This window comes from Battus philenor, unplaced genomic scaffold (genome assembly GCF_028537555.1).
Source record: "Battus philenor isolate CCGP_79_NKW_IND1 unplaced genomic scaffold, ilBatPhil1.0.hap1 SCAF_35, whole genome shotgun sequence".
NCBI lineage: Eukaryota > Metazoa > Arthropoda > Insecta > Lepidoptera > Papilionidae > Battus > Battus philenor.
The window spans coordinates 100,028-160,975 of NW_027181699.1; the positions used below are offsets into that span (position 1 = coordinate 100,028).

Consider the following 60,948-nt stretch of genomic DNA (forward strand, 5'->3'; position numbering starts at 1 on the left):
AAAAGCTGATAAAACACCTGCGGGTCAACATGCAAAACGTTTAAATGCACCAACTATTGATGAAGTTGCCATCGTTGTAGTTGGAGAAAACTTAGAATCCCGTGATATTGTTTTACATTGTAGGAATGATCAATTACAACGTATAAAGGAAACACATTGCTCATATGATGCACTACAATATCCCATTATATTTTGGCAAGGTGAAGATGGCTATGATTTCTCAATAAAAATGACAATTTCCAAATCCCATTACAGGTAATTAAAATATTATTTTAGGTATGGAAATAATATCTGTCACTATATTATGTATTTTAATTTTATATTTCAATGTTATTAAAACAAAATCTATTTACAGGTTCTGAAATCAACAAAAAAGTCAGTTCAATGAACTATTATTCATACCGCCTAATGATTTGGAAAAATGAAGACAATCACATATTAAAATGTCGGCGATTATATCACAAATATGTTGTTGACATGTATGTTAAAATTGAAACGGAGAGATTAACATTCATCAGGTTGAATCAGACCAAACTCCGATCTGAAGAGTATATTCATCTTCGAGATGCGATTAATATTCATGGAAATGCACAGAATGTTGGCTGGACGACTATTCTTCCAGCCAACTTATTCAATATACATATTTGAATGTATCCGATTGCAAAAAGATTTATCTTGTGAAAAAAAATATTAGTAATTTTTTTAATATTACAACTGCAAAGAAAAGTAAGGAGTAGTGTCGATATGATAAAAATGACTAAAGTTCCTCGCGAAGCCTCCGAGCATAAATTCGTATAACATATATATATGTCATAGTGCCCCGCCGCAAAAGGGTCAAGTATAATAAGAAGGTATATGCCGAGTGCCAAGATGTTGATATGTACGTTACATTCCGCCGCTACTGCGATGTGCATGTAGGGACTACATGTGTTCAGGCTAACCCAATAGATTAGACCTCTCGCGGACGAGGAACGGGACCCGCATACAACGCCTGACTGGTGTTGTTTAACAAAAAATTTTATATTAAAAATTATTTATTGCTAACGCAGGGTACGCTGTTTAGTACTCTTCTACCGGGCTGTACGCCGAGTAGTACTTCTCTAACGGACTGTACGCTGTGTAGTACTCTACATCCTACTCTACTGTACACGGAGCGTCGAAAACTTGTCATCGTATGTTGCTTAGTTATTTTTTAATACAAGGTGGGCCAAAAATTTTTGCAAATAGCAACACTTGATTTCTCCAAAACCGTGAGAGTAAGGGGCGCGCGGGTGGCGGGGAATTGTGCGTCGTTTAATGCAATTTTAGTCACGATGGAGCGCTTCACGGGACAACAGCGTGCTTTTTGCGTAAAACTATTTTACAAAAACAACGATTCCTACGTTACTGTACGACGCCTCTTTAGAGTTGAATACGGATTACAACGTGTAAGTGAGTGTCCAAGTGTTAATTTAATTAAAGCTTTGGTTAAGAAGTTCGAGCTAACGGGATCGACAGCGAATATTAAACAAACTGGGCGACCACGTTCAAGAAGAAGCGAAGAGAACATTCGAGAGGTTGAAATTTCTGTAAGGGACGATCCAGAATCATCTACGCGTAAGCGGTCGGCGGCTCTTGCTATACCAAGAACTAGTCTGCGTCGAATTTTGCATTTGGACCTTAAACTACACCCATATAAGCTTCAAATTGTACAGGAGATGAAACAAAACGATTACATTCAACGCAAGTTATTGGCTGACACTATACTGGAGCGATTCTCTAGCCTTGAGAATGTATTGTTTACGGACGAGGCCCATTTTCACATTAACGGTCACGTAAATAAACATAATTGTCGATATTAGAGCACGGAAAACCCTCGCCATAAACACCAAAAGCCTCTTCATTCACCAAAAACGACAGTGTGGGCTGCCATATCCGCAAAGGGCATAATCGGTCCATACTTCTTAGAAAATAATCAAAGAAATAACGTAACTGTGAACTCAGTGGAATACGTGAAGATGTTGCGAGAGTTTTTGACACCACAGTTGCATGAATTTGAAGGATACAACAGCCAGACTTGGATGCAACAAGATGGTGCAACATGCCATACCTCAAACGTGACTTTACCAGTGGTCGAAGAATTGTTTCCTAACAAATTGATTTCTCGCAGAGGTGATATCCCATGGCCTCCCAGAAGCCCGGACCTTACACCTTGCGATATTTTCTTGTGGGGATATCTGAAGCGTCGAGTATACCTTAATAAACCGACGACCATGTCCCAATTAAAAGAAAACATCCACGAGGAGACAGCCGCGATTCCTCGCAGCATGTGTCAGCGAGTTTTCCAAAGTTTACGTAGTCGATTACAGGAGTGCCAACGGCGAGACGGAGCACATCTCGACGATGTCATTTTTAAAAAATTAATTTTAATAAATGATAATTACGGTAAATAAATCATAAACAAAATAGCATTTGTACTTTTATTTCTACACATGTTTCAAAAGTGCAAACATTTATGGCCCACCCTATACATCTGTATTAAGGTCGGAATAGGTTGTTTTTTAAGTATTTACACCGAAATATAACAGGGATATGTCTTTTTTAATGATATATATAATTATTTCAAATGTCTTATTGTAATAAAACAACAATTGTCATTGATAAAAATTGGATTTAATTACGTAAAAAGTAAAATTGGCAGTCTTTATACTGATATATAATAGGTTGTCAAATATCTCCCTTCCGCCTTTTTGTCTTTTGAATTTCGCGGCCATGTACAAAGCGCTACAGAGCTCTATTAAAGCTATTTAAGCTATTTTAAAGTTTTCCTTCGTTAAAGGCAAATCCGCTAGAGAAACGTTCCGTGAGATTAATGGTGTTTTGGGGGATGGTACTCTATCACTTCGAACCGCGGAGGAATGGTTTCGACGATTCAGAATCGGCGAAAACGACACCATGGATAAGTCAGCCGGCGGAAGACCTGTGACGACAAATACCGATCAAATCATGGACTACATCGAGTTAGACCGGCATGTGGCATCTCGTGACATCGCCCAGGAGATGGGAGTTAGTCACCAAACCATTTTAAACCATCTGCAGAAGGCTGGATACAAAAAAAGCTTGATGTTTGGGTGCCGCATGATTTGACGCAAAAAAACCTTCTGGACCGAATCAACGCCTGCGATATGCTGCTGAAACGGAACGAACACGACCCATTCTTGAAGCGGATGGTGACTGGCGACGAAAAATGGATCACATACGACAATATCAAGCGAAAACGGTCGTGGTCGAAGGCCGGTGAATCGTCCCAAACAGTGGCCAAGCCGGGATTGACGGCCAGGAAGGTTTTGCTGTGTGTTTGGTGGGATTGGAAGGGAATCATCCACTATGAGCTGCTCCCATATGGCCAGACGCTTAATTCTACCATCTACTGCGAACAACTGGACCGCTTGAAGCAGGCGATCGACCAGAAGCGTCCAGAATTGGCCAACAGTAAGGGTGTAGTGTTCCACCAGGACAACGCCAGACCACACACTTCGTTGATGACTCGTCAGAAGCTACGGGAGCTCGGATGGGAGGTTTTATCACATCCACCATATAGCCCGGACATAGCGCCAAGTGATTACCACCTGTTCCTGTCCATGGCGAACTCCCTTGGTGGTGTAAAGTTGAACTCAAAAGAGGTTTGTGAAAAGTGGCTGTCCGAGTTCTTTGCAAATAAGGAGGGGGGCTTCTACGAGGGAGGTATTATGAAGTTGTCGTCTAGATGGAAACAGATTATCGAACAAAACGGCGCATATTTGAACTAAATCCGATCACTGTAACACTTTTTATAAAGCATTGAATAAAGAGCAAAAAAGCGGAAGGGAGATATTTGACAACCTGTTATATGCCATAAGAACGAAAACAAGAATAGCGGTCAGCTGTCTAACTCGAGTTTCTGGAAGATGAGGTATGTCCATGTTAATATATACGTTTGACATAATTTTTTGGAAATCTTCTGTTCCGGTCATTGATTATTATTGTGACGAATTTCAAGCGAATAATGCTTAACTCGAAGGACAATGTCTTTAATATTTAAAACCTGTTTTGTTTCGGATCCTGGCAGAGTTGTACGTAGAAATCTTCTGATGGAATGTTCTCGAAGTTCCGCGGTTGACTCTATTTTTTTTTCGGAAGTTAAATTCAAGCCCAGTGTAATCAGTAGGATGGTGACATAAACTGCTTAGTAAGAAATGGACCAATATTTAGCCACTTCCGCACATGTGTGGAAACAGGGTGGACTTCCGCGAAGTAACGCCTGATTCCATTAAATATAAACTGCTCGACCGCGACTTAGGAAAATGCGGCGAGATGGGTGATAATTGAGACAAGAGCCGGCAGACACTCCCTCCGTCCCCCCGCGCATATATCCGAGGCGCGGTACAGCGTTTGCGGTAACATCATCGTAAAATAATTCATTTATTTTATCATCCTCCAGGCACCCGTGTCAAATAAGTCGTCTACAAGTAATTGTCGCGTTGTTTAATGAACCCATACATTATCCCAAACGGTACGAGCTGCGGACGCAGTCCACCCTCGTTCTTGTATAGTTTAGTCAGTTGTGTCGTCACCCGGCGTCACCTCGCAGTTAGTGATGTATGCAGTTGTTGTACATTGCGTTATACGAGTATATTGTAGTATTACTTACACTTACGTTCATTCCACATGGGCTGTAAGAAGCGCCGAGCTAGTGCTAGGTAACGGCGGGGGAACATTCCCGCGCGCACCCGACACCAGCGCCCTCTGGCATACGCTCACATATGGTTAACAGTTGATGTGGGTAGAATCATATTTGCGTTTTAAGACAAGCATGTCATTGTTTCACTTTTGTAATGCATTCAGTAAGCATCGTTGGATATAGAACATTCAATAATGCATTGTTATATTCTCTTTTGTACAGCTCAATTTAATAATATCTACAATCAGAATCAATACCCTTCTAAAATGATAAACTTGAAGCAACGATGGCTGCTAACAAGTAATGACCTAAGAGTCCATACCATCATTTTTTTTATGATCGCTTTCAAAAATGTCTTTTTTACAACTACAAGCGGCCGCTCTTATAAGATTTGTTAGAAGTTCCCTACTTCTCTTCGCATATGCGGACTCTGCTCTAAAATCAATACGATGTGCAGAGTCGAATCTTCCTGAAACCGGTAATGAAATTTTTCAACTACCCTCCATTTTATCATTCGCAAGTGCCAAATTATGTTTTCAATTGCATTGAGTTTTAGCTTTAGGCACATGCCAATCCCGCTGTTATTTGGAATCATTCAACTTTTGTTTTACACATTTTTGATTTTGAATCATTCCATGGTCTAAATTAATCTGTTTACACTACACACATGTAAAGTTATGTTCACAAGATAATCTTGGTAGAAGGACATCGGACGCCAGTGTGAACGCGGCTTTATCTAACTCCGGGTGCCCGACATGACGAGGGTGTTTCGATAACCACTAGTCCGTTTTGAAGAATTAGTTATTATTTGATTGTAAAACGAATACGCTCCTGTGAGGGCGTAAATAGTGGTTTTTTATAACCATGGTGTGTTAGTAACTGTGAGGCATGTGTGACGTCTAGAGCAGTTCCCGAGTTGTATACAGCGTGAGAGCGTCCCCCGGGCCCCGAGCAGTTCTGTTGTTCGAAAAAGATTTATATTTTTTTACAAATGGTGCTAATGTTTCGAGATTTAGTCAACGACGGGCCACGTCGTGCGTTACGATTGCACCGGGTGCGGTAGAGCACCGGTGCGCAGGGGCCGCGGGGCGCGGTGAGAACGCCGGGGATGCGTACCATTGGCGCCGCTAGGGTGGCCGGCGGACGGCGACTGACGACGGGTGACCACCCGCGACCATCCGCGACCACCCGCGACTCGTGTATTTAGCTTTTGTATCTGCGGACGGTCCGAAAATTGGACATGCGTTTATTCAATTTCTTAATGTAATTTTTTTGTACGCTACATTTTGTTTACTTTCATATTACGATTATACTGTAAATAAAAATAAAAGCTTTGGATTTGAGACGTTGTTTTATTGATTATAATTTCACAATATTGGCAATTGAAAACAAGCCCAAAACTACTCGAACACATGGCCAAAAATTAGGCGAATACACGGCCAAAACTAGATGAACACATACCATACACTATTTGAACACAAGCCCAACAATCCGAACACAAGCTCAACAATCCGAATACAAGCCCAACAATCCGAACACAATCTCAGCACTATCCGACACAAGCCCAACATTTACTGAACGCAATCCCAAGATTAGTTAAAAACACAAGTCGTGCAACAGGTCTGCTGTAGCCTAATTAGTCAAACATAAGTCTAGCTATGCCTCAGTACCAGTCCAACACAGACCGTGCAATACTGCTTTACTGTCACAACGATAGCATCACTTTTCCAAAGCACAAACTATAGTATATATATATATATATAGCTAGGTCTTTACGCCACCATTCGCAGCCGTGTATATATATATCCTAAATTATTTATTTTTATAGTATTTTAGTTAGATTACTATTTGCCGTAAACCTTATAGTGAAATGAAATACAAAACCGCCAAAATTACATTACATCATCGCATGAGTTTGTGGTGAATCAGGACGCATTCTCTCATTCACGAAGTCAATATTCTATATATATAAAATTTTTTGCTGGAATATTAAACGAAGGTTAAACATATATAACGGCTTATATTTCAAAAAGATATTTTTTCACATATATTATTTAAAACCATACCATACTTTAACAACTGATGTTATAAAGTAAGTGCACCAAAAATAAAGTACATACATACATACATACATAGTGGAATATAAAACGGTTAGTAGTTTGCTTATTAGACAGTTACTAAAAGAATACTACACCGAAACAACAATTGTAACCACGAGTAGACTATACAATATTGCACATAAATTACAATAACAAATAGAGATGCTCACAAACCAAAAACAAGAAATTATGACAGGCATCGTAAAAATACGTGACAAATTATTTCAAAAATAATGTCAGTGACCGCGGTTTGAATATACTTCCTCCGCTACCTGAGATCTGTTAATTATAGTGTGTGACAGAGAAATCATACATACATATGCACTTCGATCGATCTCATTCTTACACAGACTGCGATGGTCAGCTTAAATTTAGATTTTTTAAAGTAAATATAAGCTGTAAAACATTAAAGATCAATTATGCTTATAATCTTCATCTTAATTTCCCTTCCACACCTGTACATCTTCGGTAGCAATTGAAAATCACGGAAAGGATTTAAATAGATTTATTGCTACAATATGTTGATAAGATATAAAATAGATTCAGGTTTCCTTTACGAGCGAATCTTATTGATTTTGTAATTTAGAAAATTTATATATAACTATTATTGTAAATTTTATCAGTTTAAATTTATATTTCATAAAGAAAATTGAATAAATGTAAACTTAGCGTTTGCCACAATAGTGTTTTAAATTTACGTAATGGCCGTCATTGTCGACGGTTTTATAAGTTGTGTCAACAAAACGATAAATATTTTTGGATTTAATTTAAGAACTTAGTCTTCAAGTTTATATAGTCGTGATTGAATTATAAATAAAACTGATCCGGAAACATTAAATTTGTTATAAATATTTAAAAAACTAAGTAGTTTAAAAATGTCTGGTAAAGCTGAAAAGGCGGGCGCGCCAAGGAAAAAGGCGAATGGCTATTAAATGGCACCGCCTATACCTGCTGGAGAAATCATCACCTGCACGATAGCGAACAAGAAATGGAGAATAGGTTCTTCGATCGGCGTTGGCGGTTTGGTGAAATTTACTCCGCGTGCGGTCACGAAGGTTCTCCTAAAAAGGCTTCAGATTATCCTTTTGTCATAAAAATCGTAAGTATCACGCCGTGTACTATATATAACATAATTCTTATCGTATAGCAAATATTTCTGTAGGATATAACTGTCCCCTGTATCTGCTTTTGTTCGATATTCCAGAAAGTCCTGTTTTTTTATAATTATGTTTTTGAGTCTAGAATCTAGTTTGCTAGAAAAATTTTAAAGCATCAAAAGAATTTGTTTGAAAACGGTCACATAATATTGTGGGGCGAATCTTTAATAATTTTTCAAATAATCAGTTAGTGAACAAATGCTTTATATTACTTGGTCATGGTGTCTTCAGATGGTAAATAATCTATTTGGAAGATTTCTAGAATATTCTTAGTTAAACTTAACCTAGAAGCCTTTACGACTGAAGTCTTTGTAGGAGTGGTCGTAGTACTGTAGCTTCTTGTTAATGCTGACCGCACCTCCGCTAGCACTTATAATGAGCGCGGAGACTCTCAACAGCCATGTGTCATTTATCCGTTTCATTGCCGCCGCCGCCGCGATGCGATCGACGGACACGTGGGTAAGAGCTCGTTGCTAGGCAACGCGTGTTTCGAGGCGCGGTCAATACCTAAATCATGAAAAGTGGATCAATGTTAAAACATGTCCTTAAATTGCAATTGTTATATTTAAATGTAGTAAGACAATAATATCTTGGTTATTATTTAGTTAGAGGAATATAATTAAAATAAATTAGCATTGGGCCGCAGTATTACTATTAATAAAAATGTTTGTTTAATAAGACAACTAGACCTACACATTAGACTTAATTGGAACCACTCATCTAACATGGTTGTTCAAATTTAAAACTCATTCAATGCACTATATATTATGTCTTCCTGTGCATCATAAAAAGCATATATTTGTTCATAATAATCATAACATATAAAGCATTAAAATTATTTGTTATTATAGGAACCTCATGAATGAATGAATGAATGGTCCGCTATTTGTTAAAAAAAATTTTTACACAAGAAATGCCAAAAAAGAAGATGTAAGTAAAAGTCTATCTTACATTAGTAAGCATATCTGTACATTTGTGTATGATTTTAGTTTATACTCTCATATAAGTTACAATACTTACAGTTGCCGATTTCATGCAGAAACAAGAATTATCAACGTTCGGCACGCCATCATTTTATGGCAACGGTTCACATGAGTTCAACGGTGACAAGTACAGATATCTGGTGTTGGAAACGTACGGCAAGGATCTCTGGAGTTTGTTCAACGAGTCCGGACGCTTGTTCCCGGCGAATTCGGTTTTCCAAATTGGCCTGCAACTGGTAAGGTGTCACTTCAATGAAGTTGAATTATTGTTTACTAGTTTTAAAGAACTCATCGCTACATATTTTTAAGAAAACGGTTAAGAAATTTTTACTAGACCATTGATTATTTATCCTGCAATTGATTTTTCTTTCTCCGTTTCTTTATTCTTTCTAAGGCAAGTGCGATCCAAATCAGTTTGATGTTTTATCTATTATTGTATTTATAAATGTGTATTATACTGTACTATACTGTGGTTGTCCATAGTATATAGTATATATATTTATTATGAGTATATACGAGTATGTAATATACATTTGCATATAAGTTTTGTCTATATGTGCACGTTAACTACCCATTATTTATCCCTCTACTGTTTCCACACTTGGGTTGTCTGTAAGAAATTGCCTTGTGTGATAAGACCACACTCACTATATTATTTCTTTACTTTTATGCAACTATGGATATATTTTCTAGTGTGAAATTAAATTGTTATAAATATAATTGATAATTGGGGAATTTTGAACAATATCACATTTATTTGATGTGAAAACTTAACATGAGTTTCTTTATATTATATATAAATATATATATATATATATAACCATTATTTATTGGTTTTCCAATAATAATTTAACTTGTCAAAAAGTACTTCGTCCTAATCTTTTGTTATATTATTTACAATAACATCCTTAGGAAATTTCATTACCATTCTAAAACATCCAGTAATCATGCTTGTATCTTGCTGTATTGCAATTATGTTGTTAAAATATAAATTAACATTTTACCGACTGGTCATTGATCAATTGACTTTTGATCTTCCTGTTCGATTTGGTCAGGCTATACTGTCAAGTAACAAACGGCAAGTGTTTCACATTATTTATTCAAATAATTGGTGCTCTTTTCTAAACTATAGCTTTTAACAATGAAAAGGACAGTGTCGGTGAGTTTTATCTCAACAACCTGTTAGATTGTCTCGACTGCCATACAGCGAGTAGTACTGATGATAAACATTAAACCACTTCCTTTTTCGACAAATATTGTTAGATTATGGTATATATTATATAAATTGTAAACTGAAAACGATTGTTATATATAAAATAAATATTGTTTAACACTAATATGATTAAAGTAAATGATTTTATTCAATTTGATTTTTTTACACATTATTTCAGCTTGATGTTTTAGAATATATACACGGTAAAGGCTACGTTCATGCAGATATAAAAGGTGCCAATATTCTAATGGGTCTAAAAAAGAGCGCAGAAAACCAGGCATGCCTCGTTGACTTTGGTCTCGCTACAAGAGTGATGACAAGGAGTTTAAGCCGGAACCGAAATGTGCCCGCAATGGCACTATAGAATACACCAGTCGAGATGCACATGTTGGAGGCGAGATTGTAGAATTTTGAAATACAAAATACTAATTACCATAATTTACTTCTCAATTTAGTAGTAGTAGATTCCCATCGCAGAAGATATTAGACATCATAATGTATAATTGAGTATTGTTTATACAGGGTGATTGGTTTATAAATGTAAAAGCTTGAAAGGTGTGTATATATATATATATATATATATAGCTCATTTGCTGTCAATCAATGTATGGTAGCATCTATCCGCAGTGGTCGTAGTCTAGCGGTAGAGGACTGAGACTTGGGCAATAGCAGGTCATGGGTTCAATTCCCGGGATACAATCTTATATAATTCATACACATTGTGCGTTAATTATATAGGATTGCCACTGCTTACAACAAATAAAGTAACAATATTGTCCCGGAAACTCTGAAAAATCTTGTCCGCAATACCACAATGTCTGACGAAGAAGGTCTTTGACCGGGGTGTGTTGTTAGTGATGACATGGATCTGAATCACTAGCATTATTATGTCACCCATAGAACAATTGAGATAACTATGCTTGGTGCTTCGCTGTGAGATCAAATCAGAAATGAGAAGATCTACAGAAGAACCATAGCTATTGACATAGCTCTAAGTAATTACTTGGTTGTCCATATAGCACTCGACAGTCGTCCGGACCAAAATAATGTTCCAGTGTTGTCGACCAACTGGTAGGTGCGGTGGGGGTAGACCCGCCCCTAGGTGGACCAACGACCCGTGATAAACGCTGGATGCGAGCTTTTCACTTATTTACATGTGACGTTAATAATTAAAAGTGATGCACTCAGTGCCCACAATGCGAGGCGACTTGGAGATTCTCGCTCACAACGTGCTGCAGTGGCTGGTGGGTGAGCTGCCTTGGGAGAGGTCTCTGAAGCAGCCCGAAACAGTGCAGGCTTCCAAAGAGGCCTTCACGAAGGACGTGCGAAGTGAAATCACTAAGTAATATCCCTCAGTGCCAGCTATGATACCACATACCCTCTAAACCTTTCTTACTCTCTTGTATTTTAATTTCAAGCATTGAATCTGTGCAAACTATTATAAAATTTATCTTTTTAACAAAGTTTTTTTTTATTTTCAGATGCATTAATAAAGTTCTTTGAATATATCAATTCATTAAAGCCAAAAGAGCAAGTAGATTTTGTAAAATGTAGGCAACTGTTTGAAAGCTGCCTAAAAGGTGAGTGTACAACTAAAACCGGTAAATTGGAATTCAAGGAATCAACAAAGAAACTGAGAGATAAGAATAACACAATCGATGATGAAGTTGATGGAGAAGTTGAAGATGTTAAGGCAAAGGAAAAGAAAGTTAATCCGAGAGTGGGTCGGTCAAAGAAAATCATTAAATCAGATGAAGATATAACTGATTGTGAAAATGAGGAGCCGGTGGAGGAGAAAAAGGTTAAAAGAAATGTAAGAAAAGCAGTTAAAAGAGAAACAAATACAATATATTTAAATGTTTTGAATATTACGGTTGGTGTATATTTCAGAATTAAATATTTAAATTACGAAATTAATTATCTTTGAAGTTGTTATTAAAATGAGGTCCTGTATGGTTTGTCATCACTGGACTAGAATATTTGAATTTGAGAAATTCCTCCATAATTTCAATGAGTTCCCTCTGGAACTCTATCTCTGTACTTAAATACTACGTTCTGGTGTAGTAAGCATGTTTGTGTAATGAAAATGTGTGTATTTCAATATATTTCCTTTTATTGCATAGTTATAATTATACAATTTAAATAATGTTTATAATGATATCTATTTCATAAGGTCTAGGTTTTAGTTAAAGAGTTGATTTTTCAAATTATCATCCAACACTAATCAGATTCCTATTAGATCATTTATATATATATATATATATATATAGATTGAAGGATTGCTGCAGTCAGCGTTCAGGAAGTCTGAAGACGAAGATCTTTGACCTTTGTTGTCTGTGATGATCCGAGATGTAGTTGCTATCCTGCCTTTTAAGAATGTTCAGGGTCTCCCAAAGAGCTACGTCGAAGCTACGAAGATATCCAGAAGATACAGGATTAACAACGGAGCTCGAAGAGTTACTCGTCGCAAGCGGCCGTGGGCGGTGCACAGCGCTCGTGCTAACGAAGGCCACCGTGAGCCAGTAGACACGGTTCAAGTGCGCCCCCTACCCAGGTGCATCAGCAGTAATGCTGGTCACGGTGCCCATCTCCGGATCCGAGGTATACCTCGCGGTAGGCATGTATCAGCTGACAATAAGAAGAATCAGATTCCTGAGTGTCTATCATTAGGATCAACTCTGAAGACTGCAACGGGTTTTAACAATTGAATTAATTACATTTGCCTATATTTGTCGATTTGAATTTCTGTTATTTCCTATTTAAAATAAACATTATTTTTTGTTAATAAGTAATTTAATAATGTACAATGTTCTGTGCCATTGTTGTACAATTTCCGATGAGTCCGACATGTTCTGGTGCGAAACTGCCAAAAGAAAATAAAAGATATATTATCTTTTACTAAGAAGCTTTGAAAGGTTATAATTCAAATAATAATTTTCAAAACGGCGAACGCGAATTTAAAAAACAGTAATAAATTTGAACATGCAGAAATATAATGAGGGGGATACCCGCGTCGCAAGGGTAGAATTTTTATATGATAGACATAAAATCCATTATGAAAAGACCGCGCTATAGGGGGTAGCTCGATTTTAGAGTATCTCCAAACAAGTAAGTTATTTCCCCTACCCTCTTCTAATGTCGACACTTTCAACTGATGATTACGAAATACATAATTTGTATGTGTATTGCCATTTTTTAAAAAAGTTTTTTTATTTTATTTTAATATAAGTAAACTTTTCAGACTTGTTATGATATCGTAAGTATCAATAATAAACTGACTGTAAGCTTTGATAGATAATAAAAAAAATATACAAAATTGTTGATGTATGTGTGTGATTCTTTCAGCCATCGGAGAACCGGCTACAAGTTTAGCCGTTGTGATCCCTCCAGCGACGAGGGAAGCGCTCGCGCCGGCAACATGCGACTCCGGTGTTCCGACCACCACGACCGCTCATGTAGCGAAGCAGTCGTGATCTATGATCATTGCACCGGCATTTCTACGGTCTCCCGTTATAAATCTTTCAGCCGTTAAGTTTGATTATCGAAGGTTGTCACTTGATCCATCTGAAATTATTAAATTGTTATCGAAACACGAAACCTCCCTCAATAAATTTAGCCCACATTTAATAGCCAAATTGAGAAAATCTCATATCAATTCGTGTATATATCTAGAACGAAAAGATATCAAATTTGTAATACTCAATTTCGAGCATAAACATATAACCAAATTGCATGTGATAGTTTTATTTAAAAAAAAACACCTTATAAACAGGGCACACTTAAATATATCTCTTGATGAATACACGAAACTTTTACTGGATTAGAACAATGAAAGAATCAAAATTCAAGCGACATCTTCATTACTTAAAGCCTCACAAAATTAAGATGAGGTTACATAACTTAAGTGGGCCCACGATTTAAACAGAAGCAGTAAAGCAGTACCGGCACCTAAAGATATTTAAGCAGCATTGAATTTGTTCTAATGACCTTTTGGTCTGTGAACTGGTTGATGGGCCAGCCACTGTCGGGAACTAGGCACAGCTTTGACTTTAATTGTATGTTTATGTACAACATTCCAGACGGTCCGTACACTGCCGACAAGACTTGCCAGCGGCCGTAACCAAATTGAACACTACAAATTGTATTAAAACAACGCAGGACATTCACCATATGCATACGTAGTTAATATTGCATTTTATTTAATATTAATATTGTCACTCATAAGTGAAGTGTTTAAAATATATAAATATACAACAATGATTATATGTTTAATCATCTTTAAAAAGTTTGTTATTTGATTTAAAATTATTTTTTCGATGTAGTATGCGTTTCGAATTATATCAATGATAAAGCTTACATTAAAACAAAAACAATCAATATATTATTAATGAGAAGTTTTAATTGATTTGAGATGCAAACACTTGAATATAATGACCACAAGTCTCTGTGAAGTGAGCTCGCGGGGACTTGGTGCGCGCGCGCAGCGGCCGTCTAGCAACTCTAATAACTGCGCAGGCATGTTTTGAATAATTTAAAGTAAACGACGTACCACGAGATGTTCAACAAGCAAAACTTAACGTAACATTGATTTTTATATGTTCATTGTAATAAGTTGTAACGATATTTTACTAAAAACTAAAACGTACACGTTAAAGATTTATTTTTTGGTTTCAGACCCTAGGATGAGTTTATTGTGCCAGTACTTTAAACAACGTAACAAAACAGTTGTATCCGAAATATTTCCAGTCTGGTGGAACATACGGAATGCTGTCAATTGTCCGTCGTCAGGATTAGGTGGATTAGGATCAACTGAATCTCTCGAACTTATGAAGTTGATCCGCGATGAATGCTTTTTGTCCTAAATTTCATGGATCTAATAAAAACTAAAAACTAAATGTATCGTAGCGTCTACAAATAATATTAAAAAAACACAATAATTCATTAATAATAAAATATTTAATATCTTCGAAAAGAACAGACTTTGGCTCGTGCCGCAATTTCGTCAATTAGAAGTGTACGTGTTTTAACAAAATGTTTTTCAAATTTTATTTGATGCGCTCTGCCCGATAGATATAAGGTTTAATAAAATTGAAAATGTAGCGGCCGCCGGACAGATTTCTTTCAACAGCATAAGGTCCATCTGCAACAATGAGACGAGGTACAATTTAAAAAGTTCCCCAACAGTTTGATCGTCGTCATTTTAACCGTAAGGCATCCATTGTTGTACTTAAACTTGCCGATCCCCTGTGTCATATTTCTTACTTTTACGGATCCCTTTATTCGATCTCGCAGAGTAAATAATAAATAAACAATGTACTATGTATGTGTGGAAAAACGTTTATTTAATTATTAAAACAATTTGTGCGCGGAAAATGAATAATTCGCCTACGCGCGGTTGCGCATCGAACCATGGCTCAAATCCGACTCTCAGAACTCCAACGGCCGCGGGCGCACGTGCTGCGCGTCTTGGCTACCTGCCAAGAGCAAGCAAGAGCGCGTATCGTGCACGCCGTGCGAGTGAGCGAGACGAGTGGGCGAGACAAACAAAAGGCATATGGCGGCTTTTTATATAGCAATATTATTACAACACGCTTTAAGAGTACATCGATGTTTATTTTTTTTTACTTCAAGCGTCCCGCAGAAGTCACCGTATTCGTTGTCGTTCGATTCGTCGTTGTCACGTCACAAGTTACAAAACCTTTTGAACTACAGAAAATTATTGTCACGGTATTGCAGTCGATATGATCGAAATTTACAGCTAGATACCTATCTAAATCTATTTATTTAACTCTTTGTTATAAATCAAGAAAGTGAAACAAATTAAAACATACATATGTATGTTTTAGTATCTATAGTACGATATGCTTTTATAATAGGTTGTCAAATATCTCCCTTCCGCTTTTATGCTCTTTATTCAATGCTTTATAAAAAGTGTTACAGTGATCGGATTTAGTTCAAATATGCGCCGTTTTGTTCGATAATCTGTTTCCATCTAGACGACAACTTCATAATACCTCCCTCGTAGAAGCCCCCCTCCTTATTTGCAAAGAACTCGGACAGTCACTTTTCACAAACCTCTTTTGAGTTCAACTTTACACCACCAAGGGCGTTCGCCATGGACAGGAACAGGTGGTAATCACTTGGCGCTATGTCCGGGCTATATGGTGGATGTGATAAAACCTCCCATCCGAGCTCCCGTAGCTTCTGACGAGTCATCAACGAAGTGTGTGGTCTGGCGTTGTCCTGGTGGAACACTACACCCTTACTGTTGGCCAATTCTGGACACTTCTGGTCGATCGCCTGCTTCAAGCGGTCCAGTTGTTCGCAGTAGATGGTAGAATTAAGCGTCTGGCCATATGGGAGCAGCTCATAGTGGATGATTCCCTTCCAATCCCACCAAACACACAGCAAAACCTTCCTGGCCGTCAATCCCGGCTTGGCCACTGTTTGGGACGATTCACCGGCCTTCGACCACGACCGTTTTCGCTTGATATTGTCGTATGTGATCCATTTTTCGTCGCCAGTCACCATCCGCTTCAAGAATGGGTCGAGTTCGTTCCGTTTCAGCAGCATATCGCAGGCGTTGATTCGGTCCAGAAGGTTTTTTTGCGTCAAATCATGCGGCACCCAAACATCAAGCTTTTTTTGTATCCAGCCTTCTGCAGATGGTTTAAAATGGTTTGGTGACTAACTCCCATCTCCTGGGCGATGTCACGAGATGCCACATGCCGGTCTAACTCGATGTAGTCCATGATTTGATCGGTATTTGTCGTCACAGGTCTTCCGCCGGCTGACTTATCCATGGTGTCGTTTTCGCCGATTCTGAATCGTCGAAACCATTCCTCCGCGGTTCGAAGTGATAGAGTACCATCCCCCAAAACACCATTAATCTCACGGAACGTTTCTCTAGCGGATTTGCCTTTAACGAAGGAAAACTTTAAAATAGCGCGAATTTCGGCGTTAGTGAACTCCATGTTTACACGTCTATAACTGTTGAACGCAATATCCAAACTAATCATGCATAGCGTCGTTTTGTAGGTTATGTCAAGACCTTTCAAATAATGTATAGTATTGCCAGATACGAGCTCTGTAGCGCTTTGTACATAGCCGCGAAATTCAAAAGACAAAAAGGCGGAAGGGAGATATTTGACAACCTATTATATATATAAATTTTGTTACTGGCTGTATACATATATTAAAAAAATATATTAATTTGAATTTCGAATTTCCATCGACGCATGACCCGACCGTTTAAAAGTGTGCGTTACATGGATAGCGCTAAGGATGGACACTGAATAAATAGTTTAATACGTTAACATATATTTTTCACTCTACATCAGTCACATACACAACTTTAAATTATAATTATTTTTTTAAAAATTATCGGATATTTTCTTTGTAACAGAACTTATGGCTAGACTATGTATATAGATAAAATATCACAATGACGACGAAGTCTACTTAAAATTATGTGAACATGTTACTAACATTTTAATTTCGGCGAAAGAAACCATGTTAAGAAACTAATGTACAATGTGATTAAAAATTTGAAGAAAACAAACCAAAACAATATATATCGCCAACTAAAGCTACCAATGTAAGTAAATCTAAAACACTTACCCAACTAAAATCATTATGTTTTGGGTATTCCGCGTTCTTGTCTGGCCGACGCGACGGCCTCTTACCGCAAACGGTACAACCGGACGGTACAACCCATACACGTGGCTGGCTCACCAGTGGCTACGGCTAATTGAAACATAAGCATCTATGTCTGTATTATAACGTAGTCACGTAAGTTTCCGCGGTGGGCGGCCGCGAGGGCGTTGCAAGCCACGAGCACGTCGAAGCACATTTGTAAGGTAAACTTGCAGAACGGTCCCGGTGTGTACGCTTGAGGTGTTCGTCAGAGGCAATGTTCGGGCGCATTCTCCCCGCGCTCGCCCCGCGCCCGCGCCCGCCCCGCGCTTTACCAAGCTAAGCTATTGTTTAATAACATAACTACGCCTAAGCCTACCTTTATATAGTGGTTGTGTGAACAATAAATTAAGATTTTCTTAATAGCACCCATTCATTTCACCAGCACAACCGTTTAGGGTTCAGTCTTCGCCGAGCTAAGTTAGATTTTTAGACGCGTTGTGACGCTCAGTAACGCGGGTTTACCTCTCGCCGGACACCGCTGTCCGGCACGGGGGTGCCCAGAGTGACCTCAGAGGTCACTTCATCTAGACTACCGCGATCCCGCGCTCTCCATCGTTCCGTGCTCGCAGTGTCCTTCCCTCCCCCCTGCCATATGGCAGGGAGGTGCTGAGTAGTTCGACCCCAACTTCACCGCTACACCTAACAATGGCGCAATCCTGGCGTCATTATACGGGCCCTCCCTTCGGCGAAGATCCGTCATCACTTTCGGCCGTAAGATGGCCAAGAAATACCCGGACGAGTACAAGGCAGATGCCAAGGACCGTCCCACCCGCTCCCTGAGTGACTCCCCGCAGTCACCAGACACCCCCGTTGGCTACGAACAGCGAACTTGTATTTTATCCGGGATATTAATAAATACTTATTGATTTTCTTATATTTTATTTTTAGTATTTTAAGAGGACTTTAAGTTTTATTTATTTATGTTTCTAGAATTGTCTCTAATGAAATATTTAATATTAATATTTATATTAATTAATATTTTTAACCCTAATATTTTTTTTTAATAATGAAAATAAAATTAACTTATCAAAATTATAATATAATAATCAAACATATTTTTTAATATCCATAAGACGTAAAAATTTATACAAATTTATTATTCTTTTGAAAAAAAAAAACACAACACACTATGTAATTGAAACTGAACTCTAAAATTAGCAAAACAAAGTGAAAATAAAACTGTATTCAAATTGCGTTGTTTTTAGTTAGAAAGGGAATCCCCGAATTTTGATGGCATGGCGCAATTAAAAACAAAAATGTTGACATCTTTCAGAAAAAAAAGAAAATTTCGAAAAATAAATTTAAGACCCAAACAAGGTAACCTCGAAAATAGAACGCAGTGAAAATTAGTACTGATTAAGCAGCGACGCAACTTTGAAAAAAAAAAACGCAAAGCGAGGTATTGGTGTATTCTAAATTTAAATTTACAAATTGCCATTGAACTCACCAATATCAATTGCGAGCATGCCGTCGCGGACGAGGAACGACACATAGTGAATATTCTCAATGGTGCGACTCAAACCTCCGGGTGCAGCACCACATGGAAGTAAGACGGCGAACCTTTTCGACACGTCTCCGTTATAAACCGGTGCACTGCTCACCGTCTCCGGAACATCTCCTGTCTCCTCCAACCTGAAGGCAATTTAAACATCACCATAGGACTTTCAAAGTTTGCAATACACGTTCTAAAAACACATACATTTTGTATCATTGTTTATTATTGAAAGCTTTTTATACCTCTTTCAACATCCTGTATAGTATATAGTTTAGTTAAATCCAACACTATACTCAGGGTTACATAGCATTGTCTAGCATAAACACAGTACACAGTACACAGTACTATAATAACTATCCTTGATGTCTTTCCCCAAGAGCCTTTGCTTGTGAGCATGTGGCATACGCCCATAAGGATGATAGAAAAACTTGAAACTTATTAAAGACGCTGCATGGGCTACTGCCACTCAGACCTGGTACAAATATGTGGACATCCTATGGCTAAAATGGTGTTATTAAAGCTGAAAGGGCTGCGATCTGCTGGCGCTCAATTCAACGACGTGGAGCCCTAGGCCTCTGTTCCGGAGGCGTGGGTGCGATGGTGCCGAAAAGACAACACACGGAGTCAGAGCATCGAAGGGCCAGGCCACTGGCGACGCGCAGCACCTTCGAGTCCGGGTAGCCTTCACCTGAAAATTTTTCCAATACACTACAACTTAATTTACGAGGCAATAAAAAAATCAGTAGAAAAGGTTTGTTGTTTAGAGGCTTCTTTTAAAAAGTTGTCTATGGGAAATATAAACAAATGGTATCTATTAGGAGCTGAAAACAAGTACTTGTACCTATGGTTAAAAGCGCAGATAGTGAAATGGAAGTAGCTGAGAATTAGAATTATTATTATTTTATTACAATGTCCCATTTTAACAACAGGTATAATGGTGTTAATTACGTATAGTTGTAATTTTTGAAAATAATTAAGTACGTAAACTTAATGTGAACATGTCTTTTTATTTTATTTTACCACAACCTAAAGCCCACTTATAAAAAATTAGTGTATCTTATACAAAGAATAAAAAAAATTATCAAAAGATGCAAACGATACTTGTTGTAACAACTCCTAATAGATACCGCACTGTTTATACTTCGTGCGACAGCGATAACGCTCTACTAAGCCGAAATTGGCAGATTGTCTCTTTCTTCGGTAGTGTAAATATAATTTTTGAAAAAAAAAGTTGTTTGCATGTTTTAAATGCGTGTTCTAATACGGCTCGCGAAATATTTCCAATTTCGAACAATGGCTCAGACTATCCAAGAACTTGACTACCCATGAGCTATATATTAAACCCATTCAAAACTTTTATATCTTCCCCAAAACAATGAAAATGCTTGTATGTTAGTCAAGATTATCATTTAACATATATTTTGTAAGTTAGTTAAATAAATTTTTATTATATCTTTGTGTATTATTTTTAAAACCTCCTTAAGAGTGTTCAAAATCTTATTTTATGTAGAACTGACGATATAGTCCTCTTGTGTTTGTCTTGTATCAACAGACTGGTTTCGGCAGCCAAGCGGCACTGTGCTTATTTTGTGTTTCAGTCGGCCTTAATCAAGCCAACCTAACTCCTTGGGAAAGACCAACGGACCCTTGGTGTTGCCGGTGATCTCGAAGTGTAATGTATCAAGAAGCAACATAATATTATATTCGTTGTGTTGATTGTTTCTAGGTGTAAAAGCTTTAAAACGATGTTCGCGCTGTCAGTTGATGTTTGGTTCACCCTATCCTTTATAGCGAGTTCTCTCACTATTCCCCCTACACCTCAGCACAGAGTTCCCACCGAACATGCACCACCACCATAGCACAGCTGCTGCAGACACTCACACCTCAAGCGCTAACCACACAGCATCAGCGTCCGCTTCGACTGCGGCGCTCCGCACGGGCCACCGCATCGTTCACAATAGAACAAGAACAAGAACAAGAACAAGAACAAGACACCACTCACCACTCACCGCACCGCGACGCACATTGGTAGGGTGCGGCCGCAGTCGTACACGCGACATCAACTCTGCAGAGCTCTACTCGGGCAGAGCGGTTTCATTTGTGCGAATGACTTCAAGCAACTGGAGCGTGCCTGTCCAGCTTCTGTTTCATACTCATGTCCGACCGTCCACTCCGTGAACTCAGATCTGATGACGCTGTCAAAGCCCCCGGCCTAATAACATGAACCGGAACCAAACAAGCACATCCTATACAAAAATAAATAGTTTCAGAAGTCATAACATAATGAATAAGTAAAAACGGTTTTTAAAATTCATATTACTACATATTAACCCTTTGCACTTGTGAATGTTTCCGCACAAACCAACCAACATGACACATTTTGCAAAGCTCTTGATAAATTTACTACCTCCAATGTATCACAATTATATGTTGTTTGATATCTTTTGCCATGTTAATTTCTTTGAGCCCAGACTTTGTACTCTTTCTATCTCCTGTTGGAATGATAAGCAGCTTTCCATTTAACATGTTCCATGCCACATTAATTTTGGAAAATTATCCATTCAGGCCCCATGGAGTGTATACAACCCACACTTTAAAAATTAGAAAAGTCGTTGTTGGGTATCGATATAAAACAAGCACATTTAGTTAATTATTTAATGTTAAGAATTCAAATATGTTACACTTGCAAAATGTCCGTTGATGGTAGATGCAAAAAGAGATCGTCTTTTGTTAGAAGCCGGTGAAAGACGCCGTGCGTTCCGATACACGCACTCAAGAACAAATAAAAAGTGTTACGTTCGGATACAATATCGAACATTCTGGGCCTCTAGATGACATGTTAACGACTGTGAACTTAATGCTAATAATATGAATGAATACAAGAATAAAATATGAATATTCCAAATGACAGTTAAAACTGAGTTGAGCTAAAGCTTAAATAACGATGCTGAAATAGTAAATGAGATTAATCAAGCTGAAGTCAATAGACCCAGTGTCTTGATTAATTTAATTATTGCTAGGTAACAAAATTAATTTGTTTATTGGCCTTGTGTATTGACCTTTACATGTTTTTACTACTACAGATCTAACTAAACCATCTTTGGAATTTTTATTTACACTAATTACTTTACCTAATGGCCAACAAGCAGGTGGTGTGCATTCTTCCTTTAAAATCACAATTTCTCCAATATTTAAATTATCTCTAGCTAGCAACCACTTGCTTCGAGGCTGTAATTCTGATAAATAGTTACAATAAAATTGAGACCAAAATCGTTGCTTAATGCTTGTTATTCTTTGAAACAAACTTAATCTATTTTCTGTCTTATCCAATAAACTAGGTTCGGGAATGTCTGAAATCGGGGCACCTATTAAGAAGTGTGCTGGCGTTAAACATAAAGCATCAGATTCTGGCACATCTTTTAAACCTGTAGTGATCTCACTATCACTAGTCACTTTGTTATTTAAATTGTTTTTTATCAAAATTTTTGTTTGCCAAAATTTATATTTACATTTATTATTGTACAAAAGATTTTATTTACATTTATTTACAATATCTTGTGTAACCTAGTCATTTGTACAACTTAAACTAATAAATAGATAAATATTATAAAATATGAAAAACATTGTAAACTTACCTAAATTCATTTCAACTATATTTACTTGTAATTGTTTATGTGTATTCAATAAATAAATATTCGAGGTTCAAACTGACAAATCGACTTTGTATGCAACATTTATTTTAGTAGTTTAGCTGCGACATTTGCTTGCCGGCCGGCTATGTAGGTCACGGCCCGCCGTCGCCCGCGCAACCCCCGCTCACTCAGTGCGGCGGCTGCGCCGGCGCGGGATCCAGTCTCGGTACGATTTTGACGCGGAGCGCATATCAGTTTGCACCTCAACTTTCTCGCATAAATACGTTGTTTCTTTGGTTTTAGTATAAGTTTTCCCATTCTGCCCTCGCACCCTCTATTCTTCTAAAAAGCTTTGCTACGTACCCACGCAGCCATGCTTTAAACCACATAGCGGCCTCGAGTTCAGGACTCCCTCTATCTGGACCAATACAGTGTTTAATAATTCATATGTTAACTTACTATTTCCTAAATATCTTTTCAACAAAGATTTTACTGATTTAATGCCTGCTTCATACAGTCCGCCCATATGACTAGCTAGAGGAACTGTGAATTTCCACTGAATCGATATTGTTGTGCAAAAATCTATTAGTTGACTGTATGAAACATCATCTTTGAACATCTTAAATAACTCTTTTAACTCGCTGTGAGCACCTTTAAAGTTTGTTGCATTATCTGAATAAATATACCGACAAATACCTCTTCGGCTAATTAATCTCTTCAATGCATTAATAAATGCTTGAGCTGACAACTCTGTGACTAACTCGAGATGTAAAGCTTTCGTGGCCAGACAAACAAATAAACAAATGTAGCCTTTCACGTATCTACAATTACGACCCATAGAGCTTCGTATAAGAATTGCTCCACTAAAATCAACACCAACATGCAAGGAAGGACGTTCTAGATTCACTCTTGGAGAAGGCAAGCCTGCCATTTGTTGCTCACAGACTCGCGCGCTAAACCTGATACAGCGAACACATCTATGTATGACTTTCTTCACCTCATTTCTACCATTAATTGGCCAATATTTCAATCTTAAATTGCATAATGTGTTTTGTATACCTGAATGTAGTAATCTGTAATGAACCTGCTCTATAATGAGTGTAGTGATGTGTTCCTTCTGTGGTAGTATGATAGGATGTGCGTGATTGAAAGGTATGTTAGCATTGTCAATGCGACCTCCTAAACGTAATATTCCTTCCTGATCCAGTATAGGGTTCAGTTTCCTTAAGGGACTAGACTTCAATACCGAGTTTAGGTTAATTGTACTACTATGTAATTCTTGGATTTCTTTTGAAGTGTTTCTTTTGGATAGTTTTAATTACAAAATTATGTGCATTATGCAACTCAGAGGTAGTTAAATGCTTTCCTTGCGTTAAGGTAGTCTTTTTACGAACTAAATCAATAAACCTGAATACTAATGCAATAACTCTAATTTGCTGAATTTAGAGTGGTTCTGAAAGTAATCTAAAGTAAATGATTCGTTCGCTTTTGAATTAACTAAAGATACGAGTGTAGGAGTAGGTTCTATCTCAGCCTCAACCGGAATGGAATATGAATGTAAATCTTCCCAATCCTGTGGGTTTTGAATAGCCCAGTCTGGACCATTCCACCATAACTTTGTTTGCTGCAATTGTTGAGGTGCTATTCCTCGTGTGAGTAAATCTGCTGGGTTAAGTTTTGTATTCACATAATGCCACGTTTCTTCCTTTGTTAACTCAATTATTTCCATTAATCTATGTGAAACGAAAGTGTGTAATTTTTTGTATGGAGATTTTATCCAACTCAAAACTATTTGTGAATCTGTAAAAAGGTATGTATGATATATTTTGAAATTTTTAAATGTTTCTAATAATCTGTTAACTTGTCTTGCTAATAAAAGCGCACCACAAAGCTCTAAGCGTGGAAGCGACAGTGTTTTGATAGGCGCTACTCTGGTTTTTGCTAATACAAGTGAACAAGTTGGCTTTCTGTTAGGATATGTTGCCCTAAAGTACAGACAAATTCCATACGCCTTGAGAGAGGCGTCGCTAAAGCCTAATAAATTTATTTCAAATGGGACATCACTAAAGTAATATCTAGGTATTATTATCTGCTTCAAATAGGGAATATTATTATAAAACTCTAACCATGATTTCTTCATATCTTCTGGAAGCATACTATCCCAATCTAATTTTAATTTCCATATCTGTTGAATCATAATTTTTGCTGTAATAATGCTTGGTGCTAAAAAGCCTGTAGGATCATAAATTTGTGCAATGACTGACAATACATTTCTTTTTGTGAATTTTAATGTCTTTGTTGTTGGAATGGCTATCCCTAATAAATCATTGTGTGGTGACCATTCTATGCCTAAAGTTTTAATGGCGCTATCTGGTGTAAATTCATAACTAACCTGCTGTGTTGATTGATCAGTATTTAAAATATGTTGCAAAATTAAAGGTTCATTAGCTAACCATTTGTGAAGTGTGAATTTACCTTTATCTAATAGCTGTATTAATTGTTTGCAAATTGCCTGTGCTTTTACAATTGTGTTTTCTCCACTTAAAAAAATCATCCATGTAGCATTCTAAGCGTACTACTTCCGCTGCCTCTGGAAACTGATGTTCGTACAACTTGGCCAAATGTCTAAGGGTACGACAAGCTAAGTAAGGCGCGCATTTAGTGCCATATGTGACTGTTTTCAATTGCAGGCATCTTAAGGGGTGAACTTTGGACTCTCTCCAAAGAATCCTAAGAAAGGGCCTTTGGTTATCTGATACTAATATTGTTCTAAACATTTTAACTATATCACACGAGAAAACATACTAGTACATACGGAATCTGAGTAAGATGTCCAGTACATCATTATAAATATTTGGACCTTCCCAAAGTATATCATTTAATGAAATTCCTGTTGATGTCTTACTACTTGCATTAAAAACCGTTCTTAATTTTGTTGAACGACTTTCTGGTTTTAACACTCCCATATGCGGTAAATAACAATGGTAACTGTTTTCCTGTGACTGGAAATTTGGTATATATTCAACATGACCTAATTCTACAAATTCATTAATGAAGGCTTTATATTGCTTGTACAATAATGGATCCCTTTGAAACTTAGATTCTAATATTAATAAGTGTTTATATGCTATATTAAATGATTCACCTAGATCATGTATTTTATCTGATTTCATAGGCATGTCTACCATGAACTGACCTGATTTCAATTGTGTAGTTGTGTCTAGAAAGTGCTGTTCACAATATTTTTGGTCTGGATTAAGTGCACTTTTTGGTGTAATCTCTTCCTGTTTCCAAAATCTAACTAATAGTTCATCCGTAGATGGTTGCTCTGTCAGATTTAAGCTAATATATTTCTTAGTTGTATTAGGGTATTCTGAAGGTATATTTCCTGCTACAACCCAACCAAATACTGTTTCTATTAAATGTGGATGATTTGGACCAAGACTGATTGTGTTTGAAAGTAATAGAGAATAGAATAATTGTGATCCTAATAGAATATCAATTTCACTTGGTATAAAAAAAGATGGATCTGCTAGTAAATTTTGTTGTTGTTTTGGAATTTTCAATGCTTTTATGTTTATTTGTTTATGTGGTAGTGGTACAGTTATCTTATCCATTACAATGAGATCTATGTTTGTGCTGTAATCTGAAAGTCTAGATGCTATATTTGTGTTGATACATAGCTGTGTTTGTTTACCAGACTCTCCTATACCTTGAATTATATGTTGATCATAATAAAATTTGATGTTCAGTTGAGCAGCTAGTCTATGTGCAACAATGCTGACTTCACTGCCCGAATCCAACAAGGCTCTTGCATTATGCCATTTGCCTGATGAATCCTCAGTCTTAATTAGTGCTGTTGACATTAAAACTTGATTAGATAATGTGGTGGGCATACACACTGCGGAAGGTGTAATTTTATGTTTTGTTTGTATTTGTATGTAAATTTAATGATTGATTATGCAACAATTGCTGCTGTATGTATGTTGGATCGTTTATTTTGCTTGTTTGTGCATCTTTGTTTGATATTTCTGTTGTTGTAAAAGTATGAACTGATTTTTCTAGCGTATTGTGTGACTGCGGTGTATTGTTAGTAGGATTTATGTGTTGATTTGTATTATTTGCTGTAGCTGTGCTTAGTGTAATTGTGTTTGCTTTTTTAGGTGGTTTTGTTAGATGTATCAAACTGTGATGTCTGCCATGACAAGTCTTACATGTTCTACTAGAACATTTATGTCTGTGGTAATATGGCTGTAAACAATTAAAGCATAAAGAATTAGATTTAATAAACTCAATTCTTTGATTAACCGTACATTCTAAAAAGTTAGGACATTGAAATAGGAAATGTGTACCTTTGCACATTGGGCATTGTATATCTGAGGAATTTGTAGTGGATACATGTGCAAATTTTGGATTGACTTTATTTTGAACTAGGAATTTTTCTGTTTGTTTATCACCTATTAATTCATGAGCTGTCATTCTAAGCAACAAAAATTCTCTTAATTCTTTCATTTGTGGTATAGAGGTTTCTTTTCTGTTTAATTCCCAAGCTGCTCGCAGAGAGTTATCTAATTTTTGAGTAATAATATAGATTAAAATTACATCCCAATATTTAACTGGTAAATCTAAAGCTGACAATGAATCTAAACTTTGTTGTAAGGTAGAAACAAATTGTTTTAAGTTAAATTTAGTAATAGTAGGAAAATTCATAAAGTTTTTTAAGTGATGGTTAACTATAATAGTCTTGTTTTCGTACCTCTGTGTTAATATGTTCATTGCCTGGTTATAATTTCCCTCTGTCAGCAACAAGGAGCTAATAAGAGATGCTGCTTCTCCTTTCAGCGACGACTTGAGATACTGTAGACTTTGGAGTGGCGATACACTAGAACTATCCATGGCACTCTCGAATAGGTTTCTGAATCCTGTCCATTCTTGAATCTCTCCACTGAACTGTGGTAGTTCCAATTTAGGTAACCTTATTTGTGTATTTGTTTTCCCTGTCCTGTTTGGCGTTTCTCCATGTGTATTTTGTGGTGGTTTGTCATAGTTATTAAGTAATCTATTTATTGCTGCTTTTGTAGTGTAGAATCTTTCTTCTAATGCTTGTCTTTCCGCTTCATGATCTGTTGTTTCTGCTGTTCCTATAGCTGCTGTTGATTCTGTTGCCTCTATTTGCGCTTGAATCACATCGAACCTGTCTATCAGTTTTTCTAACTCCTCCCGTCTCACACGTAGCTCATGTTCATCAAACGACACTTCTCCTGCTGCTAATTCCTGTACGTAGTTTGTTATGCGTGTTAACTTTCCTTTGATGACTCCTCTCGCCACAATCAATTTCTTAGTCATGGTCACAATTTATCTTCACCTGATGTGCACCAAGTGTAATTTCCTTATATATCTATAGTTGTGTGTTGATACGTATTGTATGCGGAACGTCTCGAAGGCTCGAAGGACCAGAAATTAATGTTGGGTTTCGATATAAAACAAGCACATTTAGTTAATTATTTAATGTTAAGAATTCAAATATGTTACACTTGCAAAATGTCCGTTGATGGTAGATGCAAAAATGGTCGTCTTTTGTTAGAAGCCGGTGAAAGACGCCGTGCGTTCCGATACACGCACTCAAGAACAAATAAAAAGTGTTACGTTCGGATACAATATCGAACATTCGTTTAAGACATATGCTTTACACCAGAGTTCCCCAAACTTTTTTGTGTCGTAGACCCCCTGGCATGTTTTTCCATGTTGGGCAGACCCCCTACTTACCTGATATTGATTTCCTGTAAATTTCTAACTGTAGTGAAGTTTAGTGTTAAAAACTTAAAGTAAAAACACATGTTAATTTATACATTTATTAATTGAATTTAAATTAAAACTGCTCTAAATAAAATTTTGTATCTGTTATGTAAAATATACGTCACATTAAATAAACTATAAATAAAATAACATAAGCTATAAGTCAATATTTCTAGTGAGAAGGACGAACCTGATGTTTTAAAAATAAATTATCAACATTTGGCGTCAATTTTGTAAGGGTTAATCTTAAATCTCCTCGGCTAATGATGTCCAGTCTGTTTCTTTTTTTCGTTAGGAGATTGGTAACAGCGCTGAACCCCCTTTCCACTAGGTATGACGAGACTCTCAGGTTTTTACAAGTTCAAAATGTATTGCGACCATAAAGCCAATACTAAAATCCTACAACTTACACAATTTTATAAACATATATAATAAATTTTTTACTTCATAGGCACTTTTAAATAATGTAAATGTTTTGATATTATAAGATAGTATGATGTAAGTAAATAGGTACTATTAGTGTATGTGTTGAGATCCACTATCGTGGACCTTCATTTTTATTTCATGGACCCCGAAATTTTTTTCGCTGACGTAGACCCCTTGCAGGTTGTCATAGACCCCTAGGGGTCGATATAGACCACTTTGGGAATCACTGCTTTACACTTTTTCAATACTGCAACGCTACAATCAGCAGTAAAAGTTATAAATTTAAATAAGCATTATGTATGCGCATATGTGATGTGAAGTTATCTATATTCGAGCCTACAATTCATTTGTTTAAGAATCGTTTATTTTCCAATGAGAACTGCAAATGGCCTGAACGGAAAGTGCAACTGGAATTCTCACAAATAGAATTCTCTCATGGAAATATTTTGAAAATGTGGTAATTACATGATCCTCGTGGATAAAGTGTTTATCTCGCTGTCCAGTCGGTCGAGCGCACTTTTGGTGTGTTTGATCAATTTATCCACCTCGTGCTTGACGTAGTCGAGCTCGGCGCGGGAGCAGCGGCCGGCGCGTCCGCCCCGGCCCCACCGTCAGCGCGTGCCAATGTTGACTGATATCTGTGCGCACAAACTTTGCACGTTTTTCTTAAAATTCCAACGCAGCAAAGCTTGGAAAGGACAGTGTAATGGAGTTCTAGGACTGCAGGCTTTAGGCGATAGATTTAGTCACTCCCCATTATCGGCAACGTTTGGTCGAGTTTGGACGGGGCTTGTGTTACGGAGTAGCCCCGTGAGGTACACTTCTGTGATGAAAGGGTTACAACGAGTGGCCAGAGTTTGTTCTCCCGAGGGGCGGCCACGGGACATTCGGCAGGGTTCCACACTTGCACACGAAGCTAAGACTAGATAGGCTAGATGTGAATGTTGAAATGTTGACGACATCGGACATGACGATTGACCCTGCTACAGTCCCTGTCCAGGGACAGTCGAAATAATGTTTGGAAATACACAATCCGGCAGCCTTTGGAGGCTGTGGCGTGAGTAAGAGCTCTTCTTGAAGTGATCTACGAGAAATGCAGTGAGCGAAATGGTCACGCGGCCCGCGGCGCGCGCGGCCATCGATAAACGACTCCGCAGATTAGAGCGACGCGTGAACAATGGTAGCGGACGTTCCTACGTGTTTTGTTTCAAAGTAATCGCGTGTCGACACTCCGCCCTGTCCGAGCTAAAGATCTGTTCAAAAAGTTATGCTTCTATAAGCGATCACAATTGCGACAGTGTACAAGTTGCGTCGACACAAACACAGCGCACGGCGCGCACCCTTTGTTTGTTTGTTAACAGCACGTCACGCGCTCCTTTACTTGAAATGAAATGAATATGAATAAGCTTGGTTATGTGTCACCAGTTCAAATTCACCTAAATTAGATGAAGTCTAACGTCGTGTTCTTTGCCCGAGGAAATGTGGTGTGTTGTGTTTGCAGTTTAATTTTCCCACTTCTAAACAATTCAACGTTTTTTACTTGTTGACAATTTTCTTCCAGGGCTCGATACACTAATGTATACAAGACATTCTTAGAACATGAAAACGTGGAAACGCAGTTTGTTGCCGCGATGACTTAGTGTGAGGAAATTGACCGTTGACGCCGGGCGGCGCGGCGCCGGCGCGCGGCCGTCGCATCTGCAAAGCTTTGCTGATTGTGGCGCCGAGCTCTGGGTCGCACACGACAAGAGCGCTGGATGAGCATTCAGAGCATTCTTGTACTTCAGCAAAGTTTTCTTGAGGAGACACTTCAATTTTTTGGGTACAACACCTGCGCACACATATTTTAGTCAGAGATAAAACACTTATCATGTGAACAGGGGCTCCCCCGCGCCGCGCGAGAGCCTTTCGGCCCCAACGGGCGTCGGTTGCGCGAGCGATGAGCCGCGCGCGCTGCCACTTGAGACGGGCAATTCTGCGGACTCTTCGTTTCTGATTCGACGTCGCGGCGAAACTCCGAGCATGGCCCTCTCGATTGCTCTCTGGCTGACCTCGAGCTTCCCCATGAGGCCCGTCGTAAAGGTTAATAACAATCCTGAACGTCACCGGATATGAACAGAATGATAAGTGTACCTTTCCTACACAAGGATGTTTCAAATTAACGAAAACTGTAAACCAGACGCGCTGACGGGCGGTGGTACACAATTAATTAAATTAATCTGAAAGATCGAGCGTACATTGAGAGGCGGGGTAGGTTCGTGGAGCAACACGTAAGCATTGTTCCTGCGCCCGCGCCACGCGACCTGCGCGGCTCGATGTCGAGCTGCAGACGCTGCACCGCGAACTATTGCGTTGTCTCTCTGAGCCACAAATATTAATTATAAAACTGCACGCTGCACATCTTCACAAATGAAACTTTGTGACATCAGTTGAAGCGCGGCTGCAACTTGCATGTTCAGAGTCAGGTGCACGCATTCACGTTGTCACCAACTGACCCGCGAGACGAAAGCTTGAAGCTACCGGCAAGCGCACCGCCGGCGTCGCGCAGTCGCAGCTGATACATATATCATTTATCAGCAAAAAAATTTGAATCTTTTACACCTGGCCCCAACAGCTGTGTGTACCGCTCGACATACGAGTATAGGTCATGTAATGCCCTTCCTTATTATACTCTATGTAACTCTGACGTTGCTCGCACACTAAAAAGCGATTTATTTAAAAGTATAACACTAATGGATGTTTGTTCTAAACTATTGATATTGATGTCTCCTCACACAATCAACAACACACTCGGGGACGAGAGGCCTGTATAAATAGTTGCAACAATTGTTGAATCACCACAATTGTGCAGACGCGAATTCGATTTCTACTACTTCCATGGTTCAATGCTATGTTAGAGATAATAAATGAATATCAAAAGCTTCGATGAACTCTATGATGCCTAATGCCTCACCGCTCCGACACTGACTATTATTTGGTGCTGTGAAAAGATTTTGTATATCTTTACCAGTTAGACTGGTGCTGTGTATGTTGGACTATATGAGGGATCCCAAAAATATATATAAGGGCAGCGACATTGACAAAAATTGTTCATGTCATATAGTGAGCTTGTCACTTCATCGCGAGGCCCGGGTACGTGTCTGTATGCATTAATACGAATCCACGGAGGAGGCCTATGTCGAGCAGAATATATCTTGCAGCGCAAAACACTTTTATTGTGATAATTATTTGTACAGAGAGTTTTGCAACAACAACAACAACAACGACAACAACAACAACAACAACAACAACAACAACAACAACAACAGCAACAGCAACAGCAACAACAACAACAACAACAACAACAACAACAACAACAACGACAATGCCTGACGCCGACGAGTCCACCTGTCTATATTGATGGAGTAACGATTTATTTAGTAAACAGACACCATATTAAATGGCCGCAGTTATATATTTATTTATTACTTTAATGCGATCCTTTTATAATAGTTATATTTATAAATAATTTGCTAACAAAAATTAACTGCCAGCAACAAAGGGAGATAAAACCAGTTCCAAATCAAATTGCAAAAATTATTTTTTTTAAACTTTTAGATTTTAAATTCATGCACCAATTATTTTTTCGCTGGTGACTATTCACATCGAAATAATATTGTACGCGGCAAACGAAAACACAAAGATTCAAAATTCATAATATTTTGTCAAAGTTAAGTCCTCGAACTGGTATTATTTATTTGGCGTGCGACTGAGCGAGCATGCGCCGGCGCAGCGGCACCACATTGTGACGTGCTGTGCTCCTGCAACACTTGTGTGCGGGTACGAAAATAAATGCAACTTAATATTCGGCGCCGGCGCTCACTTGTTAACGGCCACTGAGTACAAATAAATAAATAAATAAATCATTGCAAGTCAATTCTCTAAAACAACTATTATTTTAAAAGTTACAAACAATACTACAAACTAATTTATTATAAATATATTTAAAAACTTTATTTGGGCAATCTTGAATGAAATATTAATCTCGATATGGCCGCTCTGGTGAAATAGTAACATGCAGCGGCCTGAGCCGAGACCTTGGTACACTGAGAGAGGTCTCATGGTGCCCCCGGCGCCGACACTCCGAGCCCGCGCAATCGACACCTGCCACTTCGACACCTATGAAAGGCCCATTAAATTGAAAATGAATAACATGCTAAAATAAATACTGACTTTACTTTATACGCAATACACCTCGTGTATGTATGACTTGCAAAGTTCCATTGCTCTCAACTCGACTATGGAAGTGAATCCTTGAAGATCCGCCGCGGAACGTTCCAGAGCGCGCCGCGCGCAAGAGGGAATGCCCCGAGCTGTTCGCGTATTCATTTGAACGAACGCGTCTCGAACGTGCAGTTGTAAACATAAGCGAGCACTCGCAACAATTGTCTTACCATTTCACTCGAGTACGCAGTCGCACGTCACAAACTATTGCACAGAACAAGGAACGGACGCAAAGATTAAAAAATTTTTATAATTACATGAACATTGGATACGTTCGGCTTTAACGTATTTACGGTTAAGAAAACTACGTACCCGGCCTCTGTGGCCGGTCCAGTTGTCGTCTTCCCGTGTGTTCTTCAGTTTCTCGACTCTAAGCGACATCGTTACTCCGCGCAAGAGTGACAATGTGCTCGGTTTTTTATCTGCGCCGTCGCATTCTGGGCAGCAAGTCCTTGGCTAACGTTTGTTCTGTTCGATCGCTTTGTCGACTTTGTTCGTGTGCGAGTTGCGGGATACAGTCTTACCTCTCTTTCTCTTTCCGCGCTGACTATGCTTCTGCTTTTCAATTGCAAGTCAAAGTTAAGTAAGCAAAGTGTCTGCGACGGGTCCAGTTTTTCTGTGAACTGACAAAACGTTACCACGGTTTAAAACACTAGCGGCGCCATCTGTCCGCTCGCGGCTGAACTGAAGTGACGTTTGAAGCCGAACCCCGTGGCCATAGCAGAACTATACCAACATAATGGAGGATTGTTAGTTTTTTTACGCCAGTATTTATTGTTATTTGTGATATAAATAGGTTACGTTCGTGTTATATAAATAATACAGGTTGAATTGTTTATTTTTTAAAAGCTTGCTCATCACTATCACCACATAGTATAAAAACCAAAGTCGCTTTCCGCCGTCTGTCCCTTTGTATGCTTAGATCTTTAAGACTGCGCAACGGATATTGATGCGGTTTTTATAATAAATAGAATGATTTAAAAGCAAGGTTTATATGTATAATAACATCCATTATATCAATAAAAATCCAATATTTATTTATTCAAAATAGATTTAACAAGGAATTATTTTTGAATAAAGAAATATAGTACAGAAATACTGTTATTTTTGAGGTTCAGCGCGGGCGATGCAGCGGGCTGTAAGCTAGTGAGTTATAAAAGTATGGAATAACGGAACTGCGCGAATGAGTGTGTATGCTCTTTAAAAACAATTAATTCAACCAACAATTATTTTGTTTATTATGAACGTTTTATATTTTTGGTATGTTAAGGTAAGGTAAGGAAACGTACGGCGTACTGTAAGTTTGGTAAAACTGTAGACAGAGACAGCTATAGACCTTGGATAAATATTCGCGCGTGTATTTGTTGCCGGCGTGCAGTTCGAGGACTGCATCAGTGCGCGTGGTTAGGCAAGTGCTCAGCTTCTCGATTATAATCTATCGGTAACTATCGCCGCGTAGCTCAGGTGCCGTAAAGTTAATATACAATTGTAACCAAGCTAGTTGGTTACCTGTTCAGAATGTGTTTGCTATGCATCGTGAAATGAAACAAAGCTGCAATATGTATCAGCTTCTATTTATTATTAGCACATTTTGAACCGGGACCTTCCTGCAGGCTCTCTGTCCTCTCGTCCAACAGCTACATGACACATGAAGAAAGCCCATACTAAATTAGTCACCTGATAAGCACTTTTGTACGGGGATACCAAAAGCTTTTGATCGGATTTCCACTTTTGTTTCTTTGGAAAAGTTGTTCACTTTTACGAGTAATTACATTTTCTGAAATATGAGTACACCTTTCTGTTGCACCCTGTATAAACATACACAAACCACTGAAAATTCAACAAATGATAAACCATCAAACGTTATCTATGTCACAGGGGAACTATTGGACATGTTACCGGCAGTCTTCAAATTCCAGGTTTACTATAGAATACCTAGGTCGTCTAGGCAGTGTAATATATGGTTTCTGTCAATCGTAGCCTGGCCAATGTATAGAATGTCTATGCAATTGACAGAATGCGAGATGGAGATAAGGTAAAGTGTGGAATGTGTGACAAATAAAACAGGGAACATTCATTCAATCAACCTTTTATTTAAAATTGCTTTTGGCTGAACATCTTTGACGATGTTCTAATCGTATTATCAGCGAACTCAAATCATCATAAACCTAAAATCGCTTCAAAAATTAAAAATATTTAAATATCGAACGAAAACAACTCTGTGTCTTATAATAACGAGAAGATTTTTTCAAATGTTGCAAAACCGTAGAACTTGATGTAACAATCAGGCGTCACCGTGGCGCCGCGGCGCTCGCGCTGGTGGAGGCGCAACTAGTGAACATGACGGGTGACATACTTTGAGACGTTTACATACAAATTGTTCAAAAACGATATTCTTTGCTTTAAAACAATGTCGAGTGTTGCATATTAAAATCAATAAAACCAGATTTATTCGTTAACAATTGTACGTATGATACTAATTTTCAACATCATTTGTTAGTACAATGAGATCACCAAACTATTAACTAAAACTTTCCTTTTGAATAACGGTATCCGTATCCTAAATAAAGATGGCGTTTTATAATTAACAGCAAAATGATTAGTTCATTTTAATACGTTGCTGTAAAAAGTATGCAAATAATCTGTTATATGTAAAAAAATTTGCCGTCGAATACTGAACAGTTGGACAGTTTTGTCATGCGATGAATAAAGCTCGCTCAAAAAAGGGCGGCTACGTAATAGCCGAGTATAAATTGAATATAAAATAACAAGTTGTTTTTAGTGCAATTAGCTTAAACAGCGCTCGCCTCGGGACGCATGCATAGCCGCAAATGGTTAAGAATACTTAAAAAAATCTATTAAAAACAAAACAATAAGAAATTAATTATTTTGTTTCGCACTTAATAGTGTACCGATACATTTGATTAATACGGTTGTCTGTGGTAAATAAATATGACGGCATAGTGTTTAAAAACCAACAGCACTATTATGATATATATATAACTCGGATCTTTGTTTTTGGTCGTGGGTGATGGATCTCGGGTGTAGTTAGCGTCTGTGCACAAACAGCCGCCGAGATTTGCGACTTGGTGTTGAGGTCAGGACGCGGAGGTGTGTAATGTTTTTCTCCTACAGCTATATGTTCAAAACATCTCGGATGTGTTCTAAATGTGGCCCATTGGATTACATATAAGATAGTAAATGTTAGACGAGGAGGGAGGATTCCCCGCACGAGTTTGTACGTCGTTAGATTGTTTTGTTATGTATTAATCAACTCTGACAGATACGTTTCTGGCATGAGTTGTACAAATTCCAACTGTTTTGTGGTAAGGTAAAAGAAACAACAAACTCAGCAACAAAAAAAATATATATTTCTTTTAAAAGAGTAGCCGGCCGCACGATTCCCCGGGGCCGCGGGCAGCACCGGTGATAAGCAGGAGGTGTTCGTGCCGGTGCGAGGTGCGAGTAAATCCAACCTCGATGACCGTAGGTTTCTAATAACAAGACACGCGGCTGCGCGCGGGCACAGAGCGAGAGAGCTTCGCACAGACGCACAGAGACGCACTACCGCGCTACTCAGCATGAGCATCACTCGATGTTGACACGAGCGATGCGGGCACAGGTTATACTGTCACAGCGTCGCACTATGCAACAGTTGACGAGGGTAGTGTCGTCATTCATATAGACACCACCGCCGCGGGGTATGGGCACCGTCATTTTGAGTTTGGGCGCAACTCTTACGTGTCAGTTTCAGAAGTTTGAGTGCGGACAAATGTACACCATTGTCGTCGCGAGCGGCGTCACCGAGGGTCCCGGCAACACTGTCGGCGCGGGCACGTCTGCTGATCTATCGCAGGGGTCCGCTTCGAGAGCATCACCATCATTGGTGCGTGCGTCTCGTCAAAATTATGGGCACCGCTGACATTGGAATCGGGCACCACGTTTTTGATGCTCTGTAAGCGCATTAATTTAGTAGATGTCTACGCCATAGTTATACTTCATGGGTGTGAGCGACTCTTTCGCGGATGTTGGCATCACAATCATCACAACTATCGAGGTTGCAGAACATCTCCGGCAGGCAATTGTCACTGTGGGCACGTCGCTGGTGGGCGCCGGCATCACAATGACGGTGGTAAGCGTCGCCGTTCTCAGTGCAGTACTCCCCCCCTCCCCTGCGGATCCGGCCTCACTGATCCCCTCGTTGGTGAAGACTAACAACGGTCGCGGGTGTGCACGAACGTCTCACGAAGAGGCAACGCCATCGCGATCGTGAACAACTCTTTCACTGCGAGGGTAGTGCGGCGCTGAGATTGGGCGCCGTCGAGCCTGCAGTCGACACCACCTGTGCCGACACAAAGGCGCTGTTTTAAAATTGCAACTATACATAATTCATGCACACGCACAGTGATTTCGATATACAAAATGAACACTAGACATAGATAAGAAGTGTGATTTTGGACGCGCCTAGACAATTAGTTTATTCATTTCACTGGCCGGGCAGCAGCAGGGGCTGCGGTCTGAGGCGCCACGACGCGCGGCTAATCTTGACTTCAAGGGATCTAATCGATTAGTCACACTTGGAGGCGGTCGCCGATTATTTGCGAGAGCTTATGGTCTAAAAAGCTATCTATGAGTCGTCTCACCAGTGGCACATGCCAGTGGATATTGCTAGAGGCTGCGACGGCGGCTGTGATGGTTGCTTGTGGTGAACAGCGACGACATCATAAAGTTGGCATTGGTGGTTCTGAAGACAGATGCAGCCAAAGCGATGACTCCGGCAGCACAAACACAGTCGCGACCTCCAGCCCGGCGCTTGTTGCGATTGTTTTAGCGACCTGCACATAAAACGACTAAATTGAAATAATATTGAAATAAACTGATAATATCGTAATAACAATAACTTACCGTGCTTTGACTGGAGTCACTGTATGTTGAGTGTGAAGTGAAGTGAAGTGAAGGGAAAATAAAAAACTAAATCAGTCAGTCTCATTCAATTTATTAATAAGAAATGAAATAGTGTTGAAGTTGTAACATTAGTGTGAGAGAGACGGGGAGCCGCTCCTGCGCGAGCTGCCCGCGGCTGCCTCAATTGTAAAGTGAACGAGCCGATGGGAAATGTTTGACCGCGAGGCCGGCGCCGCGCGGCTGCTCCACCTCCGTGCCGGGACGCGCCGAGGTTCGTGAACAACAGGCGCAGGAGCGGCGCAAAGTGGATACAATAAAATATACAAAACGAATAGTCCGCGATTGTTTCGCCAACGAGAGCTTCACTCTAACTAGTGAGTGTACGCCGGGAGACTTCAACTACATACAAAACATTCACCGGCCGCTTCAATAGTTGAACCCTGGAGCTTAGAGTATGATATCGTACTGACCTGTTTTTGGTATCTAACGCACGTAAACGTAATGTTAACTATGTACACCGCGTCGCCGGCGAGCAGGCCGCGACCGTTCCCGAGGCTCCGGCACGCGCGCCCCGCGGCCTCCATGACAACGAGCAAACACGCGAAACGTGTCAACGGACCGCCCCCCCCTTGCCCCCTCCGCCCCAGCTCACACTTAACCACATTAGAACTTAGGTGCTAAAAGCGGCGTCCGCCGGCGCCCCAAAACGCCCCCCCCCGACCCAGGCACGCCACCCTAACCTAATTCCCTACGCACTAATTGATTGTGCGCGCTGCGCACGCGCTGTTCACGCGCTGCGCACGCGCTGTGCACGCTCTGCCCACGCGGCCGGCCCGCTGCGCCTGAGCAGTCGGTCCGCGAGACTGCTTATTCCACTTAACTTGGGCGTTGTACCCCCTAACACACTAACAGTAGAACTGATTCATTTTCATATTGTGTCAATAATAATAAAAAAACGTGTCCGGCACAAGTGAAGTGACGCAAACGACAGCTTAAATAAACAGACAATGATGAGCTGAGATGAGTGGGCGGAGTGGCACTACTAAAAACAAGGGTGTGGGGCGCCGCACGCACGTGCCGCGTCTTACTGCTACAGTAACCAACATAAGACAAAGTAATTTTTTTTCAATTTAATAACTCGCACGGCCGACACGCATCTCTCTCTGTACACGTCGGAGAAATGAGAGCCCCACAGTTAAGTTCGTACAGTTTCCTATTAAATATAAGCTTACAGGTTGTATTTTAATACAAAAAGTCCTTAATGCCTAACTTATTTTGTAGCCGTCCAAAGGGAATAGCACAAATATTATTCCTACAGTATCCTACTCGCTAATCTAAAGGTGCGTATAGTGCCCGGGGGCAACTTACATACATTGTTACGTACTTTCGGATCAAAATAACATCATGTCTAGAATGGCCAACTGTAGCCATCACGAACAGTTCATTGTCTATATTCAACAGCACGCTGTCCGTTCTGAGAGGTTCACTTCGGCCGCTTCTAATAGCTCACTGTCTGTTCTCGATCTGTGCACGATCACAAAGGCCGGCTGCGTCTATTTCCAAAGGCCCACCGCGCCGGCGTACAAGAGACCGCCGTGCCGCAGTTCAGAGCGGCTCACTGCGCGCGCGCACGCTTACAGATATTTGTTATACTCGCAATTACATAACATAGACAACTACAACACTTGACGAGCTTACGACTAATGACAGTTCTGTTCATTGTACAACTATCGGAGGGAGCGAGCCCCCCCCCCCGCACCACGTCACAAGTCATTAACAACGATTCACTGAGCACTCGTACAACTGAAACCTGGTTTCAGGTCACGTGTGCGGACACAGTTTAAATAAATTATTATGTAAAGCTTGAAGGACCATTAAATTCTAACGTTAAAGTACCGAATGAGATAACGAGAGTCCGACGTGAAGTGACCAACCCTCGGCGCGGCCGGTGCTCCTCGCCAACTGACCGTCGATCCGGAGGCACCGGCCGTCGCATTAACATTAAGCTATCTATACACAAGTACAACAATTGAACACTGAACGGTCTTCACCCGCGCCGCGCCGCGCCCGCCTCGCCGCCGCTACATTCTGCAACCAACGAACGTGTATTCGCAAACTGGAGGACTGTGACGCAGAGAGGGGAGCGGTCTGCCGCAGAAGCAGGTCCCGGCGGAGGACAGGGCCACGTTGAGACGCAACTTACCTCAGTCGTGGTCAGCGGAGGGCTGATCATTTTCCGGGCGCAGCGAGTCGATGCAGGCGACGATCTTGAGCGCCGGCCCGAGCTTCATGGACAGCGCCATGACCAAGTGCTCGGGTCTGATGAGGAGCAACGCTTCTCCGTCCACCTCCTGCATGAGGAACTCGTCCGCGTACCCGGCGCACCCCGGTATGTTCCGTATGAAGTCGCACACCTCCGTCACCTATATACATATACAGTGCCCCGGGTCAATATTATTATACATAAGTAAGATACATGTTTCAGCTTAACTAATTCAGACTTGAACAAGAGAGCCGGGCCTGCTGGATAATTGAACTATTATGAATGCACAAAGAGGTAAGGGTATCGACAACGTCTCACCGTCCATTTGTTCGCGTTGGGCATCTTGGGCTGTGCGGCCTCGTCCGGCGCGCACTCGGCGGAGCTCGTCTCCGGCTTCGCGGGCGGCCCCGGCGCCGGCTCCGACGTGTCCATGACGCTCGAGCTGATCCGCGAGAGGCCGGCGCCGCTGCTGTCCAGCATCTGCTTCTTGCCTACACCGAGGACAATCGACAAAGCTTATGAACCTGACGCAGTCTCTCCTGTCTTTTCTATCGACACAGCAGGTTCGGTGACGAAATGGTAGTTAATTTATATATAATTAAAAAAATTATTACTAATAAGAACAATTTTATTTTTCTTTTGCCGTACACTTTATAAGCTGTCTTTGACAGCGGAGGACAGTTTTAACTAGAGGAGGCTGTCGTTGCGAGTGCAGCGCGTGCGCACATCGCAGAGGTAGGTGTATGTAAATGTAAACTCACGCGGCGGTTCGTCCGGGGAGGGCAGTTTGTTCTCCTTGTCGTGCTCTTTGTCAGACGCGGCCCACTCGCGCAGAGGTCTGTTCACCTGCGGACAACAAACGCTTACAAACACGGTTTTGCTGAACCGACAATTCCATCGAAAGTTCTTCTGAAAGCGCGCACTACGCTTGTACTTGTGTATGGGTAGTTGTACCTAAGGGACATGTTGCCCAAAGGCCAGGTCGCCCCGCGCACAGACGACATTAAGTCGCGTACGAGTAAAAAAAACCATCAACTCACTGCGAACGGCTCCCCGGCTTCCTGGATGACGTACCCTTCAATGACGTGGGTCAGTATGTTTGGTTTGACCAGAGCCTTCGGCAGCGCTTTATCTAAAAACAACATTCACTTAGTTAATTATTAGTGTAGTTACATTTATTTTGATTATATGGTAATGCCAAACGTAGATGGTCTTATATATCAGCAGCTTTGACAGCACAAGAATTGTTTCGTATGTATATATTTCGTTATAAATAAATATAATTTTCTTAAATTTGATTTTACTTCTTGAAATCTTTTTACAGATTAAATTGAGAAGAACATGTGAATTTGTTTCAAGTTTTATCTAGTAGCTGGTTCGGGTCGACAATATTTATACATTAAATAAATCAATACTACAATGAAAGCGTATGAGCTAATAATACATTTGAAAGGTTTCAACGAATATGAAATAATGACTACATGAATTGACCCTCAGCGGGTGATGCGTGAACCAAACGAAAACAAACAGGCCAACATGAGAAGCGTCAAATAATAATAACATCGCCAACGATCAACAAAACTGAAATAGCTGCGCGCGCACAGACATGACACATGTGAGGATGGCGGAGAGCCGCGTGGTGGTGGTATGGTCGGAAGGAGGGAAGGAAGGCGCGCGAGTGTGGCTGCGGGGGCGGTGGAGCGGTGGGGGGCGGTGGTGGCGGTGGTGGCGCTGGTGATGCAGGGCCGTGACACATTGATATGAAGTATTTGTTAGACTCGTTACGTTTACCTAGTGAGTCGTGGGGCGGCGCGGCGTCGCTCGACCACGCACAAAACGTTGGCATAGAAAAAGTTACCGCTTTAGGGAGCGCATTGGTGCGAGACCGCGAGCGTTCAGCTTTCCGTTTTTTCGCCTTGGACTTGGTGACTACGGGAAACAACGCTTTCGCATTAGCCGTCGCGCACACGTCCGCGACGCAGACACACAGACACACAAACAGCAAACTCTCCTGCGCCACATCACATCACATCGCATCACATCGCAGTCGTTATTAACACACAGTGGAACAAACTCTCCCGTGCAGCAGTGCACGGTGTGGCCGTCAGTCGGCCGCAGGTGCACGTGCGACAGTAGAGGCATTATGCAAGACGGCGGCGGTGACAATCAAGCGCGCGTGCGCCACAACAGTTTTATCAGGAAATGTGCACCGGAAATGCAGCCTTCAACAAACACTCTCCACAACCCATGCGTCCGTATCCCCCCCACCCCCTGCAACTCCAGGGAGCAGAGACTGAGAGAGACAAAACCTTTCCATTTGCTCTTCTTTACATAAGGAGCGCGCTTAGTCTAACAAGTAAGACGAGAGTTGAAGGTGAGAATATGTCACATAAAACCAATTAGATGCATCCGAGTATTTAACTCTTGGACATCTGAACAATAGAGAAATGATTTATTTGTTAACGGACCAAAGCTTTTAATAAACTTATAGCGTACTGCATGTCTATAAATATGTATTGGAAATGACTCGACTTAAATATTAATTTTCAACATGCTTCGCTTTCAAAACAATTGTTGGATTGGGAATGGCCTGTGATTGTTTCGGACACTACTGGAATGCAAGCCAACAGTCTGCTGTGATGCCTAGGGGTACGGAAATTTTGTATTTACGAAATAGATGCGAATAAATGCGAAAATTACACATAAATGCGAATAAATGCGAAATATATGGAAGTGTTCGTATGATGGATTATTAAATTATTATCGTATCGCCCGAATCGCGACTCGCGTCAATTAAACTTGAGTGAAGTTCGTTTTGGACGAAACGGTCGACGCACTTTTTGGACACGAACTGACTCGACAGAACAAAAGCTTTCGAGTCTCTCTTGTTCGTTGCCTATCGCTCGAGTCGGGGATGTTGCATATGAGCACTCGAGCAGTGTTCATTTGTAACGCTTTAGGCACGCAAGTGTTTTACAAAAATATTTTTTTTTATGCTCTTAAAATGGGACGCCCTACGAAAGATTTGACAGATGGAATACTAGAATTTAAGAAAGATGGTCTGTATGTGTCCGACACAAATATTTTGATGTGCCAATATTGTAACATTTGTTTGTCTTAAGGACTATGAAGGAATTGATGAGGCAATGAAAACTATGTTGAAATCAGCAAGCGACAAAAGTTTCAGTAAGCTTTCTCTTCACATGAAATTAAATAAGACGAACGAGGCTTTCTTTCACAATGGCCAATTGTTTTCCCCATCTGCGGCTGCAAGTTCAACCACATTAAATATAAACGTATTGCTGGAAAGCTTTTCGAAAATTCCTTTTTTCCAAGGATTTCCTCAAAATGAGTTAATTGATGGGCATGCGCACTTTCATAGGTTAATTCTTCGGTCTATTAATATAAATGAAAACCCCAATATAAGGAACATATTGTTGGCTGTCAAATGCAACTTTCCGTCCTTTGCTGAAGCAGCATTACAGAGTATTTGGAGTCTAACCAACAGCGTGGACGCTGAATGCTTATACAGCATGTACAATGTCGTCGTAACGGACAGAAGAACGACGCTTAAGGAGTCAAATGTTGAAATTTCCACAATGATATCTTTTAATTAATTAAAATTGTTTTATGTTAAGACTTGTAAAAAATTACTAAACAAGTATTTTTGTTTAATAAATACCTAATTTACCCAAATTTTACAATTTCAAAAATATAAATGCGAAATTTATGCGAAATTTTTAAATTTTGAAAAATATAAATGCGAAATTGGTGATTTTTTTTTTTTGCGAAATTTCCGTACTTCTAGTGATGCCCTATTATTATAAATTTACACGTTCATTTTTTAAAGAATTTTTAGTGTATTAGTCAACAGAACTGACGGAATAAAATGCACAACATATGTCATTGTTAAGCAACAGTAAGGTAAGAATGCGTTCACGCAAAAGTCAAGAGTGCAGAAGGATTTTCTTGATCTTCTGTCGGTATGGTAAGATTCAATAATTTCGAATTCGTAAATAAAAATAATATTAGTTTTATTTTAGTTCAAATATATATAGTTTAACAAGAGATTTGTGTAACTTACAAAAAATTATAAAGTAAATAAGTATATAAATAAATTACAAGTAAACAAACAATATATTCATGGGATATAGCATCCACAATTTTTTTTTAATGAAATATAAGAAGCCGCATGTGATGGCCTCTTATTTGTTTAAAATTGTTTATGTTCATTGTAACATGTTCCTTACACTTGATTATTTAGCATAGTTGGTATAGCATTATAATAATTCTGTCCAGCGAATAAAAAATAGCATATTGTTTAGTGTACAATTGAAACAGCTTCATTGTGCGACAGAGAAATAAAAAGCAACACTAACCTGTGCGGTCAACTGAGGACCTTTATCCTCCTCATTCTTGACGTGGGCCACAATAGTTGCTTGGGGCTGCAACGGCAACACGGAGCCCTGCACCGGAGCAGCGATGAGGCCCACGGTGCCCTGCGTGGCCTGCAGCGTTAGTTGCGGCGAAGCGAGAGTGTTCGCCGACACCTATAGATAAGACAACTAAGCAGTTCTATCTACGTTAAGGTTTCTTGTTCGTATTCAGTTGGACGCGGCTCAGCAGGACCACTGTTTAGTAAACATTGATTCTATCAGAACAGGATAACGATCTGGCATCGCATGCATGGAAGGCTTTCAATTCACGTTTGGTATCTCAGTAACAAGTATGCGGGGAGATTGAATCATGCGGATTTCACTAGAGTAACCATGCACATCTCAGACATAGCACAAACGTTAGAACATTCAACATCAACACCACGGCGGGGCGACCGCAGCGATGCTTCCGAAGGTAATCAAACAATTAACAACAAGCCATAGATCGGTGCCGGGGCGTTACTAGTAACTATAACCAATCAGAACATGTTTCACAAAAATAAAAATAAAAGAAAGAGGTATACAGATCAGAATAATCAGAGACAAAGATATTATTTTGTTACACTACACTATTTAAGCGTTATTGGTTAAGTTCCTACCGATGTGCCAACTTATTATTTCAGTTGGTGTTACCACAAGGCACTACTTGTAATATAATTATATACTTAACAAAACTTGAAAACAAATTAGCATTCATTTACGAGTTAGCATTGTCCATTTATATCGAAGATGTTGTGAACAGAATCATTGGGCACAGGAATGTTTATATTGGATACAGTCTAATGATTAAAACGAGGCTCCACATAGCCCAAAGAGCAATGGGTCAGCTGCGCTCGGAGCTTTACTACGGGACCGTAACGGATGTGAGAAGATGCGGCTCGAATGTCTCGCGTCTGAAGTGGCAGAGGGCGGGGCGCAGCCGGAGGACGTCGGGGCCGTAATGTAATCAAGTGGCGACCACGAGCCGCCCGCTAGGCGGACCGGCAACGTGATCGGGGTCACAACAAGTCGCCGGATGCTGTTGGCCGTTGTATATATCTTTGGGCAGGCCTATGCCTAAGCGTCTATCGGCCGACATGAGTGAATATTGATTTTTATGTTTTTCAATTATTCTGCTAGATTCCTTATTGCACAGATATATCCAGCCCCCGGAGAATTTTGTGTCTCTCTCTACATTAGAGAAATCGCAATCTGATAGAAACATTTACTAATATATGGACACAGAATACAGAAAGCTGGTGTTCCGATACATAGAAAGCAATAGAGGTTCATCATGCCAAGTTCGAAGATGGGACTACCTCGTGCTGTAAAATTGCCGGATAGACCTGCATGAGAGGCGTGGTGATCAGCGGCGTCCCGTCCAACGTGATTGCAGACTGCCAACGCACGACCAAAATATTGTTTTATGTCTACACACTGACCAATAACAGAATTGATTTGATCGTGTTCAAATTACCGTTTGTGTTTTGGTAAAATTGAAGTTTAGTTTTGCACAAATGTGGACTTTCATCTTGCTTTCTATTCAGACCAGCTTATTATATTATTAAACGGATCCATGTTTCACAGCAAAAAGAGAATAATGAATTCAACCACTCCCGTACCAAAGACCTAACGACAAAGGTAACCTGTTAAGAGCCGAGCCATAGGTTGTTCTTTATGTTGTGAGAGGTAAAAAAAGACACCTCACACTTGTATTAACCCACACAACCATAAAGCGAAAGCGTGTCTAGGGTCACACAATAGCAAACAGTTTGCTAATTTTTTTTTAAGTTTAATTGTCAAATCAGGTCAACCAGATATGTTTGCATTTTTAACTGCGAACACTATTCAGTCAAAATAATTGCTTTCAATTTTAAATGATCCGACAACCATGAAGTTTTAGCGTAAATAAAGTATTTATGGCAAATCTGATCGATGGGCCTTTATAAAACATATCGCTGTAATTAAAAATCAAAATGTTGATTAATAAATATGAAACAGTGCATTATGTGCAAATATTTGGATAGAAACTTAAATTAAAATTCCATATCTGGCAACGCTATTTATTTATGTTACAGGCATTCCCATTACGCTAAACTAAGTGTTAGGTTCACACGGTATAAAACGGGACGGCGATATTAAAAGCCACGTTCATTGTAATGTGGCACAGAGCGGAGGACAGCGCTAATTTTTTTTTTTTTTTTTGAAGAAATAGAGAATCACCTGCGGCTGCTGTTGTAACGTCTGTGCCTGGGCAATGGAGCTCTGCGGTGTTTGATTAGTATTGAGCTGTCCGACCAGGGTTCCAGCTTGCGCCATACCCCCGAGTTGAAACGATTCATTATTACATTATATCAAGTATCGTTTATATCACATTCTTATGATAAATTTATAAAAACACTTACCGGATGAACTTGCTGCACCATGGATACGGTTTTTGGAAGTCCAGTCATGGACAGGGTCTGTGCTACAGAGCCAACAGGCAAAGTACCTTGTTGCATGCCAAGGGTTGAGCCTAAAGAAAATGAAATATACCATTATTCTTCTTACAGAAATACATGCCAGAATGTTCCTTTATTTATTTATTTTTATTTATTATTCTTTATTCTACACATTGGGATACATTTTAATAGTTTAGTAGGACAATACGCGGTCTTATCACACGAGGCAATCTCTTACAGACAAACATGGAAACAGAAGAAGTAAAAATATTGGGTAGTGAACGTGTACTTATGTATATGTTATATATATATATATATATATATATATATAAATAACATATACACTTAAAATAAATAAGTTATAATACATACATATATATTACGGTATAATACCTTGTTGTTGATAGTGCTGAACCATGTGCTGAGTTTGTTGTTGTTGTTGTTAAATCAGCTGCTGTTGTTGCTAGAATTAAAAATATTGAAAAATGGTTAATACAAGAGAATAAAATTTAAATGAATTTAATTTGAAATAAAAAATGACATTTTATATTTCAAACTAAAAATATAATGCAAATTGAACTATTAAAAATAAGTTAAATAAAAAAAATGGTTTAATGGATTCAGGCGTTACATTGCGGAAGTCCATCCTAAATAAGAAAGGACCAATATCTAGCCACCTCCGCACATGCAGTGGTTGTCGTGCATGAAAGTGCACCGCCCGCCAGCCCGCTCGTAAATGCGCATGCGACAGACAATGCAAACTACACAACCGCCACCGCAAATTCACTCAACACGTGCTTCACCCCTCCACGGGGCATCCTCAGGAGTTGTTACACAGATTAGTGCTAAACACCGAGTGACTGAAAAAAAATGGTATTACAACGGTAACATGCATGTCTTGCTGCTGCAATAGTGCTTGCTGTTGAAGGTTCTTACTGATCGTCTGCTTGTCCTGGACGCTGCTAATTTGTGTCATCTGACCGCTCGAGTTCATAACCAGAAGTCTGCAAAAATAATTAGTATTTACCTAAAATAATAGCAAGTGGCTAGAATTGTCTAGGATGCCCTCGTCAAGGATGACACGTATTTTGTTCACTGTCAACGTCTTGTCCAGCTACTTTCGTTGGCACCGTTAGGTATAAGACAGCTGGCTAAACACCCATTTAAGCATTGTTTTATAAAAAAAACACTACGTAATGTAATACACTTAACAGTGTTTGCCTGAACCAATGAACTGAAATAAAATTAGACTAAGCTCCCATATAATGCCATCCTTAAATTAAAAGAAATGAGTATTTCCAACCCGCACTGTTCAAAGAAGTGCCCACAAACTCGGACTATCTTTTTTGTGGTTGCTTATACAACTCCGATTGACATTCTTTTCGCTCCAAAGTGAGCACATACTGGAACGATTCCTGGTTCAAGTGGAAGCGGTTGATCTTTAGCATGTCTGTCGAATCTGTGAGGATATCCTTTGCAAATGTATGTGTATAATACTGACGGTTGTTGTGCTGTTGAATTTGGTGCTGCGTCTTATTAATCTGGTTGGCAGCGTTCTGCTCGGATCCAGGTGCTGGAGACGTGACGCATTCCTTCCTGCGGTGCTTGCCCTGGAATTCGAAAAACAATACAGCATTGCTTATTATTTTCAAAATGAATATGTATCACATAAATAAAATCTATTTTTAATATTTTTTTATATTGCTAACACTGCTGTCCAAGAGATATTTGCAGATTCTGCCGATTTGCGGTGGCGGGGCGCAGAGGGCACTTTGTCTAAGACCTTTTTTAAGGTGGAGAAGCTCGAGGGCTCCTTAGAAAGCCTTAACTTGGTCAGCTTGTGATGTGCTACATCTTTGCCCTCTATTATTAACTCAAAGAATATTTTAATAATATATTTTAATAATAATAGAAAAAAAAGCTTTTTGAAGCTACCACACCCGTCTGAGCAAATCGGTGTGGAGTTCTCCTGCCTGGAGGTAGGTGAGGAGGCTGCTCAACTTGCCACCGCGGCTGCCGATCTGGTAATTTATACCGACGGCAGCCGCATAGAGGACAAGGTGGGTGCGGCGTTCTGTGTCATGCAGGGCGCCGCACAGAAGTACAGCAAAAAACTCAAGTTATGAGTAATGCGCCATCTCAGTCGTCAAGCGGCAGCTTAGACTGGAAACGCTCGACGAATGGAATAGGAGGTATGTGGAAGGAGAGACGGCTTCGGTAACGAGAATATTTTTCCCGAATGCCACGCAGTCCTATCGCGTGCTCCGCAAAGTCGAGGTGGACGCGGTCTTGGCCCAGCTCTTCACGGGGCACGGGGTGTTCTCTGAGTACCTTCACAGGTTCAAGCTCAAGGAGGACCCCTCGTGCTACTGCGAACCGGGCGTGGGCCAGACCGTGGCCCACCTTGTGGCCTATTGTCCCGCACATGTAGGAATGCGCAGTGCCCTGGAAACGTCGACTAAACTGAAAGTAAATATGTAAAACATCGCCTTGATGATGGGCGACGACAACCTTCGCCCATCATTGCTCGCAGGGTTGTAAGTAATGCTATTATAAGGAACAAAACCAAATAGAAAAACTGGAACCAAAAATGAAATAAATGCACATGTAAACGAACTTATGAAATAATAATAGAATATAAGACAAGTCTAGCAATGTATTAAAAAGTTCAAATCCAAACAAATCTGTGATATCAAAAAATAAACTTAAAGATTGGAAAATAAGAATGTACCTAGCCACCTAAGAGTATAAAAGATGAGAAAAGGAAGGCGATGAAAGCAAGAAGGAATGAAAGAACAAAAATTGCAAGATATTGTGAAGGATAAAAGGAAAGAATACAAGAAATTGAGAAGTATGAAAGTGGGTGTCGAATAAAGATAAAACTCTGAAAGAGTTATGTGTAAATAAAGTCCCTGTCCCTAACTAGATAGGGGTACGAGAACACACGCACACGCACACGCACGCGCGCGCGCGCACGCACGCACGCACGCCCATAAAATGGTGCTGAAACATTGTCAATAATACTATGTAGACCAGTGATTCCCAAAGTGGTCTATATCGACCCCAAGGGGTCTATGACAACCTGCTAGCGAAAAAAAAATTTGGGGGTCCATGAAATGAAAATGGGGGTCCATGAAATGAAAATGGGGGTCCACGATAGTGGATCTCAACACATACACAAAATGACGAACACTTTCATCAATTACTCCTTCACACTGAAGTACGCTGGCTGTCGAAAGGCTTATGTTTGACAAGATTTTTTGCACTTTTTGAGACTATTTTAGAATTTCTGGATACTAAAGATAAAATTTTAAAAGAAAATTTAATGAAGAGGAAAACAGACATCGCCTATTTAACAGATTTATTTACAAAATTTAATATGGTTAATTTGCAATTACAAGGCGACAGTTTAAATTTGATTAAAACAAAGTCCATCTTATCAGCGTTTCTTGCCAGAGTTAAACTAATGAAGCAAAATATTGGACGGGGCGAATTTTCTCAGTTCCCCAATTTGTCACAGACAAGCTGCCAGGAAGAGGACGTTTCAACTTACGTTCAACATTTAAATGCCCTCTATTCAGATTTTGAATCTAGGTTTGAGGATATTTTGACTATGGTAATACCACCGTGGATAATTAATCCATATGGTGACAGAAGAAACGAATGTCATAATACAAGAGGAACTGACTGAACTAAGTACAAACGAAGAACTTAAGGTTTAGTTTAAAAACGGATATCAGCAATTCTGGCTGCAAAACAACATACCCGTTACTTATCCCGTATTATGGAATATAGCGAAGAAATTTTTAATTTCCTTTCCATCGTCATACCTAGTGGAAAGGGGGTTCAGCGCTGTTACCAATCTCCTAACGAAAAAAAGAAACAGACTGGACATCATTAGCCGAGGAGATTAAAGATTATCCCTTACAAAATTGACGCCAAATGTTGATAATTTATTATTAAAACATCGGGTTCATCCTTGTCACTAAAAATATTGACTAATTGCTTATGTTATTTTATTTATAGTTTATTTTATGTTACGTATATTTTACATAACAGATACAAAATTTTATTTTGAATAGTTTTAATTTAAATTCAATTAATAAATGTATAAATTAACATGTGTTTTTACTTTAAGTTTTTAACACTAAACTTCACTACAGTTAGAAATTTACAGGAAATCAAGATCAGATAGGTAGGTCTACCCAACACGGAATAACATGACAAGGGGTCTACGACACAAAAAATTTTGGGGAACTCTGGTGTAGACTCTAATCCCAAACAAAACTAGAACCACGGTGCTAAATCTTTTTTATATTTATTTAATTTTAAATGTCTGAACAACTAAATTCGAAAGTCATGGTTTCTATATTCAAATTATTAACCAAATTAAATAACTGAATATGTATGCAAATTTAATACATTTAGAATAAAATGTTTGAAAAAATCCAAAAAATGTGATGCCGATTTGTTAATTGTAATGATTTAATGCCCAGAAAAATTATAAGTGTATACATACTATAAATATCTACTGCACTATACTATTCAGTTAAATATTAACTTAGTTGATTTGATTTTCTTTTTATTTTCATCTAAAACAAGAATTGTCATTTTTCAAATGGCAGCACGGCATAACCATAAAAAACCGGAAACACTGGTTGGACACGCGGAAACCATCTTTACTTATATCGGATACAAAATATCCGGAAATAAAATAGGTCTCCGGAGAGGCACGGGAATGCGTTAAAACTGTGAGAGAAAGCTCTCGCGCGGTGAGCGGCTAGTGTGAAACTCCAAAACAATTATATTAAAGAAGCGATCAAATAAAAAGAGAAATTTAACACTTTAGCGTCAAGGCGGCTAATTAAATCGAAAAACAATTCGTCCCCCATAATTGTAGGCACAGGCATTCACATATTGAACCAATCACGAGACTCGAAACATTCACAACGAACTTTGTTAGAAACCTGTGTCCTGAAATGCGGTTAGACCTGCAAAATTTACTACAAAACTGAATAGTGCAGAAGTTCACAACCATCATTTAACTCATTAGTCAAGTCCACCTCGGCGCAGCGGGTGGGGCGCTTCACATAGAATCGGCTCAAACACACAGACTGTTCCAATTATTTTGAAACTGCATCAAACATTAACAACCAATTATTTAAGCTTTAATTTTAATTTTAGTCATATCGTTATTATATCTGTAGCATAATAATATAAATAATATATATACATGCCTATAATTTTTTAATAAAATTAAAGAATTCTATAATAATATCATTTTACATATACTATTAAAAATTTCTTTCAAAATTAGATAATAAAATGTGCATTGTGTTTTTTTTTACGTAATAAAATTTGTAGATCTAGATAAACAGTGAGGATGTAAAAACTCACCAGTTTGGCCTTGCAAGACTGGTTTCCCCTGCGTCGTCAGCTTATGCGGTCCTAGCTGGTTACTCTGGAACGGCTTGCCAGCTGCTATAACCTGTTAATAAATAACGCGATAACCATTTTGTGATTTATGTTATATATAATATTTTTGGGTTTGTATAAATACAAACTTGTATCTGCTGAGAGTTGATGTCAGGATGCAGAGCAATGTTCCCCGGCATGATCAGCTGACCCTGCGTGTTGTATAGCTGCTGCAGGTAGGTACTGTTCTGCAGCGGTTGCTGGATCACTTGGACACAGCTGTGGCACCATTCGGTGCTGGAAATGAGGATTTTGAAAACTAAAGCAAATGCAATTTGTGTGGTAATTTTTTTAATTAGTGTAATTATGGATCAGTCATATTTAAATAAAACTACCTAAATGGCTTTCATTAAATTATTACAACCGTTTGATATTTGTAATGTGTGTTTAACTCTTTTTAAACTTTACTAAGCCAACCTACGGAGATTAACAAAACATTATCGAGGAGCCGAAGCGGCAGGGGGCGGGCTGCATAGTACGTAAAACAGTTGGCCACTGCACTATGGTGCAATAAGGTCAATATCATATCAAAATTCAATAACTTTTTATTTAGTAGGAATATTGACATGAAATTTGAAATAGGTATAGACAAATAAGTAGAGATTTAAAATATATTAAAGAAATTAATTTTATATTGTTAAAAATAATTAATATAGCCACATAAAAAAATGTTTATAATATAGGAATAAACGAAACTTTACAAGCAAGAATAATTTATCAAAATTATGTATAAATTATAAAATTATTAATATCAACTAGATATATTCACTAAATATGTATGTATCAACAAAAAAAAATTTAACACCTAACATAAGTCTCCGATTGTGTAAGATGTAATGTGATGAAAAATATCTGAGTAGCTGGTATCAGTGTCGCTCGATGAATTGCCTGATATAAAAGTCTCATCCTTCTGGCTTACACCGGTATCTTGCTCTTCACTCGCAAAGACTTCTTCCTCTTGTACACCTTCAGATGGCCTATCTTCATTGATAGTGATGGTCGTTGTTGAACTGCAGTCTGTTTTCCATGACAACAACATCTCTGGCTACAATGATATTTCGTGCTGTTGGATCATACATACGATAGCCCTTGATATTTTCAGAATATCCAACTAGGAACATCTTTTTTGCTTTCTTATCCCATTTTCTTCACTTTTCTTTTAGGACGTGGACCATGGCTGGACTGCCAAATATTCACAAATGATCCAACTTCGGCTTTCTGCCCATCCACAATTCATAAGGTGTAGTATTCTCTTTAATACTTGCTGTTGGTGTATGGTTTTTAACGTACACGGCTGTGTTTTCAGCCTCTGCCCATAGAAATTTCTCAAATTGAGCATCAAATAGGAAACAATGAGCTTTCTCAACTATTGATCTGTTGTATCTCTCACTTAGTCCATTCTGCTCTGGTGTGTAAATGTTTGTTTTCTGATGAACTTTACCACATTGCCTCAAATAGTTTTCCATTTCAGACAAACAAAATTCACCTCCATTATCAGACCTTAATGTTTTTATTTTCTTTGACTGCTTGGTCTCAAGTTCTTTATACTGTTTAAAATATTTGAAGATTTCATTCTTCTCTTGCAGAAAATAAACTGTGCACATCCTACACACTTGCTCACATTTCACAACATTTAATCTGTATACACCATTCTTCAGTTTTGCCTCGCCAATACAATCATTCTGTGAGTTATAAATCAAACAACCATGTTGATTAAATTCCACTCTGTTTCCGTTAGAAATTATTCTACTCACTGATAGCAAATTAGTGGTGAGGTTTGGCACATACAAAACATTGCTTACATTTATCAAGACTGTTACTTCCGACACATGTCGTAATCTGTACGTCTCCTGAGCATTCAACAGGCACTATCGTTTTATTTGCTACGATAATCTCCTTAACTTTGGGTTGATAACAAACATTCGACAACAAATTCATGTTGGAAACCAAATGAGTACTACTTGCGCCGGAATCCAAGCGCCAGTCGGTTTGACTGAACTCACTTGTAAGAAAAACTGCACTGAATGCATTTGTCTTCGCTTATTCTGTACGTGGGCATTGATTTTTAAAGTGCCCGTTTTGCTTGCACTTATAACAACGAATTGTCTTTGTCGTTGTATCGTTATGGCCGCCATGATGGCTGCTACCGGCGCTACCAACACCACCACTGACAGTGCCCGTCACCGAATTCGTTCGGTTTCCGTTTCCACTGCTGCCGCCATAATGTGATTGATTTTTGTAGCCGCCGCCATATTTATGCTACCTTTTTTCCAGCGATGAATGCACTTTCCGACTTCGCCTCAAAACTCATATCCAACAATTTTGTTTTTATAACGTCCGCACTTATGTTGATGCCTGAGTGTTCGATTGCCATAATCATTGGTTCGAACTTCTCCGGTAATTCGGCTAACATGAGCGATCCTATCCACTGGTCGTTTATTTCGAAACCAATTCCTTTCAGTTGCTGTGTCGTTTCAATTAGCTGGTCATCGAGTCGCAGTTTTCTAGACGAATATTGATGAGGTTTCTAAGCGAACTAATTTTACGTGAGTATCCAGAATCGTCGAACATATTTTTCAAAGTTCTCCACAATTCATATGTTGTTTTACATTGCTTTATATGAACATATAATGACGCATCGATCGTAAGAATTAGTTTTGCTTTCGCCTTCATATTATCTTCTGCTTTTTGAACCGACGTAGCAGTTTCTGCTAATGGCTGCTCGATAGTGTCCGTCATGCCTTCCAATACTAACACGTTTTTCGCCGCAAAACACCAGTCGTCATAATTCTCGCGACCTTTTAACTTCGGGACGTTTACTAAGAAATAAGTCGACATTTTTAAACTTATTGCACTGAATTATAACTGAAAAAAATAATAATATTTCGTGTCCGGGCCCATAATAGGGATATTCACTTATATTCGATATATCGAATTTACTCGATGTTTCTATACGATATATCGATATAAATCGATGTTTTGACAAATATTGTTTTCATTCGATATATCGACATATTTTAAAAATATCGGATCGATTAAAAAAACGAATGCTTACTCATAATGACAATAAAAGCGAAGTAAATTTTAACTTTACTCAATGATTTCTATTTTGAATCAATTTCATTAACGTAGTGACATCTGTGAACGAGCACAGAGCCATAGAGCAGCTTGCCGATCAACACTGAAAACCCGGAGAATTGAAGTAAGAAGAGCTATCTAGTATAATGAAAAGTTAAAAAAGTGTCCACCTGTAAACAGCAAATAAATAAATAGTCAAATGTAATTTAGTAAATTCTTAAATTCGTAAATTTCGAATTTCTTAAATTAAAACATTATGAGTTGGTCCTCCTTCTACTTCTACCCTCCATAATCCTACTGCTACTATGCTACTATATAGCGCCGTTTTTATTCCTTCCATTCGCTATTGTGACGCCAACTTAATTTGCTCCCTTTCAGAGGACATTTTTTAATGTACTGAGTTGGTTCTCCTCTATTTAATTCTCCGTGACTATCTGCAGACGTACAATAATTATTGTACATGTATCATAATCTCATGAATTTTTCAATCCTCAATCCTAAGCGTACAATCTTGATAAAAATACAATAATTTTAAACAATAGCAATTTTCTATATAAAATAATTTATAAAACAAGTTTTTAAATATTATGTATTATTCCGCCAAGAATACTGGGTAAATGTTTCCTATTATGCCAAATAGACAGCGTAACGATCGCCTTGTGTTGACAACATCAGCCATAATACGAATTTTTTTGATCTGCATTTAATATGATTGGTTAATTTAATAGTTATCAGTGTGTATGTACTGTACAAGATTGCCTTCAAATACCTAACTATTGTAGGAACTTCTGTTCCATCCGAACGTTTATTCTCAAAGGTTCCCAAAATTCAAATAGTAAACCAACAAGAAATAGAATGAAAGGCAAAAAGCTAATAAACTTTTATTCCTACAAAGTCTGCCTAAAGAACATTGGTCTTAAATGAGTAAGTAAGTAAGTGAAAGTTTTCTTAGTATTTAATTTCAATTTTTTTACTGTTTTTAAGTATTAGATATGTAATAAGTATACAATAAATAAAATATTTCAACTATAAATTTGTTTTTTCGCTTACAAATGTATAAATCATCTCACTACTGGTACTAGAGTAAGCTACAATTCTAGTAAAGCAACACTCATATGTTACTCTAGTTCTGATTATACTTTCATATTGAACATATAAACGACAACAAACTCTTTGCGTTTTATAAACTAACTTTTGTAAAAATATTCGATATTAAAAAAATATCGATGTTTTCAAACGATATATCGGAAAACATCGATGTCAAGTACCGATATTTTATATCGATTACATATATCGATATATTTTTTAAGTGGACACTCCTAGCCCATAACCAATTAAAACGCTATAGGCGGTTTGCAATCAACTAAGTACTTTTATTACAGATTATACATATATCGTTAGTTCACAACTAAGGCCCTAGATGACGCTAGTGATAAATAAATATCATTTTGTTACATATTTAACAAAAAAAAAAACAGTAGTGTCGTCTCAAAGTCAAACAGACCGGGTAACTAAAGTGGAACTAAACCAGGACACTTGATGAAATAAACACCACAAACTTTGTTGGGGTATGTCACTATGTACAGATACTAAAGTACAATTAAACAAAGATGTTCTTTTTCAAACGTTATGTATTGTAATTTGTTCCCTAGAATATATAATTTTGTATTTTTTATTAATTATATGACATATACCCTTATATTAAATCTATTATAAATTCTATTTTATATATGAAAATAATGAAAACACGTGTCTTGTGCTAATATAAATATTAATAATTTTTATTTTCAGAAAATCAGTTCAAACGACAGCCCGGCCGTATATAAAATACAATCGTATTTGTTATACCATTTAAAACATAGGAACAGATGTAACAATTTTAATGTTTTTTAAGTATGTTTAAGTTTTATTATAAAAACATAAATAATTAAAAAATAGTTTAATCATTTTGTGCTCATTTTAAAACCTGAAATCTGCTCTAAAAGTTCCACAAAAAAAACTAAAGCACATAGCCAATTTACCCGAGACATCAGATATAGCGTTTCTATTACTTTCATAGTTCGAACTACCAAGGAGTGAAACACCCCCTCGGCCTCGTTGTTTCCAGACAACTATAACTTAGGAGCCTTCAAGTCAGGAGTGAATAGGTTTCTTCTAGGCAATTATGTATCATCATAAACCTCGTGAACGCTCAACATCAAGCGAGATAGAGGTCAAATGCCGTGCCTATAATCGATACAAAAGCCACGCGTCTTTGCCCATATAATTAAAACAGCGATGTCATCAATTAATTTAAATTCACCAATGTTTACACACTGTTCTTTAGGAGGAAACTGAATCTTATAGTATTGTTCTAAAATGTTAAATTCATTCGCCTGAAAAATACCTATATCTATATACCCTGTGCCTTGTTTTTTTTTGTAGACTAAACCTAGAGGTATACAGCTTTTCCTTATATTAAAACCGTGTTGTAATATTCCATAATCGCTAAGCTTAGCAGGTATTATGGTACGCAGAGGATACTGCTGTCTATCCACTAGAAATTTATTTGTGAGCAATGGCAATCCTGTAAAATTAATGCACAAAGTTTGAAATATATAAGATCGTACTTCATATAATAACTAGACTCCTTTAATCAAAAATAGAAAGGAAAGGCCTTAACTCCTGGAACTAGTAAACTATTAACTGTGACAAAGCTATATATTTCACATGATCTTGAAACCGGTTACCTATAAATTGTTGAACTATTTACACATAAAGAAGAACAATTACGCTAATTCCAATTACTGTAATAATACATTAGCAAAACGAATCAATGGCACTCTAGTAACTTGTACAACACATTGAATGAAGTTTTATAATATAATATGACCCTCTCCCTGTGTAAAAATATTTAAACATTATATAGAGTTGGTACGCTTTCGAATTCCAACATCACTTGTTTTAAAAATCATAAGGGATTGTGATTTAAAATATGTCTAAAATATATTTAATCACTACATTTACATACTGACAATATATGAGCTGTTTTAGCGGTAAGCTAACAAAGCATTACTTTCTTAATAATAAATATTATTTAGGGGCAAAATGTCCTGACCGAATAAACACAGAACTTCCGCCATCGAGGCATTTCAGTGAAGCGATAAAAATTCTTGCAAAAAAATTATTAAAACGCTCTTTCATTTCGTCCAGCGTTTTATTGACGTATCAATCAGTGGTCGGCCGGTGAAAGATGCCGTCAAGCAAAGCCAATGGAAGGCACTCCTGATTACCGATCAAACAACATCTACCTAATTAAACCCTTATATATAATTGAACACAGCACTTTTGAGCTTTTCCGATCCTTACACTTTGTTCATTAGCTGTCAATTAATGTAGGATAAACTTCAGCTTATTTATTTAGGATAAGCTATTAACCTGTCATATAACAATTGAAAAAAGAAATTAATGTAACATATCTCAGGATGATACAATTTATACAGGGTGATTGGAAATATGAGTTGCTTTAAAGCTTTTTGTGAACAAATCAACTAACATTATCTCCTTTAAAAGTTTGCCTATAACCAGCCACGCTGTACATAAGCTGTAAGACTTCCAAGCCGTTTACATTTTGGTGTAACACACCTCGTCAAATTAACACAGAAAAGTATTGAACATTTTATACAAAGTGGTCTATACAGTGTTTTTGAATAAAGATACAAACTGATCAGAGAGTTCAACTGCCATAACTTAATACTTGCAATATGTGTAGATGTATTGTTATGCCAATCTGATATTTCAATTGATGTAACGATTCAAGCCGAGGTCTCCGAGGGAGCCTTCGAAGTACCTCACGTAAACAAGGCTTAGGCTAAACGCTCTCCCGCTCTCTTCTTTTTCTCAAACCTGTGAAATCAATTAAATCCAATAAGTCAGTGCTAATAATTACGTCTTAATATACAATGAAGCTGTTAATAATAGCAGAAACAGACTCCTTTTAGATCAAAGAAATAAAATATTAAGTACATAAAAAAGTGACAGACATGATAAATAAAGGAAATAAAAATAAACTCGTGACGCCTAAATTTCGCCTTTTTGAACGAATCCTTCATGAATACTTAGTATATGTAATAAGGTTCCACAAAATATCGTAGCCCTGCCTTTTCTTATTTTTAAATCTATAATTAAAATATATTCTCAAATAAATCTTATTATAGCATTCAAGAATTGTTGGTTGATCGAAATACGTGGAACTTTTGACTAATTTTTATGCCTAACATTATAATGTACACATTAAAAATTGTTAAATTTTATTTAAAAAGAGAAACTATCGAGTTACTTGCATTTCGAAGCGGTGGTAGCTCACTACTTCTTTTTGTGAAATTATCGACGATTAAAAATAAGCATGTAAATGCCTACTTGAATAAAGATAACTTCGATTTTGAATTAGTAATGGTAGTTGAGCATTAGCCCAGAGCCCGGTAGAAGACTGAGACTTGCGATCGTAAATCACGAGTTCGGTTTCGGGGATACAATCTTATATAATTAACACTGTGTGCATTAATTATATAAGATTGCCACTGCCCGCAACAAGTTTCCAGAGGAAAAACAGTAGCATCCTCTGCGTACCATTATATACTGCATAATTCAATGCAATCGCCAACCAGCCTGCCAAAAGTGGCGATTGCAGTATGTCCACCAATACAGCCTGTGGGCCGAAACGACAAAATTGGTAACAAGTTTTACTTACAGGTTGTGTTAGTTACGGATTAGTATTTTACACATTTTAAAGATAATAAAGAAGAATTCTAAATTTATAAAGATATTTAAAAAAAAAATTCATTATGTAAACTTACTTTTGTACTAGTTGCATGGTACTAACAACAAAGGTTGGCGGTTTAATAATACAAAATAAGCTCGTCAGTTAAACC

The 60,948-nt window shown here is 38.6% G+C and overlaps 3 protein-coding genes and 1 pseudogene across 9 annotated transcripts; 1 reads left to right on the forward strand and 3 right to left on the reverse strand.

The window, feature by feature from the left end:
* The first annotated feature begins 7,673 nt into the window (after window positions 1–7,673).
* On the forward strand, window positions 7,674–14,271 carry LOC137927607 (nucleosomal histone kinase 1-like; annotated as a pseudogene).
* A 974-nt stretch (window positions 14,272–15,245) lies between these two features.
* LOC137927604 (uncharacterized) lies at window positions 15,246–28,636 on the reverse strand. Of its 6 annotated transcripts, none has more exons than XM_068771362.1 (6): window positions 27,733–28,636; window positions 21,347–23,394; window positions 19,587–20,032; window positions 19,297–19,481; window positions 17,772–17,897; window positions 15,246–15,291 (listed from the first exon to the last, which is right to left on the reverse strand). In XM_068771362.1, the coding sequence occupies exons 1-2, from the start codon at window positions 28,320–28,322 to the stop codon at window positions 23,391–23,393; spliced, it is 594 nt and encodes a 197-aa protein (XP_068627463.1). In that variant the 5' UTR covers window positions 28,323–28,636; the 3' UTR covers window positions 15,246–15,291; window positions 17,772–17,897; window positions 19,297–19,481; window positions 19,587–20,032; window positions 21,347–23,390. The 6 variants fall into 6 exon arrangements, with proteins under 6 accessions (XP_068627463.1, XP_068627462.1, XP_068627459.1 ...); XM_068771361.1 differs by having other exon boundaries at window positions 21,347–26,832; XM_068771358.1 differs by having other exon boundaries at window positions 21,347–21,590; window positions 21,676–28,636.
* Window positions 28,637–39,092: 10,456 nt separating this feature from the next.
* Window positions 39,093–47,363, reverse strand: LOC137927608 (polyhomeotic-like protein 1). Its single transcript, XM_068771364.1, has 8 exons — window positions 47,268–47,363; window positions 45,009–45,179; window positions 42,232–42,640; window positions 41,670–41,761; window positions 41,391–41,475; window positions 40,948–41,120; window positions 40,570–40,789; window positions 39,093–40,454 (listed from the first exon to the last, which is right to left on the reverse strand). Exons 1-7 carry the CDS (start codon window positions 47,361–47,363, stop codon window positions 40,571–40,573), a joined length of 1,245 nt encoding a protein of 414 aa, XP_068627465.1. The 3' UTR covers window positions 39,093–40,454; window position 40,570.
* An 800-nt stretch (window positions 47,364–48,163) lies between these two features.
* LOC137927624 (polyhomeotic-proximal chromatin protein-like) lies at window positions 48,164–55,305 on the reverse strand. Of its 2 annotated transcripts, XM_068771377.1 has the most exons (5): window positions 53,766–55,305; window positions 53,050–53,197; window positions 52,883–52,973; window positions 48,987–49,095; window positions 48,164–48,489 (listed from the first exon to the last, which is right to left on the reverse strand). In XM_068771377.1, the coding sequence occupies exons 1-4, from the start codon at window positions 53,864–53,866 to the stop codon at window positions 49,022–49,024; spliced, it is 414 nt and encodes a 137-aa protein (XP_068627478.1). In that variant the 5' UTR covers window positions 53,867–55,305; the 3' UTR covers window positions 48,164–48,489; window positions 48,987–49,021. The 2 variants fall into 2 exon arrangements, with proteins under 2 accessions (XP_068627478.1, XP_068627477.1); XM_068771376.1 differs by lacking the exon at window positions 48,164–48,489 and having other exon boundaries at window positions 48,516–49,095; window positions 53,766–55,301.
* Between the last annotated feature and the right edge of the window lie 5,643 nt (window positions 55,306–60,948).

Coding starts and splice junctions, on each gene's coding strand:
- LOC137927604 (XM_068771358.1), bottom strand. CDS start 28,322: ATGACTAAGAAATTGATTGTGGCGAGAGGAGTCATCAAAGGAAAGTTA.
- LOC137927608 (XM_068771364.1), bottom strand. CDS start 47,363: ATGGCGCAAGCTGGAACCCTGGTCGGACAGCTCAATACTAATCAAACA. Junction 42,641..45,008: donor GTCCTCAGTTGACCGCACAG/GTTAGTGTTGCT, acceptor GATGTGGCGCAG/GAGAGTTTGCTGTTTGTGTG. Junction 41,121..41,390: donor CTCCCCGGACGAACCGCCGC/GTGAGTTTACAT, acceptor TCCTCGGTGTAG/GCAAGAAGCAGATGCTGGAC.
- LOC137927624 (XM_068771377.1), bottom strand. CDS start 53,866: ATGAGACTTTTATATCAGGCAATTCATCGAGCGACACTGATACCAGCT. Junction 53,198..53,765: donor CAATCGGAGACTTATGTTAG/GTGTTAAATTTT, acceptor CCTCATTTCCAG/CACCGAATGGTGCCACAGCT. Junction 49,096..52,882: donor AGTCTTGCAAGGCCAAACTG/GTGAGTTTTTAC, acceptor TTCGAATTCCAG/GGCAAGCACCGCAGGAAGGA.